Source organism: Balaenoptera musculus, chromosome 13, assembly GCF_009873245.2.
Source record: "Balaenoptera musculus isolate JJ_BM4_2016_0621 chromosome 13, mBalMus1.pri.v3, whole genome shotgun sequence".
In the NCBI taxonomy this organism is placed as follows: Eukaryota; Metazoa; Chordata; class Mammalia; order Artiodactyla; family Balaenopteridae; genus Balaenoptera; species Balaenoptera musculus.
Genome location: NC_045797.1, coordinates 59180703 through 59252791, shown reverse-complemented (window position 1 = coordinate 59252791; position 72089 = coordinate 59180703). Strand labels below are relative to the sequence as shown.

Below are 72089 nucleotides of genomic sequence, written 5' to 3'. Positions count from 1 at the left end.
TTGTGAAAAAGGCCAATTCCTGGGGCACCCTGGAGCTACTGAATCAGAATCTCTGGGAATGGGGCCTCGGAAACTTCATTTTACATACCCAACACCCACCCACTCCCAGGCAACTCTACAGAACGATGAGGTCTGAGAACAGCTGCTTCTAGGATGGCCATTCTTCTGGCTCACCTGGAAGAACCAATTTATATCTGTTGTCCTGGCATAAGTATCAATAGTGCCCCCTTTATTCTCTTAAGTGTTCCAGTTTAGACAATCAATTTGCATATACAGTTGGCCCTCTGTATCCCTGGGTTCCATTTTCATGGATTCCACCAACTGCAGATCGAAAATATTAGGGAAAAAAATTCCAGAAAATTTCAAAAAGCAAAACTTGAATTTGCTGTGCTGGCAACAATATATTAATACATAGCATTTACATTGTATTTGCAACTATTTACATAGCATTTACACTGAATTAGCTATTACAAGTAATCTAGAGACAATTTTTTAAATACTTATTTATTTTTGGCTGCGTTGGGTCTTCGCTGCTGCGCGCGGGCTTTCTCTAGTTGCAGCAAGTGGGGGCTACTGTTCGTTGTGGTGCACTGGCTTCTCATTGCGGTGGCTTCTTTTGCTGCGGAGCACAGGCTCTAGGCACTTGGGCTTCAGTAGTTGCGGCACGTGGGCTCAGTAGTTGTGGGTCGCGGGCTCTAGAGTGCAGGCGCGGTAGTTGTGGTGCACGGGCTTAGTTGCTCCGCGGCATGTGGGATCTTCCCGGACCAGGGATCAAACCTGCATTGGCAGGCAGATTCTTAACCACTGCACCACCAGGGAAGTCCCTAGAGACAATTTAAAGTATACAGAAGGAAGTGCATAGGTTACATGCAAACACTACATTATATGAGGGACTTGAGCATCCTTGGATTTTGGTATCCACAAGGGATCCTGGAACCAATCCCTCTGGGATACCAAGAGACGACTATATATTTCTGTATTTTTTGTACCAAAGTCAGACCATATTATATATGCTATTTTATAACCTGGATTTTTATTTATTACTACTGTTCCATATAAATAAAATTTAATCTTTTCTAATACCAATCCATATTCAGATTTCCTCAGTCATCCCTAAAATGTCCTATAAATCTGGCTTAAACAGTCCACACACTGCATCATAATCATTTTCTCTTCTGAAATAGTAACAGTTTCTCTCTTCATAACACTGATTTATTAAACAGACCAAGCCAGATGTGCTATGGTCTGTGCCACACTTTGGATTTTTCTGGATACTTCTTTACAGTGTTGATTAGTTTCTCCTGTTTTCTGTATTGCTTATCAACTGGAGATTAAAGTTTGATGGAGTCAAGTTTGGCTATACATCATAGGTAGTGTTGTTTACCTCATCTGTGTAGCACATCAGAAAACATGTAACATTTGGTTGACCTACCATTAGTGGTGCTAAGATCAACCACTGGATGAAGGTGATCCTATGATGGGACAGTTACATTTTCTCCCCTGCAACTGGGAAGTAATCTGTATGGTATCACTTTGGCTCTATATGAAAAGTTTCCCATCAACCTGATGCTTTAAACACCATTGATAATTGTTGCCTGACTTTAAGGGTGTTGTAGAATGTTGATTTGCTATCAACCCTACTACATTATTGGGAGATATTGTTTGGTAAAAAGAGATTTTTCCTCATCATCTGGGGCCATTTGGTTACCACAAAATTTTTTTTTTCAAATTAAGGAGCTAGTTTAATAGCTGCCTGGGTGCAATTTCTTCTTTTTTTATGTTTATTTATTTATTTACTTATTTGGCTGTGTTGGGTCTTAGTTGCAGCATGTGGGATCTTTGTTGCGGCATGCGGGATCTTTTTTTTTAGTTGTGGCATGCAAACTCTTAGTTGTGGCACGTGGGATCTATTTCCCTGACCAGGGATTGAACCCGGGCCCCCTGCATTAGGAGGGCAGAGTCTTAGCCACTGGGCCACCAGGGAAGTCCCTTGGGTCTAATTTCAAGAGAGTGAGCATCTTCTAGAAAAGTCTAGAGGTTGGAGGAGAACTGAACAATGCCTAAAAGTTTGGCCACACCATGCACAGACATGATTGGCAACCAGAAATACGCCACTGAAAACAGCAGCCACGATAAGTGTTGACCTAAGCTAATTACAGTTTTCACATCTGACCCTCAAGCCACAATCCTGTACTGCATTTCTTTGAGCTCAGACAATTCTTGAAGAGCACTTAGTGTATGATAGGACACACTCTGTTGCCTCTCAGAAACGAGCTTTCATTAACCAGAGGCAGAGCTGTTCTGGTTAATGGGCTCTCAACAAACAGGAGCACTGTACTACGTTATGGGACAATGGTTCTTTGTGTTCTGAGCTTGATATGTGATGAAGGGCTTTAAAAAGGGTTAGTATGTCTAAGGACACCGTGGCATGTTCAACAATATCTCTCATCCCACATGCTCTTCCCACACTGGGACTTTGACACTACTGCCAGTGAGAGGTGGAGTCTGTGTACCCTTCCCTTGAATCAGGTTGGTCTTGCGGCAGGGCAGAACTGACACTACATATGGACATACCACCATTTGTTTATTCATTCACTTGTGGATGGACATCTGGGGCTGTTTCCAATTTGGGGCTCTTGTAAGTAAAGCTATTGATGCTATGAACATCTGTGTACAAGTCATTGTATGAACATATACTTTCTTTTCTCTAGGAGTGAATGGCTGGATCACACGACAGGTGCATGGTTTAACTTTTAGGAAACTGCCAAATTATTTTTGCAAAGTGTTGTACCATTTACGTTCCCACCAGAAATATATGATAGCTCCAGTTCCTCTATAAACCTCACCAACATTTAGTATTGTCAGACTTCTTAATTTTAGCCATTCTAATAGGTATGGAGTGGTATCTCACTAAAGTTTTAATTTCCATTACCCTATGATGTTAACCATCTTTGTATGTGCTTATTGATCATTCATGTATCTTCTTTGATGAAACATTTTAATAGGGTTGTTTTCTTATTGTTGATTTTTGAGAGTTCTTTATATTTTCCAGATACAAGTCCTTTATCATATATACACATTACAAATATTTTCTCCTTGTCTTCTCATTCTCTAAAATCAGAGGTTTTAATTTGATGAAGTCCAATTTATGAGTTTGTTCTTTATAGACCATGCTTTTGGTGTCATAACTAAGAAATCTTTACCGAAATGAAGGTCGCAAAAATTTTTCTCCTATGTTTCTGTCTACAAGATTTATAGTTTTAGTTCTTACATTTAGGTCTTTGACTTATCTTGAATTAATTTTGTATATGGTACAAGATATGAAGTTACGGGGAGTTTTTTTTGTTTTTTTGAGGTTTTTGGCATAAGTATATCTAATTGTTCCAGCAACATTTGTTGAAAAGACTATCATTTTGTCACTGAATTATCTTTTCATCTTTGTCAGAAATCAGTCAGCAATGTGTGGATCTATTTCTACATTCTATTCTGTTCTACTGATCTACCTGTCTTACAACACCATCCACTGTGTTGCTTACTGTAGCTGTATCATAATATTTGAAACCAGGTCGTTTTAGTCCTCCAACTTTGTACTTCTTCTTCCAAGTTGTTTTGACTAGTCTGGGTCCTTCACAGTTCATGTGAATTTTTAGAATGAGGTTATTTAAAAAAAAAAAAAAAGCCTGCTGGGATTTTGATAGGGATTGCATTAAATCTATAGGTCAATTTTGGGAGAATTGACATTTAAACTGTATTCAGTCTTCTAACCCATGAACAAAATACACCTCTCAATTTATTTATCCTCTTCAATTTCTCTCAGCAACATTTCATAGTTTTCAGTGTACAGGTCTTGCACATCTTTTTTCCGGTTTATTCCCTAAACAGTTCATATTTTTTATGCTACTGTAAAGTGGTATTATAAATATTTTCAATTTCTGATTATTCATTGCTAGTGTTCATTGACTTTAATTTTGACTTTAATTTTTTAAATTTCTTAGAGCTCTTTATGGTTCTGTTCTTTTTTGTTGTTGTTTAAAAGCATTCCATACTTGTTTCACTCATGCAAAACTTTCTCATTTCCCTAAGAATGTAAAAGATTTTGTTTTTAATTTTCTTCTGCTCCTTAATAGTCTGTGTTCTCTGGACTTCGTTTTTTCTATTTGGGTCTCTGTCTTTCATGTTAAAGGACTATATTTTTGGCAGTCTATTCATGTTTAAGAGGGAGATACAAAAGAGCTGATTTTTAAAAAAATTTTAGGCATTTATTGAAAATTTGTACATGCCATATGGACTAGACTCCTTAAGCTGGTACAATGTTTCCACAAACTGTCTGCTATATAGAGAGGTCTGGCAGCCTCTGGACTGCCTGCAGCCTGACCATATTCTCTGCCATTGCCCATGAGGGCTTGTTTAAGAGGGAGATACTAAAAAGCTCTGCATGCATGGGCAAGGATGGTTCACTAATAGCCATCTCTGTAGGGTAACTGCCCATTTCCCAAGAAACCCTAAACTGTCAGAAGCTGTGGTATTTTTGCCTTGGGCCAGACAGGTTCTCCAGAGAATTCTTCAATCTTTTGCCCAGAGAGCCTAGTTTGAAGAAGGAAAAGGAGGCAGGATAAGGACCAAGTGTAGGGAGTCTCATCCTTCCATATGTAGATTTTCTCTTAATTTTCATTTTCAGGATGGTGCCTCAACACTCATCCTCTCTGCCTTTGTTCCCAAGTCTGATGCTTCTCTGTAGATCTTCCTCGACTTGCAGTAAGGTGACATCCCAATAAACCCATTGTAAATTGAAAATACTATAAGTCAAAAATGCACTTAATACACCTAACCTACCAAACATTATAGCTTAGCCTAGCCTACCTTAAACGTGCTCGGAACACTTACATTAGCCTACAGTCAGGCAAAATCATCTAACACAAAGCCTATTTTATAATAAAGTGTTGAATATCTCATGTAATTTACTGAATACATTCAATAAATAACTGTATTCAATACAGTTACTGAAAGTGAAAAACAGAATGGCTGTATGGGAACAGAATCACTGCAGGTGTTATCAGTTGTTTACCCTCTTGATGGAGTGGCTGACTGAGAGCTACTGCTCGCTGCCACTGCCCAGCATCAGGAGAGAGTATTGTAGGGTATATTGCTAGCCTGGAAAAAGACCAAAATTCAAAATTTGAAGTACAGTTTCTACTGAGTGAGTTTTGCTTTTGTACCACTGTAAAGTTGAAAAATCGTTAAGTCAAACCATCATAAGTGGGGCTTCCCTGGTGGCACAGTGGTTAAGAATCCGCCTGCCAATGCAAGGGACACAAGTTCGAACCCTGGTCCGGGAAGATCCCACATGTCGCGGAGCAACTAAGCTCGTGCACCACAACTACTGAGCCTGCAAGCCACAACTACTGAGCCCGCGTGCCTAGAGCCCGTGCTCCGCAACAAGAGAAGCCACTGCAATAAGAAGCCCGCGCACTGCAGTGAAGAGTAGCCCCTGCTCGCCACAACTAGAGAAAGCCCACGCGCAGCAACGAAGACCCAACGCAGCCAAAAATAAAGAAATTTTAAATAAATAAAAGTATGAAAAATAAAATGAATGAGGGTAGCTTACTCTGCCAGATATCTAAACAAAAGCAGAGCACTGGCTCAGGAATAGATGACCAGTGGAACAGATTAGAGAATACAAAACCAGACACAAGTACTATGGGGATTTAGAATATGGTAAAGGTCACCACCTGGGTGGGATTATTCAGCAAATTCTGTTAAGACCATTAGTTATGCATACAGAAAAAATTTTAATTAGATCAGTATATTACATAGTACACAAAAATAAATTCTCAAGTAGACCAAAAAATCTAAATTAAAAAAAAAAGCCATTAAAGTGTAGGAAAATATTTGTAGAATCTTGGAATAGGTTTTGTCTTTCAAGATTCATAATCTATAAACCTTGTGATGCTTTTTACTCAAAAATATAAACACATATATAGATAGGTTAATAGACATATAAACAAAAAGAGTAAGATCCTGCAAGACTATGAGAGTGGGGAGGAGTAGGGATTAGAGTGGACTTCTGTCATCTATTTTATATTTTGGAGATGTTTGAATTTTGTCTGATAATCTTTGAAATCAGAAAAAAAAATAGCAAAAAAATCTATGTTATATACCTTGATGAAATACATCAATACTCCCAGAAGATACTGGAATAGGACAAAGCTAGGTGTGTACAAAATGCATCAATTTCCAAAGTTTTAAAATTTTGTGACTCCGAGGCTCATCACTCTTATGCTTGATTCACTTTTAATTTGCTGATGACTTTCAAAATACGGCTTTCAGAACTGACCCAATATTCCCGAAATAGTCTGGCCAATCTAGAAAATAGTAAGACATGACCTGAGAACTAATGCTTCTCTATCCTTATTTTGTTAGTTTTGTTTTAGCCTCATCGTAGTGTGGTTTAATATTTAGACTGTGGTTTCTGTTGGGAAATGAATGCAACAGTATTAGTTTTCTACTCCTGCCATAACAAATTACCATTAACTTAACTGCCAGCAGTTAAGTGTGTGTGCTTTAGAACTCCTCATAGGTTGGAATCCTGGTTCTACCACTTAATGGCTGAGCTACCTAGGATAGGTTACATTAAATTTCCCCATCTTTATAATAATGATACCTACCTCATCTGTCATAAGAATTACATAACACGTATATCTAACAGGATGCCTAGCATAAATGCTCAATAAATATTAGCTATTATTATTAAATATTAAACTTAAATCAGGAACCTTTTCTTATCACAGTTTAATTTCACCTTATGGTTTCCAACCCAGGGCCACAGCCTGTCAAGATAGTTTTTAATCTTGACTCTGTGGTCTTCAGTATTATAACTTCCTTTTAGATTTGTTATCTTCCCCTTGATAAGCATGCTTGCTTTTTCCTCCCAGACACAAAGTTAGGCAAGGTCAAGCTGTGGCTTTGGCACCAATGGAGACAGCACTCAACTGTGAAGATAATTTCATGTGGGAGACTGACTCTATGGGTGAGGTACTGAGAGGAAGGGGAAAGAAAATACAAAGGTTCCTGCCCTGTGGAGTTCAAAGTCCAATGAACCCTTCACAAACAAAAGAAAAAAAAAAAAATAGGGTCACTGTAACAGTACCCAACGCCCACTCTATGATAATTTAATTTTAAATGGATAAATGAGACACATAGATGTTAACTTCTCCATTTTATAGATTAATAAACAACCGAGGCTCAGGACATTTTTAAAGGACTTTCTCAGGCTCATATAGCTAATAAAGGACAGAGTGAGGCCATGAACCTAGGATGTCTGACTCCAAATCCTACACTCCTTCCGCCTCAGCACTCTTCCTTCTAAAGGTATGGAAACCAAAACGGAAAACAGCCTCCTATGAACTGGAGTGATTACACAGCTGACATACAGTTCTGCTTGACGCATCTCAGAACCTGAGAAAAAGGACAACTAAATGATGGAAATTTGGGGGTTTTGGTGAAAGCAGAGCTACTTCATTAGAATAAACTAAACTAGGGAAAAAGAAAGAAAGGAAGGAAGAGAGGGAGGTAGGAAGGAAGGAAGGGAGGGAGAAAGAAAGAAAAGTGGAACTCTTCAGCCTAGAAATATTAACAGCTGAGAAAAAAAGAAAAATTCTATCAAATCCAGACAGACAGAACTGACAGGTACTGTTTGCTATAACCTAGTTGGAACCTTTCAAAGTCCTGTAAAAGTACTTCACAGAGTAGAAAAGAAATGTAACAACCTCTGTACTTTCATGAAGTAGCCAGAAATATTCAGGCAGGCAGTCTTCATACCACTGAGTTTCTGGAAAATATTATAAATTGGTCATTAGGAATTAAATTGTTTTCGCATTGTTTCCCATTTCCCAGAAGAATGATGAAGAGTCTTGACCAAGGGAATATTTGTCAAATAAATCAGATATGGCCAACACAGTGTTAAAATCCAGCATTACAGCTTCCAAACTCCCTATTCACTAAGAATAAAAGGGTCTATGTGTACCACATCCTGGTTGTATAAGAGATCTCCATTTATTATAAGATAGGTATACAAATATACATAATTTGTATATATCCAATATTAAAAGTAAAGTTCTATCATATACTTCTTTCAAATGAATAGTTAAATTTAACTTCGCCTGCCTCTAGAATTTAGGAGGGCTTTTATTGATCTGGACATGGATTGTTCAACACAAGGGAGGGGACGGGCCGAGGAGAAGGCAGCTTCCACCTCTCGCTCTGCTGTCATGAGCAGGTCTCGGGAAAGATTTCCATGGGCAGCTTAGCTGTGTTTGAGGGTTCTCACCAGATTTCTGTCCCTGCCATACTCTTTGTTAGTTAGTATCTCATCGGGGCTGCCTGCACTTATGGGGAAAGTGCCCCATGCTGCCCTTGGGTCTGTGCAAAACTCTTTCTCTCCCATTTAGAAGAGAAGCCAGATGTGAGCCAAGTCTTTTTTAAAACAAACAAACAAACAAAACTGTCCAGATAGGTTGAAATAATTTGAATCATCAACTTGATGGATCTTCTATTACCTGAGCTATACTACTTTTTATCTATAAAATTCATTTGTATTGCTGAAAAATTCTCAAAGGAGTAGCTGAACACAGATTTAAAATGGCAATGATTGAGTTGTGGCAGCCTGTATTTCCTCCCCAAGTGTCAATCCCATGACAGTGTAGAAGCCCTCTCAAATGGAAGTGCCCCATCTCTCCTGAAGATTTATAATGAGTATCACCAAAAGTGCTTTTTTATATGTATTTTTTCATTGTCAATAAGTAGGTCAGATATTATTGTTCTCATTTTACACAAAAGGAATCTAAGGTTTAAAAGTTCCTTTAAATGACTTGCTCAAGGTCACACAGCTTGTTAGTGGCACAGCTGGGATAAGTCAGTCCTTACAAGTTCTAACCCAGTGCTCTATTACACAATACTACCTTCAAAGTTATTAGGAATTATTTTTGACTCATCCAAAACAACCAGAATGTAGTAAGAGTTCTGTTTCCGTCCCTTCTTAATTCCAATATATTATCTTGGGATGTGTATAAACTGTGCCTTAATTGAAAAATACCACTCTTTCTTGCAGTTTATTCAGCCACCTGTCTGCCAGCACAGATATTTCTTTCAAGAAGCTTTGGGAGCTGGCAATATGTATACACAGTCAAAGCAGGATTTTTGGTTGATATGGTATGACTCTAGTCCAGATAGACTATAATCCAGGTTCTCCCAGTAAAGTCTCTCCCACTTAATGGAGCTGTTTTTTAAATGCCTATGATCAATCCCTCTCACCTCTAGATAGCCAATGGCACAGTGAGATTTTCTTGTGACCACAAATGTCTAGATTTTTCTCAAAGCCACATAGAATTTTTTTTTTTTCCTTGAAGCTTAACTACCGTGCTCCTTTTCTCCAAGTCTCGAAAGTTAGGATCTGTGTACTCAGATATTTCTTCAAGCTCAGACAGGCTGATCTTTGAAGAGCAGTTTTCAAGATATCCAAACCTAACACCTAGGTGTGCCAACACAGTCACTCCCTGCCCGCCACCATGGCAACCCAACCCATATCCTGGGCCCATCCACCTTACCCGCAACCTAAGCGACAGGCGGCTGGTGGCATTTGGGAACCCATGGAATGGAACCCCTACTGTTAGCAACCGCCTCCTCAGCTAGCTTTATGTTGGGATGGGACGTTCTTACCCTAATCCAAGCTACCTGACCTAAACCATTTTTAAGGTTCGTCACGTGGCGGGTGAGGGAAGGGGAAATGGATTAAGGTAGTCAAAAGGTCAGGAAGGAAGTCAAACTTCCAGCTATAAGATACGTAAGTACTAGGGGTATAATGTACAACATAATATAACACTGCTGTACATTACATATGACAGTTAAGACAGTAAACCCTGAGTTCTCATCACAAGGAGAAAGGGTTTTTTTTACATCTTATTTTCTATCTATATGAGATGATTGATGTTCACTACACTTACTGTGGTAATCATTTCATGATGTCTGTAAGTCAAATCATTATGCTGTACACCTTAAACTTATATAGTGCTGCATGTCAATTATATCTCAAAACTGGAAAGAAAAAATGATAATTATGTGAAGTGACAGAGGTGTTAGCTAACACGATGGTGGTGATAATCATACTGCAATTTATAAATGGATCAAATCAACTCATTGTGTACCTTCTATATGTCAATTATAATTAAAAACTTTTTTTAAAAAGGATCATCACATGAGCATTCATGGTGCAAGATACTGGGTAGCCTAATCCTTTCCTTTATTCACTAAGACTGCTACAAAAGCAAAATTACTAGGGAATAAGAATAACTAACCTGATCAGTTTAAGAAACCTATCTGAATAATTCAGGAAAAAATAAAACTGTTACTCAATAACAATTTTACCTATTGATCTTTTTTTTTTTTTTTTTTTCTGAGGATGGGAATGGGAGTGTTTTGCCCTGAGAACAGTTGGATAGAACTGCTCACTTGGTTCCCAAGTGAGGCTATAGGATGGGCCTCACTGTTGCCTGGATTTTCTGGTCAGGCTTACTAGATGGTTGGGACCGGATACTATATTTGGTAGTACATGGGGCTATGAATTAGCTTCCCTGTGCTGGCAGAGCAGCAGGATAGCAGCCAGGGCCTGCACGGCTTGTTGTTTGGGGACCTGAGTCAGGCAAGCGTGCACTGAATTCCCTGGTCAGGTGAGGCCACAAGTTTTGCTCTGCAGATGGGGAAAGCCATGGGCTGTGCTCTCTGTTCAAGTCCCACTGTATGTAGAGCTACTGGACGGGCTACACAGCTTCCCATATCCTCAGGTTAGGTTCCCTGGTCCGGCAGGTTGAAGGCTGTATTCAGCAATTACCAGGGCTATAAATTAGTTTCCCTGCCTGTGTGCAGTGGGAGAAGCAGCTCTAAAGCTAGTAAAGCTCTTTGTTTGTTGTCTTTTTTTTTTTTAATTGAACTATAGTTGATGTACAGTGTTATGTCCCTACTAATTACAACAGCCCCTTTCCACAAGTGGTAACTGCTGGGTCAAAAAAGAATCAGAAAAAATATCACCGTTGAATAAAACTGTATTCTTTAGCAAACTATGTCATCTAGCCTAAACTCTACATTGTATCAATGTGGAAGTAGACTAGGAACCATCACTGTAATACAGGTCTCTCCTACCTCAGTCTCTGCCCTTTCCCTTATACACAATCACATGCTTACCTGCTGCTCACTGGAAGAGCATCATGGCCCATGATGCAGCTCTAGGTTACAGATCAATCCAGTATGTCACACCTGGTGGCGAGGAGGTTGAGGCTGAGGCTCCAAGATGTTATCCCTGTACGTTCTCTAGAATTTATAAACCACGTGGTCCTCAGTCACACGTGATGGAAATAACTCCCCAAAGCAGTCCCGCCTTCCTCAGAAACATAAATAAACTAAGGAAAGTAACAGGTTTTACTGATTCGGAGACTAGTGTTTTGAGCAGAAACCGTAGGGAGCAAAGATTACACAGCAGGAAGGAGTACAAGAGGTGGTAGAACTATTTTAGTCTCTCTGGTCAAGGGTGGAAATTTCAGCAGATATCAGCACTTTGCTGATAGGTATCATGGCATATGAGGCCTTTGTAGGACAAGTCTGAATTGTGCTAGCAACAGTACTGTGGATGTTACTTGTAACAGTCTAATAAGAAAAGCTCTACCATGATTGCGGTCATTGACATTTGCATCAGTCCTATCATTTTGTATTAGGCAGAAAAGTTCAGGTTTTATCATGTATCACACAAGGGCCTAAAACAAAACGCATTTGCATTCTCATCTTGTAACCAAGCAGGACCATTCTGGAACAGACCACCCCAGCCCCCACCCCTCACCCCTCACCCCCCACCCGTCTTCTGCCTGCTTTTTTTTTTTTGGCTGAATTGCTTGCATCTTTGTTGCAGCGAGCGGGGCTACTCTCCGTTGCAGTGCGCGGGCTTCTCATTGTGGTGGCTTCTCTTGTTGCGGAGCACGGGCTCTAGGCACGCAAGCTTCAGTAGTTGTGGCTCGCGGGCTCCACAGCGCAGGCTCAGTAGTTGTGGCGCACGGGCTTAGTTGCTCTGCGGCATGTGGGATCTTCCCAGACCAGGGATCGAACCCATGTCCCCTTGCCTTGGCAGGTGGATTCTTAATCTCTGCACCACTAGGGAAGTCCCCTGCCTGCCTCCTGTCTGCAGAAAAACTTTAGCCTCCTAGGCCTTTCCCAAGTTCCAAAGAATAAATTTAATCAGAGAAGTGAGAAAATGCAGAAATAAAGGAAAACAGTCAAGCAAGACAAAATAATAATAGTTTAGCCATTAAACAAAGTCAAGGACCTTTAGTTCCTCCTCAAGAGCTATAGATAATATTCTGAGCCATAACCTTTGAGCTCTTTTGCGGATAATGAAACCCTCACCAGGTGGAAAAAGTTACTGTATGCTGCCCACAAGCATGTAGACCCCAGATGGGTTGGAACCAGAAGGTTGATGATGTTGACCCCCGATTACCTCACCACCAACCAATCAGAAGAATGTCCATGAGCTGATCACACACCCTGCAACCCTCTCCCTCACCTTGTCTTTAGAAACCTTTGCCTGAAAGCCATTGCGGAGTTTCGGTTTTTTGAGCATTAGCTGCCTGGACTCCTTGCTTGGCACCCTGCAGTAAACACTGCACTTTCCTTCACCACAATCTGGCGTCAGTAGATTGGCTTTAGAGTGTGCGGGTGAGTGGATCCAAATTTGGTTCGGTAACAATTTTAGATAAAAGGCTCCTAAAGCCCTCTGAAGAACTTACATATATTATATATAAATGTTTTTGTTTCTATGTATTGTTTTCTATGTAAATCAATCTCTTATTGAATTCCTCTTCAAGACTTTGAAGCAGCTATACATGTTAGCACATGGGTGAAAGTCTAAATAAAACTGGGTAGAGTGGGTAAAATAGTCTCTTAATCTTCAAGGAAATTTTAGACATATTCACGAATACGTCTTCCTGCAGGCTGAGACTCATTAAGTCAGGGTAGCTCAAAACATAGTAGAGTCCCAGCAGAACCTGAACTGTGCAGCCAGTGCATTACTTTGGCTTAGGAACACAGAGAAGTTCTAGTTTTTTTTTTTTTACCCCCTTTATTTATTTATTTATTTTTTACAGTTCTAGTTTCTACTCATGGAATCATCCCCTCCCCGTCTCAAATCCTTTCCTAACTGCTCACTGTGCACATGACCCCAGTCTCTCCTCTGGCCCCAACTCCCCTGATAAACAGTCCAGGGTGACTTGAGAACAGAAGCTGTCAGCCACCACAGCAATATAACCATAAGCCAGACCTGGAATTACGTCCCCACACCCCTCTCTCAACATATCTAGCCAGCTTAAAGAGAAGCACTGTATCGGCCCTTGTTTGAATGGAAGGATTTCTGGGCCAGACTTTTTTTCATTGTAGTAAAATACACATAACATAAAATTACCATTTTACCATTACCATTTAACAAAACCATTTTAACAATTTTAAAGTGTACAATTCTGTGGCACTTAGTACATTTACAATGTGGTTAACAATTACCACTCTCTAGTTCCAGAACAGTTTCATCACCCCAAAAGGACCTCCTACACCCATTAGCAGTCACTCCCTATTCTCCCCACTCCCACTCTCTGGTAACCACTAACCATTTACCAGAGCAATCAGTTTGGGTTAATACAGCTAATACTGTATGATCAAAGTAGCCTATGTTCACAGTGGTTTCCTTATGCTGTCTAAATTAGGGTGACTTTAGTTCTACCCTCCTCTGTGTATCATCTTTTCTCTTCCAGCTAGTTTCTCTCAAGAGAGCAAAATGGCTAGAGCAAAGCCAGGCTTACCTCACACATGCAAACCATGTCCCTTTGGAAGAGCATCTCCTCACCAACTCTACCACAAATCCTAGGCTTCACAGTTTTGGGATTAACCTAGATTCACTTCCTCAACCCAGAACAAGATTACTGTGGGTTTTTTTTTAAGATTTTTTTTTTTTATGTGGACCATTTTTAAAGTCTTTATTGAATTTGTTACCATATTGCTTCTGTTTCCTGTTTTGGTTTTTTGGCCCCGAAGCATGTGGGATCTTTGCTCCCCGACCAGGGATCGAACCCGCACCCCGTGCATTGGAAGGCAAAGTCTTAACCACTGGACTGCCAGGGAAGTCCCCAGATTACTGTGCTTAAAGCAACGGTTCCCAACCTAGACAATCTGACACCCTTTTATTATGCTGAAATAAAATTCTTGGATAATACCTACCTAACTACCTACACACGCACACACACACCATTTAATGAAAAAACAAAACAAAACCCTAACTGTAATATAAGGGAGAAATAAAATTATAATAAAATGCATATTGTGATACATAAATGCTCAGTAATGGCTACCACAGAAGACAAAACGAGATGAATTTGACCACTACAGATGAAAACTGACCCTGATATGTTGCAATGTCAACTCAAATAGCACTTGGATGATGTAATTTTCCAAAGTGGTGAACAACTCTTGGAAATATTCCAAATAAAACAATCCTCTTTCCTTGATTTATTAGGTAGTTGCATTCCTAGAAAATTCAGTGTACTGTATACAAAAATATTTTGTGTTTACAAATATAAAAGAGAGTTACTTTCTAGGATAATATCTGACGGGATACTGGAAAATCATTGTAGGGCAAGGGGCAATTTTTCCTGATCTCTGCCAATCAAATATTTATAGTATCCCCCATGCTGTGAAAAAGGACCCCTACAAACTGTCAAAATGTCCTCCAAGGGGGCGGTACCTTTGTTATTAAGAACCACTGGGCTAGAGGGACAAGACTCAGTCAGGCTCACTCAAACCTTGATTACTCTACATAACGGGGAAGGGCGGAGGCGCAGCAATACCTACCATTTCTAACTTCCTCATTCATAAATTAAACCTAAGAGAATTTCAAGTGTTCCCTCAGATAAGGGGCTTTATATTGAAGAAACTTTTACTAGTAAAGCAAAATCCACTGTATTTGTTCAAGTTCAAAGCATGTTAAAATTGAGGTGGCAAGGAAAATGACAAGCTTACTAAAATAAAATAGATCATTTTAATTAACACTTGAATCCATTTGTTGGAAATGCTAGGTTTTAGGAAAAAGCAATGACATCACAGGTTAAACAGCCACTAGATTTAAAATCCCCAGCAACTTTTTTTTGGCTTAAACAAGAATCATGTCTGCACACTCACTTACTTTTTGGTTCACACTGGAAATCATTATAGTAAAACAAAACAAAACAAAACAAAACTCTGAATAAAACATGCTGAGAGGGCTTCCCTGGTGGCGCAGTGGTTGAGAATCTGCCTGCTAATGCAGGGGACACGGGTTCGAGCCCTGGTCTGGGAGGATCCCACATGCCGCGGAGCGGCTGGGCCCGTGAGCCACAACTACTGAGCCTGCGCGTCTGGAGCATGTGCTCCGCAACAAGAGAGGCCGCGATAGTGAGAGGCCCGCGCACCGCGATGAAGAGTGGACCCCGCTTGCCGCAACTAGAGAAAGCCCTCGCACAGAAACGAAGACCCAACACAGCCAAAAGTAAATATAAAAATAAATAAATAAATAAAATATTTAAAAAAAAAAAAAAAAAAAAACATGCTGAGAGACAGAACCTATGAACCTTACATTTTCATTTCATCAAATGGCATTGTTTTCTTAAGGCTTAACTCTATGAGCCCAACCAGCAGTACTATGAATAAGAAGGCTCTCTTTACATGGCCCCTCAAATGGACTGAAAGTCTCTTGAGCCAGACAGCCATATGGAGACAGAAAGGTTACTGTAAGTTACCTTTCGTACAAGGACCTTTGTCACCTGAACTTTTTAAGTAAAGCAAATCTTGTGCTTTAGATTCCTAACTATGGAAGAATGTTCTGCACTCAAAATTTCTTTATTCTAGAAAGAGAATATCACTGATAACTACTAAGAAGCATTTACCTAGCAACCTATCTATTCCTCCAGATAGCAATGTAAAGAAAACATGAAACATAACTGACCCCATTTAGTCATTCTTGTCCTCATCTCTCAGTTCAGTCCTAGAAAACATACTGTTTAGATAATCAAATCACTAAGCTGCTGCTAAGTCTCATGTCAGCTGCAACTGCAAATATTTTTTATTTGGTAGGGTAATACCCTCTGCAGGAAAGTAGGAATTTTAAAAGGCAGCTTATATTCCGTAAATCACTTGTGTAGATTTATTATCAAATATTTCATGGGATTTGGATATGGAATCGAATTTCAGTATTAAAAAAATAAATTCAAAACTACTATTTCTTTACAGCTATAAGACCTAATCTTTAATGTTCTCTTAAAAGCAGAAAGATAACAAAGGGAAGAATGTTGCTGGTGTTGCCAAAGCAAACTCCATTACAGTGGTGATACCCTTGGGCTTCCCTGGTGGCCCAGTGGTTAAGAATCTGCCTGCCAATGCAGGGGACACAGGTTCGAGCCGTGGTACGGGAAGATCCCACATGCCGCGGAGCAACTGAGCCTGTGCGCCACAACTACTGAGCCTGCACTCTAGAGCCCATGAGCCACAACTACTGAGCCTGCGCTCTAGAGCCCACGAGCCACAACTACTGAAGCCCACACGCCTAGAGCCCGTGCTCCGCAACAAGAGAAGCCACCGGAATGAGAAGCCCGCACACCGCTCGCCGTAACTAGAGAAAGCCCATGCCCAGCAACAAAGACCCAATATGCAGCCAAAAAGTAAAATTAATTAATTAATTTTTTTAAAAAAGTAAAAGATTAAAAACAGTGGCGATACCCAAGTAAACTGTCAAAGACGTTACTGACAGCAACAGAGTAGGACTGACACACCAGTGCATAAATCAGCAAGGCCCAACCTACCAACTCACTTACACCTGAAGAATTTACTTGTCACTTTGGTGGGGAGAAAGCATTAAGATAGAATTTATATCTAAATGTCAATACTACTTAAAGCAAATATAAATTAAGTAAGCCCTGTCACCATCCACAGGTTTGTCTCCTAAAATTTTAGGCACAAAATAATCTATAACACTGACATCCACCTTAATTTTCAGAGAAGGGCAAGGGAAGGAGACAACTATTGCATAAACTCACAAGTTACCTTTTAAAATTAAGACATACCAATTTTGCAACAAATGTAGAAAAGTACTTATAGAAGAGGGAAAAAAGCTTCATTTATTGTAAAGTCAGGTAAACTTAGGTACACAGCCCAGTATCATACATTTATAGTTCATTCACAGGTTACCTTTGGCGTAACTTACTGGGTTCCATGATAAGGGTCTAAAATGCTTCTAGATTGAATTTAAGATTTTCTAGATCTAGAGGGCTAAAGGGACATTGGTCCACTGCTGTCAAAATTCAATGAGAAATAAATGTTAACGTGTCTGTTTAATTTCCATCTAAACTTTCTATTCAGTAGCTCTTAAAATTTTTTTAAACCCCTGCATCATTTCTAAAAGGATTAAGGCAAACTGCTTTTTTTTTGAATTTTGTTAAAATTCAAAATAAAGCTTTTTCAAAAGATCTAAGTGAAACTTCTGTATACAAATTTGTTTAAAACTCTAAGGATCACAAAACTGCTATTGCCAACTATAGACTTCACAGTTACTCTAGGTAGATAAAACATATTCTCCCTTCTTTTAAAGATGAAAATAAAATAGCTAGATCAGTTTTCTATTACTAAAAAGCTGTGAACCTGATAACATGTGTGTTACAGTATAGTCTCTCAATACGATGCTTAGTCCTTATATCTTACTTGCCTAGGTATGCGTTATGTTGTTTTCCCAAAAAGGGCAAAAAAAAAAAAAAAAAAAAAAAAGCAGATCCAGTGGGAGAAAGAATGTTTAATAAATGGTATTGAAACAAATAGCTATCTGTTTGGAATAAAAATAAAATTAGATCCTTATACCTTGTACCATGTAGAAAAATACATATATTACTGATGGATTTAAGAGTAAAAAATAAAAATGCAAGTACCCAAAATTCTACATACAATTTTAGGGAGTTCACAGACTCCCTAAAGCCCATCCGTGGACCTCAGATTACCTAGAAGAGGAACTGTTAATCATAACTTCTATTAAAATTTCAATGCCAAATACCAGGTGTGTTTTCAAGATCAAGTCACATGCAACAAATGAAGATGAACACATTAACTCATTGTTGTAACTTTATAAAATCTCCAAACTGTAACTAGAAACAGAGGCATGTCAATACAAATGGACAATGACCTAAAAAAAAAAAATACCAGTTTAAATAAGTTTGAGTGCATATTGTACAAGTGTATCCATATGTCTGTTAGCCTTTCAGAAATATAAAATCAGCTAAATCTGTAGTACTTAAAATTTCATATATGCAGTGTTATTCTCAAACTTGATTAAAATACTTAATAAATACAAGTTATGTTTAATACGAATAACTGCAACATACTTAAACATCTAAACATATAATTGGAATTCTATAATATTAAAATGCAATACTTTCACCTGCATTAATCTCATACACAATGGAAAAATACTTGCAGATAATTAGCATTAAGAATGCAAATATATTTTCACTGTGGAAGAAAAATAAGATTAGAAATCATATATTTGTGTAATCTACAAGAAAGCTGTAGATAGTCTACATTATGATATTCTATTTAAAATGAAAGCAATTCAATATTTAAGTTTACAACAAATTTACTCAAGGCAAAATATTTATTACAGAACAGGATATTGAATCAAAGTAAGCAAGGCAACATTAGATGAACCATTTTAGTTCTTTTTAAAAATGAAGTGTAGCTTTGAAGTTGTAATAAAGGTAAACATAAATTCTAACATGCTCTTCTCTTCTTATAAATGGGATGATGTAGAAAAGCAAAGCTTCAATGTATAGGGATTGGAACCATCTGTAAAAATTAAAAAACAAAGTTAATAGTTCCCTTAAACTTTCATGATTACCTTGAGTTAGCAGAGTAAATTATTGGGTTGGCCAAAAAGTTCATTCGGGTTTTTCTGTAACATCTTACAGAAAAACCCGAATGAACTTTTTAACCGACCCAATATTTCACCTTTTTATAGTATTGGAAGAAGGAAAATTTTTATGTAAGGTAAGGGCAAGATTACTTTCGTTCATACCTACTAGCAGGTAAGCTCCACGAAGGCCGGAACTTTGTCCATTTTTACATTCCTATTGTTCTAAACATTATTTGACACATAGGAGGCTCCCGTAATTTTTTTTAGTGAATTAGTCATTACAGATAAATAGTATCAGGATCAGGCTTATCTAAGTCCATCAGCAAAACTACTTTGCAGAAAATATTACCAATGGTAATTACTCTATAAAAGTTAATTCAAATATAGCTTGGGAAATGGTATAAGACTAGAATGTATAAGAAGATATCAATGAGCTGAAAAAGTTCCAGGAGAGCAAGTATTAAATCTCTGATCATCAACAGGGCACATGAATTTTAAAATTGCTAAAAAAAAAAAAAAAAAAAAAAAGGTATAATCCACAAAAATACTTCCATTTTACACATTCCTCTTTAACTTTTCAGAACAGGCAGAAATAATTCTGGTATCTTAATGTACCAGAATTTTAGTATTAAAAGTTATCACTCCTTAAGGAAAAAAAAATTCCTATAAAAGAAAAAGCATATACATCAACAAATATTTGCAAGACATGCAGAGGATAAAAAAAGAAATAATTGTACCTGTTTCCAAGGAGTTTACAATTCATACACTATTTTGAATATATCTCAAATATGCATATAAAGCCTTTTAAAATTTTCCATCAAAAATTAAGCGTGACTCACTATTTAAAATTTACTTTTGTGACTAAAGGTGAAATGAAAAGAGGTATTCCTACTTATTTTTTAACTTTTTACTAAGAAAATTTTCAAACATAAAAAGAATATATGGATCAGTATAATAAACATCCACATAGCTTCAATAATTGTCAACATTTGGCAGTCTTACTTCATCCACCTACTCTCCACACACTCTTGAGGGGCTGGAATATTTTAAAGCAAATCCTAGATATGTTATTCCACCCATAAATCCTTCAGTGTGCATTCATTTCTTCCCCCTCCACAATCATTCATCATCACACCTAATAAAATTAATAATAATTTTTCTCCTATCATTTAGAAAAATAAAGTTTCAACGCTCTTTAGATGCAAGATCAAAGTAAATTACACAGCACAAACTTCAAAAGTTAAATACTTGAGTGTTCTTTGCACTGTAAAAAAGAGGCCATTTACCATTATAGAGAGAATAAACAAAGAGAGTGACAGTTTCATTTGATACAAATTAAAATAATGTGGAATACCATTTTTCATCTATCATATTGCTAAAATTGAAAGTCTGACAACACTCGGTGTTGGTAAGAGTGTTGGGCAGTTGGCATTTTCATATACCACAGGTGGTAAAGTTGTGTAACCTTTTTAAAGGGCAATCTAGCAACATTTACCAAAATATAAAACTTTATGCTCTCCACTATGAGGCAACTGCCCTACAAACACAAAATGTGCAACTATAAGGATGTTTACTGCACTAATAGAAAAACACAATTGGGAACAACCAGTGTTCATCAGTGGGGAAGTGGATAAATTGAATAAACTGTGGTACATCTCTACTAAAAATAGCTACTCTGTGGGGAAAAAAAAAACAGGGTAGCTTTGCACTTGCTGATAGAGAAACAGCTCCAAGATATATTAAGTGAAAACAGCAAGGTACACAATAGTATGTATAGAAGAACCATTTTGTGTAAGTTTTTAAAATGTAGATATATACATTGGGGAGGAGGAATAAAAGGAAAAAGACAGAAAGGTTAGAGGTTATAGAAAGCTTTAACTTTCATTTGTACCAGTATGTACTGTTTGAGTTTTTTAACCATATATATTTATCGCTTTCTTCTAAAAAGATCAACAGGAATTATGGAAGTCAGCCTCCAAGATGGCCCCAATGTTCCCTGCCTCCTACACCGGACCATGGTTGGTCAGTGTGACCACAAGATTACAGCATAAATGATGGTATGTTACTTCCGGTATTAGGTTATGAAAGACACTGTGGCTTTTGTTTTGTTGGCCTTTTGCTTTCATCTTTCTTGAATCACTCATTTGGAAAGAAAAGAGCTACCATGAAATGGCCAATGTGGCTTACTGTCCCTACAAAGAACCACATGAGTGAGCGTGGAAGTGGATTTCCCAGCCCCCAGTCATAAGACTTGAAATGACCGCAGATTATAGCTGACGGCAGGCAGCCTCATGAGAGGCTGAACTACCAGCCAGAACTACCCAGCGAAACTGTACACAGATTACTGATCCTCAGAAACAGTAAGATAATAAATGTTTTGCTGTTTTAAGCTGCTAAATATTGCAATAATTTGTTACACAGCAATAGGTAACATATAAGAATTATGAGGGCTGTGGGATTTATATGCCTTTTTAAAATTCGAACTTCTCTGTATTAAAAACAACCAATAAATATTACTTTTAAATTATCAACAATGTTTCTGATGGTAACTCCCATTGAATAATTATGACACGATTTTACTTACTTGGAACTCTTATCTGGTAGTGATTTAGTGCTGTGAGGGCTTCTACTGCATCAGTTTTGCATTCCCATTCTAACAGCCCAGAAAGTGTTTTGGCAGAAGCTAAAACAAAACAAAGAAACACAAATCCAGTTGTTATTTGCTTATCATCAAATTAACCAGGAAACTTAAAAAGAGAAAATGTGCACTTACGTTTTGCATCAAACACTTTATATTTGATGAATGTAAGAACTTCATGGTCATTACACAACTGTCAAAGAAATGTAAAACTCCATTAAAAATACAGCCAAAATAAGATTCCTACCCTTTTTTCCCCCCAGAAAGTAAACTTTATGGTAGCATTTTAAGTTTTGAGTATGGCATGATTGAATTAAATCAAATATGTTTTTAGATTAACAAGGTGCATGAGAAAATCAATTAAAATAGTGATATCCTATAAACTATGTATATAATTTTAGTGTTGTACAATAAAAACAAGATTTGTAACTGAAATATATATTCTCAAAGCTGACCAGGGTTTATTGAGTACCTAAGGTAGGGAGTAGTGTTCCAGAAAAATCAATTCTTTTCTGAAGCATTTCCTACAGTTAGGGAAAAATGCACGGATATATAAAATTTTGTTTTGGGTGAGATCTAAGGACATGGTAAAAGAACTTTCTGAATGCAGGACTAAGGGTACCTCATTCTAATTCCAACTCTCAAAACGACTGAGCCACAAAACAACAAAGAGACCAGTGAAGGACGGAGGCCAGAAAAGTGTAATGGTCAAAGGATGCACTATATTAAGTACCAAATAAGTAACAATACCAATAATATCAAAAGCAGAAGATGAACAGAGCAAGACTTTAAAATGATGCTAAAACATGATATATTTTAAAATAGGAAATAGGAACATTCTACACAATTTGTATTCCAGTGCCTACCTTTGTGAAGGTCTCTTCTGTGACACACAATGGAACATTATAATAATGCAGCACACACGAGGGTGGCTGGATTATATTCTTAGATGCTTGGCCAGCACTTGTAAAGCGATTATTTTTGCTCATTGCAAAATCCTTGTAGCTACTTGTACCATCCTCCAGCTCAAATATTTGACTTGGAACAACTGAATGCTGTTTAGACACACTAAAGATCGGAAAGGAAAGAGGTACAGAACATACCTTTGTTAGATAAAAAGCAGCAAGTAGGCAGTCTCAAAACGTTAACATATAGGCCTATATCAACCTTAACAAAAAAGGCATATGTAGCAATTTACAGTTTCAATATTTACTAATATTTAAATTTAGTTTGAGTTATAATCACTCTTACAGTTTAGACATCACTGAGAAAGAAAAATCTATTGAATATATTTTCATATTAGAAAACTTTAATAAAAAAAACTTGCTCATTTTAACATGTTATTTTATGACCATAAAACTAAAACTAGGTATAAGTAATATGGAAAATCAAAATTATACGACCCTAAGTGTCTAAAATGACATCACTATAGCTGCTAGTTTCAGATATTCTGAAATGGAAATTAATGTCTCTAATAAAAAGGATAAATATTTTTAAAATTTACCACTTAAGATAAATAATTACCAAACGTTAAGTCTTTTCCCAAATAATTTGACATTGTTAAGATGTGTGACAGCTCTTTCTACAGCATACTCATCACCCATTTCTACCAGTGCTGTGCCAGGAATGGTCTTCATAAATTTTACCTGTAAATACAAAATCCCAAAAAGGTGAACATTTAATTCCCTGTCACAGTAACAGAATTTCTAAAAGGTACTATAAGTGGTTGATGTCAAATAAAGAAGATCACTTGGAATCTTAACTTTATTCTGCTCTGTTATTAGACATTCTTATCAAAATTCAATGAAGTAGGGCTTCCCTGGTGGCGCAGTGGTTAAGAATCCACCTGGCAATGCAGGGGACACGGGCTCGAGCCCTGGTCTGGGAACATCCCACATGCCGCGGAGCAACTAAGCCCGTGCGCCACAACTACTGAGTCTGTGCTCTAGAGCCCGCGAGCCACAACTACTGAAGCCTGTGAGCCTAGAGCCCGTGCTCCGCAACAAGAGAAGCCACCGCAATGAGAAGCCCACACACCGCAACGAAGAGTAGTCCCCACTCGCCGCAACTAGAGAAAGCCCGCGTGCAGCAACGAAGACCCAACGCAGCCAAAAATAAATAAATAAATTAATTAATTAAAAAAAAATTCAATGAAGTTTAAAAGCAAGACTACAATTCTATTATACAGCACACACACTAAAGAAGAGCATAGGCTTGCCCTGACTCTGCTGTTTATTAATTGTGTGATTTGGGGCAATTTACTTCACTTCTTTGAGCCACAGACTTCCTTTTAAAATGGAGATAATGATAACATTTGGCAGGACTCATCAATATTTATTCATTCAATAAGTATTTATTAAGTGCCTAACATGTTCTAATAAACATACTGTGCTAAGTACTGGGGGTTTAATGGCAAACATAATAGACATAGTCTTTTTTTTTTTTTTAATTTTATTTATTTATTTATTTATTTATTTTTGGCGGTGTTGGGTCTTCGTTTCTGTGCGAGGGCTTTCTCTAGTTGCGGCAAGCGGGGGCCACTCTTCATCGCGGTGCACGGGCCTCTCACTATCGCGGCCTCTCTTGTTGCGGAGCACAGGCTCCAGACGCGCAGGCTCAGTAGTTGTGGCTCACGGACCTAGTTGCTCCACGGCATGTGGGATCTTCCCAGACCAGGGCTCGAACCCGTGTTCCCTGCATTGGCAGGCAGATTCTCAACCACTGCATCACCAGGGAAGCCCCATAGTCTTCTTAAAGCTTATATTCCAGTAGGTAGGTCAGAAATTTTAAAGTAAATAATAATTACCAACTATTCAGAGTGCTGTTTATTGCTTTAAGCAATAAACAAGATACTATATAAGAAATAACACAAGATGGCCTTGAGATAGCACTGCCAGTAAGAAGGCTTAGGCAAGGAAGGGGCAGTTTAAAAAATAGGCAATACTTCACAAGTTTTCATGACATCTTTGACAGAGCCATACTTATCCTCTTATATTATTCCAATTTTAGTATATAATGCTGTGAGGGTTAGATGGAATAAAGTATGACTATCTTTCAGCATAGTGCCTACGCCTTGGAAAATCCCTAAATAGCTATTAAGTACCACTAACATTAATAACACATTGAACAGGACTTCCCTGGTGGCGCAGTGGTTAAGATTCCGCCTGCCAATGCAGGGGACACGGGCTCGAGCCCTGGTCTAGGAAGATCCCACATGCTGCAGAGCAACTAAGCCCGTGTGCCACAACTACTGAGCCTGCGTTCTAGAGCCTGTGAGCCACAACTACTGAGCCCATGCACCACAACTACCGAACCCCACACGCCTAGAGCCCGTGCTCTGCAACAAGAGAAGCCACCGCAATGAGAAGCCCACACACCACACAGGAAGAGTAGACCCCGCTCACTGCAACTAGAGAAAGCCCGTGTGCAGCAACGAAGACCCAACGCAGCCAAAAATAAATAAAGACCTCTTTGAAAAAAATAATAAGTAAAAAAATAAAACATCACAGATCTGGGGAAACCACAGAGTTATCTGGTGAAAATAAAGTTACAATTTTAAAGATCTTCAAAATGTGTGAAATTTAAATGTTTTGCTACATTTTGAGTGTAAGCCTCCAGACAGAAAGTTTTGGACACATTCTATCAAAGTGGATCAACTTCAAATACTGATTGCGGTTAAAGTATGTTGTTCCTCAGAAGATACTAGAACTCTAGTATTTGGGAGGCAAATATATGAATCTGGAACTCTCCTAAAGTTCATAGCTATGGCCAAACTCTGAGACATGTTTATATATACCTAGCTCCAAGAAAGTAACTGCTTTTTCAAAATTCCACAGTTCAACATGTTAAATGTTAGAATATCTTTGAAATGATTAAAAAATATACAGGCTTTATGCCTATAATATGCTAGTAATTGATTAAACTACTTGCTGTTTTGGACTTCTACTTATATTAGTAATTTAAAAAGTATTTTTAGTACCAACATCCTATTCTGATCACTTACCTACAAAAAACAATTTCTAGAATTCCTACCTAATGAATTTTTAGCTTATGTGGATCACTACTGAAAGAACTTGCAGTTCCTAAATATGAGAAGACACACATATTTGCAGCCTTTTCAGATTTTCCTACTACATATCCTAGCAAAAGAAGCTAATATAAAATGAAACTTAAAAATAATAATAATTTTTTTAAATGAAACTCACCTTTTCAATATTTCCATATAAGCAGAATAGGTTGAAGACTCTTGAACAATTCATTTTTAGTTGATGTAATCCACTAACCATTACAACTGAACCAGAGGGATTTCCTCCATGCATGTAAGACGAAGATGCCTGCGGTAACGGATAGGCAACAAGCTCAGGTGTATCTCGAGAACCCATTCTGTAACGACTTGGTAAAGGTAATAATGGACCATGGGATCCTATCAAAAAAAACAAAACAAAACAAAACACAACTTTAGCAGACACACTTCACTGCACACAAAAACAAACTCTTAATATTAGCTAGGTTGATGTATATCCACCGAACACTCAAATATATGAGTATGAATATTCAAATATAACCTGTGGGAATTAACAAAAATCTGTATTTATTTGCACCAGATCCAATAAATTTGACCTGCACACACCTGCATATACCAAGCTTTAAGTCCTTATTTTTAAAAAACAGTAGTTTAACAAAAAAGTATACAAGATCAGGCTACAGATAGAGGAGGATTCAGTGTAAAACTTTGGGCCACTATATATAAATTATACTTCAAAATTTAAAAAAAAACTTCTGCCAACATCTTTTGGAAGATAATATAATAAAATCTACAGTGAAATCTAGTAAACTATATACAGATATAACAAAAAGAACATATTTAGTTCCACTGAAAAGCCGTCCCCTTGAATATATTTTACTATTAATGTACTTGCAGGTTAGTATTTTATTCCCCTGATTATAATTTAGGAAACTAAAACCCTAGATTTAGTTAATAACCCCCCCACACACATACTCAGAGGCGTCATTATTCAGCAACTTCCATTTTTTGAAACAACATCAAGAATCCAGAAGAAAAAAATGCTTGAGTGTCTGAAACTGCTGTCACAGAAACACAAACAAACCCATCTCTTATACTAAGAATCTTTATTAAGAATCAACTTGCTAACTCTAGAGTAGTTCAAAACAACTTTAATTTATCCTGTTTTCCCATCCATAATAGATTAGAAGTAACAGGAAAAACACAGCTAGGGTGAATGGAATAGATGGGAATGAGGGAGTCTGGAGAAACTGTGATACTAAAAGTCTGCACAGGGCACATTTACAGCAGCAAGAAGAGAGGTGTAAGAACTCAGAAGAAGCAACTAAGATGGAGATACGTAACTCAAAAATATAAACCAACATCTTAGGCACTCCTGAGTCAGTGATTATAGAAGCATACTCTGGGGTGCATGCAACAATTCTCCTGGTGTGCAAGAAACCAATCCAAAAACCCAAGTTCTTTCCTCATTTCTCAAGAAGTAAAGAATATGTAATGTTACTGGCTTTGATTTTTATGTTAGACTAAGGGACACTTGTCATCTACTAGGTGAGTTACTAAGAACTACTATATTTTGGTATCATAGCACATTATTACAGCTTATGTGGACTCCAAATCAGTATTCTAATTATAGCTGCCATTCATAACAACAAAGCAACACTACCACCGAGCACACGCAAATATAGTGTAAATTCCTGCAATTTTATGGAGGCATACTTTATCAATACATCATCATCAGTGTTGCCTTAAATTGGTCATGGTTTTCAACTGTTCTTATTGCTGGTAATCTAGTTTATCAAGACAATCAATATAGCTCATGGTGAGTTACTTGTAATTATTATGTATTTTGGTCTCTAATTTAGACTATTATACATATACTGGGGTCAAATATCAATCATTCTTACCCTTATTGCAAAAATACACATGCATATTATACTCCACCCAGCCCTACCCCCACTACTACCATTTGTTAGTACAGTAATGATGCTACACTATTATCAGTAAATTTTTTCACAGTAAGTGGAAAAATGTACAGTAGAGGGGCAGTGGAAACTCACACTCTGCTTAAGTTGACCAAGGTCTAAAAACTCTTGCAATCTACTGCCATAGGTAACAATTAACTTCAGTGCAAAAGAATACCTGATGTTTGTAATTATGACACTGGGCCACTAGGATTAAATTATGTTACTTACACTATTCAAATTGTTACCTATATTAAGAAGATAAGAAAAAAAAGTCTCTTAAAAGCTTCCTATACTAAATAGTTCATGCAAAATGTTTTGGTGCTTCAGGTTTTAAAAAATTCACTTACATGGAAAAATGCTACGTAAACAGCATCTTGAACATTTTGAAGGCCTTTCCCATCTTTGATACTTTAAATATCTTTGGTCCAGGAACCATATCCAAAGATGCTAACAATTAATATAGAAATTCTTCTTGTGCTCAGAGCAAACAAATCTGTACATTATTTTTTGCCACTTTTCAAATATGAGGGCTTCTATCAGTTCATCTCACATGGCTGGGCTTACCAAATTAAAAGATCTAAAGAATTCTGAAAGCACAAATTTATACTGCTATAATAAACTATGTGAATAAATTTAATCTATTAAATAAACCTTTTCTATTCCTTCTTTCTCACATACCATCATAAAGGAAAAGCTACCTATGATATGACACTAAAATGCAAATAAACCTGTTTTGTTGAACTGCTGATCTGAAGGGACACAGCTGTGATTTGAAGCATTTGTAAAAAGGCTAATATCACAAGCACCCACTGTCACCTTTGCTTTTTCCCCAATTTCCTCATCTTACTTCTCTCCTCAATCAATCTTTATTTATCACTATCTCCTATATCCTATTCTGCTTACTTCCCTAGCAAAGTAGAACAGATTTTCCTTAGTTAAATGTTTCAATGGACATAGCTCAGAATGGACGCCCCTACACAACCCCACCATAACCATTCCTCCTCAGCACGACTCTCCAGAACCTGAATGATCCCTATTTAACAAACGTCATTCCAAAGAATTTTGCACCTCTCTTTAAGTAAGCTTACATTTTAATATTTATACACACACACACACAAACACTCTAAATAAATAAGGGCATGAAACTGACAAAGAACTTCACAATAGGCTTTTAGAAAATATAAAGTTCTTCTAGGGCATATAACATATTCTTGTTTATGCAATTTTTCTTGTATTTTATTAAGTGAAGACAAACCTGAAAAGCCATACTGAGAAAACGGTCTGTGTCAACATTACTACAGTAGAGTTCTTTGTCCTTCATTTATATGCTCACAGATTTTTCTAACCCCCTTTAACAGAACATTTAACCAATTTCTGGCCTTAAGCTAACTGCCATGACACATTTATATACTCTACAACTATACTACAAACTTTGATTAGCCATTCTTTTGAAATCCTCCATTATACAATGCACAGTAGATTCCTAATAACTTTCTTCATTGCAGGATCAGAAAACTACTCGTACGACCATATTTAATATTTACTCTGTTAAAGAAACAACTAAGAAAAATGATCAAGGAACACACGGAAACGACTGTAGTGAGATTTTCCTTCTATACCACACTTACTGTTTTGACATAACATAGAGATTGTTTCATAATCTCTTCTGCAATATAGACTACCACAGAAACTTGAACAAATACACATACACACAAAAACACACGCACAGGGGTAATAAATTCCTGGAGTTCAAATAAAGACACTAGGGAATAAGCTAAAACTCACAGCTAAGAATGGTCATCAAACATGTACACAATTTGAAAATATTTCAGACAACAGGAAACACTGGTGGCTTTTCCATAATAACTCCCAAGAGTACAACATAGCAATTTCTATTTTCTACCACTTCTAACAGTACCTCTAATTGTACTTCAACTTTAACCACAGAATAGGTGGGTCAATAACTACTGCTAAAAACTAAAAAAATATTTTAAAACACAGAACTTATAACTAGTTTAAACTTTTAGCAATAACAATTCTCAACTACTTAACAAAGACAACAGTCTGATAATGAACTTCTTCCTGGGGAAGATTATTATTCTAGCTTTCATAATCTTAACTTATCAACATAGCAAACATTAAAACTGAGAAGTTTTTAAAAAAGAATTAAATACAAATTTAACCAAAGCTGAAGTACCAACTGTAGAACTAAAAGAATTAAGGATCTAACCAAAAACATGTTTCCTTTCAACAAATACCCCATTCTCTCTGCCTCTTATTACTCTAAGTTCCTCTTTACTCATAACTGCTAGAATGGAAGAAAATACACTTACTGAGCTATATACTTCTTTCTGGTCCTCTGACAGACTAGAGCCCCTTACTAATCAAAGCCAAAACAAAACAAAACAAAATATAATGGTAAAAAAGCTTTCAATCCCAAACAATAGCTCTCATTTATCTCAAAGATTATGTGATATAACAATAGCCTAAGAAAACAAAGGATTTGGGACAACTCCTTTGGAGTACATTTATAAGGGACTGATCCCATAAACCAAGTCAGGTGAGCAGGAAAAATAGAGACAAGAATTGTGCCATTCTTCATCAGAAATGCAAAAATTCTAATAGTTTGTCTATACTACCTTCCTTCTGCCTTGACAAACTTACCATAGCCATCATGTCTAAACGAAGAAGGGTGTTCTCCCAAAATGGCTTGTCTCTGGCGACCCTTTCCTCTATCTGACACAAAAGTAGAAACATGGTTTTAACAATTTTGACCCAAGTACTTAACAGAGTTCTCACATGGGAAACACCCATTCAAAACATCCATTACAATTCATAAGAGAAATGTGATTCCTGGTTAACGTTAAACATCCATTCATATCCAATTTAAATACAAACACCAAAAGTTTAAGAAAATAATTCTATCTAACAAATTCCACTTAACTTGAGAATATCTTTTTGGCAAATGCCAAATACAATCACACTTTCAAATTAAAGGAAAGAATGGATACTTTTCAGAAAGTGATGTACACAATGCTAGAGTTTGACACTGTACAGAAGTTTTTACCAATACATGTCTTTAAAACAAGCTTTAAGTGCAGTACTTTTGAAAGACAGTACCTGATGCATACTATTAGCTTCAACAGCAACACATTTTCAAAGTGGGCTTCTTTCAAGAAGTTCAGCATAAGCCAACAACAACCTGTATTACATGGTTTCACAATCAGTAAACACAGAGTATTTTGTATGTATATACACATATTTACAAACACCTACTGACTGGAGAGCTGGAAATTTTCACATCACTGGTCCATATTGTGTCATGGACTGGCCATTGTCTACAGACCTTAACACCAGGCAGAACTAGAAGCACTCCCCAAAGTTTAAATATGCCAAGTTAAAGCTAACCAAGGGGGCTACATTATTGGACGAGAGTACTACAATACTCCTAAAGGATAATTTTTATGCTAACTACATTTTTAGGGAAGGCATGCCAATTTTCCCAAATCTGAGACATCAATAAAAAAATTACTTCTAAGTTCCTAAAATAGCACATCCTATGTTAGTAAATTTTAAAAATCATTGTATAATACTTTGGGAAGTTCTGCTGATCAAATTTTGGTGTTCAGTAAGATGTTTTTTAAATGTATCTTAAGAGTCTGATCATTCTCATCTTTGAAAATTCAAAGAGAAAGGCTTTCTACATATCCTTAGTCACCTAAACAAATGAGGTTTATGGGAGATGAGAAATACTTTAATTTTCACTTCAGTCTACAGAAGTATTGTTTTAATTACCTATTCCAAGTTATCATAGCACTGAAAGGGACCTAGGAGGTCATCTAGTTCAACTTTTATTCAGTGTTAAATTCTCTTTACATCATCCCTGAGACCATCAGTTGGGACCATCTAGCCTCTGCTTACCCAACACTGGTAACAAGGTACTTACTACTTTCCCTTACATTTTCAGTTAGTTCTAAATCATGAGAAAATTAATTTCTATATTGTACAGAAATTTGTCCTCTACATATATTCTACTCCATTTAGGGCCTCACAGCCTCACTCATTACTTAGTCTTTCTCCAAGAACCCTTTCAAATGCTTAGGAGTTATTATGATCCTCCATTTCCCCAAAGTCATTTCTTCTCCAGTCTAAACATTCACAGTTCCTTCTTTCCATTACACGGCTTCCAGCATCATCATTTAAGTCTCACTCCTCTTCAATCAATCCAGTCTGCTATTCCATTCTGCTAACATTCCTCTGCTTAAGCACGCCACCAAATGCTAAATATAAGTCCTTATCTGATCTAAGAATCTTAAACCAAAACCACCATAAAGTCTTCATGGCATAGTTTTACTGATATAGTTAACTGTGTGCTATAAAGGAAAGAGCACTGAATCGGGAATCATAAAATTTCAACTTAACCAGTAATTTGCTATATAATCATAGAAACAATCTTCATTCATAAAATGAAGAAGTTAGAGTAGATGATCTCCAAGGTATCTTTCAGCCAAACATTGTCATTACTTCTCTTTAATAATTTCTCTTCATAATATATTTCTCACAGTAATTTCTCTTCAATAATTCTCTTTATTGGAAGCATTTACTACCTAAAATAAGGTCACATAAAGAAGGGTGAGGAAGAGTCAAACACTGAATATATCGGTCTATAAATAGTGGTGTGTAACCTTTCATGGATTCAGTCTGAAATCTGTTGGAAGCTGTGGACCTTTTCTCCCCCAAAAGATGCACACATACACAAGTGTTGCTTAACATTTCTGGAGGGATTCTCTGGAGTCTAGGCTATGAATTCTTTGCACTAAAATGTAATTTGAGTTGAAAAGAACTTTTTGAAATGAGGTTATATTTATAAAATCACTCTTTTTTTGGTAGAAAAAGTTACAATTCAGTATCAAGTTGAGTGGAAGCTAAAGTCACTACAAAAACAAAAACATAAACTGCCATATGATATTTGCTATACAGACAAGTATCTATCTGTAAGGAATTAGAAAACAAGAATTCTTCTCCCTTGAAAGCATAAATAACTAAAACTCTGTTTTACCTCCTTTAATTATATTTCCCTATTTAAATATCTACCTTACACATTTCTAAACTTTCTGACTGTAATTCTTTGTATAAAAATCTAAGCTGGCTTTTATAAAATTCAGACCTTTTAAAAGAATAAACACTATTACAATAAGAAGCATATCTATAAATATTTTAAGAGACATTAAGAGAAATGTAACCAAAACTCACTATTTCAAATGAGTTAAAAAAAAAAAAAAAACAACTGAATATTCAGTAACTGTAACTCAACAGAAGTGAGAGATTTCTCATCAACCACTCGTTCTGTTGTTTGAGTACTAAGGCTTTGTCTTTCAATACTGTATTCAACTGTACCAAGACTCTGCCAAGCAGATTTCTGTGAGTAGTGAAAAATGTGGGGTCCAGCCAAAGCTGCATTACCAAACAAACCTGTTTGCAACCCCGTGCATAAGGCAAGATGATTTCCTGAGAACTAAGAATTAAAGGGGCCAATCATCCAAAAGTCCTAAATATTCGAACATGCAAAGGATCACCGCATTGTCTCATTTTTTTCTTTTGGCAAGAGTACATGCGCTATGGAGTCCCTACTGCCCAAGATATTTTGGACGCCGTAAAAATTTTTCCTAGTTTACTGACTTCTCCAGACATACTCATCTTGGTGAGTTTTTCCAACACATGGTTCAGACACTGATATTGTAGTTGAGATGTAGCCAATCCTGCAGCCCCCTTGTTTTTACAAGATCCACATTTCGATTTGTATATTCCAGAATTGCCACACAGTTAGTTGAACAATTTTATCAGTCAAATCTATGCTCATGAAATCTAGCATTTATAAGTTATAGGTGAAAATGCATCTCAAATGAAATGCTCCTATTTTCAGCTTTATCAAGTTCAAATATATTCTACCTTGAACAGACATGGTACTTTCACCTACATTTGAAATGCCAAAATTTCTAGTTACACAAATTAACATGAGTGATAACCTTAAATTGTTACAAAAAGTGACAACTTATAAACAGCCACTTTACAAAAATCAAACCACACAGAAAATCGTCTTTTACATATAATGCACCTTTTCATTATTATGTTATTCTATTCAATGTCCACAATTGAGGGGAAAAAAAAAAAAGGTAAACTTAAGTGCAGCAAGTATGCACCTTTCTAATCCTTTTATCTTTAATATCTGTGTGGATTGGTTGAGCATTATAATTCCCAAGACCTGTAGATAAACTGGCCCTGGTTATTTGTCAATTAACAATTTGAATCTAAGCTGCTAACAGTTACAGCAACGGGCATTAAGATTTACAACATTGTAGATAAAATCTAGTATCCGTCAGTGAAAAGTTTTAAATTCTACAACTGAAACCTTAAGGGAAATCAAACCAATATATACATACAACTTGAATAAATGGGCACAGTCTATCATGGTATTCATCCCATGCAAGTCTGAAGTACTGTTAAGTGTCCTCCTTTAAAAACTTGGGGTGATGGTGCATGCAGTATGCAGTCAAGGTGAATTGCAAGTCTGAGTTTTTCAGAGGGCTTTTTGCTGATGCCGATGTTGTGCGTGATGAAGTGTAGAGTCAGCCTGCTGGAGTCCTCTATCCTTCTTAATGCCTCGTCCAGCTTGGGGGAAAAGTCCTTTCCATAGAGAAGCAGTGTGCAAGTTTGCAGTTTGTAAGTAATATTCTGAATCAGTTTCCTCTCCTCCAAAGAGAGAGAGCTGCTTGGAGAAATGCAAGTCCTTGAACTGCGGGCGTGCCTGTATGTGTGGGCTCCTTGTTGAACTAAATATAAATAACTCAGTACATACCAGTAAGGGGCACTAATGTTCAAGGTTCTTTTCCAGCATTACAAGGTCTTTTGCAACAAAAGTTTCACCAACAAGGTTTTCATCATTGAACTAGCTCATCTCAGGAAAAAGGACTCTAACTGCATGTAAAAATTTGGCAGCAGATGTAAGTACATCTAAAATGCATAAAATACTTACCTCGTCTTCCCAAATACGGTTTAGTGTAGTCCCAACTGTCATTGTCGTTCCTAATAACATTTAGACGAGTTGGCTGTTAAGATTAAAAAGAAAGTAAGTTCAAATTATATATCCAAAGCATATATATTTCTTTAGTGAAGTGTTGAAAAAAAAATATTTACCCTTGCGTATTCAATTTTTAGTGTGCAACATCCAGCATATATATCGGCTCCATTGAGTGCTGCTTTAGCTTTCTGGGCACAAAGGACTGATTCAAACATAAGCTCTATTAAGGAAATTTGGTTTAAGGTGTCCAAAATTTATCATTATTCACTCCATAAGAAATGGACTGGAAAAAATGAGAAATCACTTTCTCGCTTCTGAAAATGCTTTACCAAATAAAATTTCTAGATGAATTTTAGTAGGAGAATTTATTTTTAAGGTCAAGGGCACCAAAGAAAACGTAATACAACCAAAAGTACTTATAATACATAAATCCTTCTAGGTCATCATAAGTACTTTATAACCCGGGGTTTTGGGGTGTGGGAGAGGGAGCATGGAGCATGGCCCCATTCCCTAGCAAAGGCCAGTTTGCTATCTTGAAACAGGAAATATTTTACTCTTAAACTAGGAAGAACAGGGCGGTCCAGTGGTTAGGACTCCACACGTTCACTGCCAAGGGTGCGGGTTCAATCCCTGGTCAGGAAACTAAGATCCTGCAAGCTGCACAAGCTGCACAGCATGGCCAAAAATAAATAAAGTAGGAAGAACATTACAAAGAATCAATATAATACAAAAGAAATACTTGATTTTTATATATTTCTGAGAAGGCTGAGTTTATAATCTTTATCTTTCATTTTACTGGTTTTAAAAAATTACTTAAGTTTCTAATTGTTAAAAAAAATCAAACCACAAAATTAGTAGGAAAAAAAAAAAGCAAAAACAACTTCCCAGAGTAAGCACCATTAAGAGTTTGCTGTAGGGCTTCCCTGGTGGCGCAGTGGTTAAGAATCCGCCTGTCCATGCAGGGGACACGGGTTCCAGCCCTGGTCCTGGAAGATCCCACATGCCGCGGAGCAACTAAGCCCGTGCGCCACAACTACTGAGCCTGCGCTCTAGAGCCCGCGAGCCACAACTACTGAGCCTGAACTCTAGAGCCTGTGCTCCACAACAAGAGAAGCCACCACAATGAGAAGCCCGTGCACCACAACGAAGAGTAGCCCCCCACTCGCCGCACCTAGAGAAAGCCCGTGTGCAGCAACGAAAACCCAATGCAGCCAAAAATAAATAAATAAAATAAATAAATTTTTTAAAAATTAAAAAAAAAAAAGCGTTTGCTGTATATCCCAACCTTTTTCTATGCATACACATGTACACATAGGTTAGGTTTTTTTTTTTTAATTATTATTTTTTAATGGGATTGTACTATATGTACTATTTTGCAACTTGCTCTTTTTACTCAATGTATAACAAATTTAACATAGGGAAGCAGGTCTTACATAAACCATGACCATTTAAAAGATTCAATGAAGAAAGGCAAGAAATGGTCTATTAACTCCAACGTTTTGATACTTCCAAGCTGCCTACTTTAAAGAGAGATTCAGAAAAGTCCATTTGGGAAAAATTTCAAAAAGGCACAAGTGAACATATTATCAAACAGTGTTATTTTTTCCTCATTAAAAAGGCAAAGCACACTGTAAAATGAAACACTGGACTATTTTATGGTAGCAAGTTATTTTATCAAAAACAGTAAAATTCTCTGTGGGTACTGCAGTTTCATTCTTTAAATGGAAGACAAATAGATATAGGGGACGGTGGGGAGAATAAACACCACTTGTCTAGAAATGATTAAGCAGGAAAAAATAAGATCTATATTACACAGTATTAATACACATCAATAAAAAATTTACAAATAAAGGATATTCAACCATTGCTTGTATCCCATTTCTCTTGAATATAACAATACGTTGCACTTTTCCAACAGGATTGCATACAGTATATAAAACATCCTATGAAGGAAAGAAAACAAGACTTCATCACATTTTATACTTAGAAAAATAATAAAGCTATACTCTATTTTGTTTTACTAAAAAAAAACTGTCAAGATGTCATTTCTATTAAGTACTAATTAAACTTTTAAAAACTGTTACACTTTAATAGATCTAAAGTTATTTCTTCACCTACACAATATACCCACATTAGAGAACTTCCAATGAAACATTTGAAAAACATTATTACTTATTTTTAATCTCCTAAATGAATCCTCAATTTTTATTTTCTTAACAGGTACCTAAAAGAATCTCTGACAATACACAATTAATAAACCAAAGCTGTAATCACTTTGTTTTTTCCCAAATGTGACTCTGAAATGTTTAATACTATAATCGCTTAAATCACAATAATAAATATTTATTAAAAAGTAGTAGTAGAACAACTCAGTATTTATTTTCAAGGACAATGGCTATAGATAAAAGACCCAGGGAAGATCATTTATATTGAGTTAAATTTCACCAAAGAAGATGCCTGAATCATCTAAGAGAGAACCCTAAATACCCACTTAGGAACAATTCTTCAACTTTCAAAATTCTGAGTACCTACAATTACACAGCCACACCATTAGGTACTAAGGATACAGTAAACAAATTGGAGGACTTGTACTAGTTATATTCTTTTTCCCAAAACACCAAATACTGTAAATATATTAATACTGTTTATTAATAAGTCTATACATATTACAAAAGTAAATAGATACATAATGTCTAACTAAATTTAAATAGTGTCTTATGCTTTAAGTTTATGTCCAAATATCATATACCCTTACTAGAAGTCATACTAAATGAAGCTCCTCTTATTGTGATATTTTATTCATTACAAAAATCCTTATCACTATCACAGTGTCCTTATCACTAGTTTATTATTAAACAGCATGTGATTATTATGAAGTAGAAAACTGAACTGGTTCAAGAACATGAATCCTTTTAAATTCTAATACCACTGTTTTAAAGAGTGAAGAAGGGAACTTTTAGGTAAATCAGAGAAGTTTTTAACAGGCTATCTCTAAACAGCTTATAATGATAAATGTACCTTACTGTACTATGGAATTCTGTCACTACCTAGAAGATGCTTTTAATACATGTGCTGGCATATTAGAGAGAGATTTCTTGGATCATTTCCACCAAGTCCGTCTAACGCTTTATTGTCAGAAAGAGAGTTAACACTGATGTTAATAAAAAAATTTAATGTGCTTATTTAATTATGACAACTGTGCTTCTGACCTTTTTATAGCTTCAGTGCTCACCATGTCTTTGTTCATTAAACTTGATAGTCAAAATTAAAATTAATTTTAATAATTCTTTTTAAAAAATCCACTATTTTCAAATATCTATATGGCAGTGAAGAAAACTACAGATTAGTCACTCAAGACAAATTCCAAAATCACTTTTAATTTAGTTTGTCTTACTAAAATACACACCACCGTAATTGGATAAAGAGGATTCTGAATCGATAGCAGAAGAACTTTGTTGCCTCCTGATGGATCATCAGTATTTCCTGGCCGAGTGATCCTTTTGCTTGTAGAATAGTTGAAAAAAGCCTGCTGACCAGCTATGTACACGGGTTCATCTGCAGCAAACGTCACACATTCTTTGGCGCTATCTATGTTCTCAAATTCCACTAGAGCCTGCCGTTTAAATGGCATCATCATCACATAGCTGAAAGGGAGATTGGGAAAGAATAATATAGTAAGTTCAATTAACATTATTTTTCTCAATCAAGTAAAAGCAGACTTTAATAAAAAAGTCTCAAGTCATACAGATTAGTAGTCTTCACTACCTGTATCCAATATTAGTCAACTCTTAAATTATCCACATAAATTGTGGTACACCAGGTAGATGGTACATACTTGAAACCTCCTCCTCCTGTGATTGAAAGCTTTTAACTACCTCATGCCCTCCTCAAGCACACTTCTGTTACCAGTTGTTAATCATGCCATCCAGTTTATTCCTCAGGCTGCCACTTCCAAGCAGCATTAGAAAATACCTAGATACAGAAATCAGCAGAGAAACAAGAAGATCCTACTGTGTAGCACAGGGAACTATGTTCAACATACTGTGAAAAACCATAATGGAAAAGAATATGAAAAAGAATATATATGTATAACTGAGCCACTTTGCTGAACAGCAGAAATTAACACAACACTGTAAAGCAACTATACCTCAATAAAAAAAATTTTTTAAAAAGAAATCAACAGAGATAAAACTCAAGAGAAGGTTAGCAGATGGGTCCCCTCGACAACAGAAACTACCACCTCTATTGAATTTTGCAAATAAGTAAGTGCCACACTAAGAAATGACTACACTTCCATTTGTCTTACTAAAAACAGAGAACCAAAAGACAAAAAGAAGCAACTACAAACAGACCAAATTTCATACAATAATCTCCTCTAAAATTCTTAAATATTTTTAAATATTAAAGAATCCATAAAAAGATATTCACTAGAATATGGTAATCGTGGATGCTATGGCCAAGACAGTGAAGTATTTACTCTTCATTGTATACTCTTTGGGAAGGGGAATATATTTTAATCCATGAAATGAAAAATAAAGAAATGAAGGAAGGGAGGTTAGCGAGAAATCAGAACACATGGATCAGAACAGGGAAACATGTCCTCTATTCACAGGAACAAGGACCTTAAAAATATTTTAAAATCAATGTGCTTTTTATAATAGCAGAAGGCCAGAGAAATAACATCGGGTCAGGTACTCAGAGACAGCAGCACTGCTTCTCAATCAGGCGTCCAGGACCAACCACTAAACTTCAAAACCTAGCAAGTGTTTCTTAGTAAGAAACAGACCACTTTGTAGCCTGGCAAATTATGTAATTTCTTATGAATTTCAGCTTCCTCATTTATACAACTGGGAGGATTGTCGTCAAGATTACAGTTTCTGCACACGTATTGCTTGCCTTGCCTCATTCATCTTTACATCCTCAGAATCTAGAAACGGAGCCTGGCACATGACAGGTGTTCAATCACCATTTGTTGGTCTATGAGGCTTATTAGCTCTCTCAACCCACATCATTCAAAATTAGAGAATAAAACACAGAAACAATAACGCCTGGGATTAGTTTATAAATGCAAGATATAAATTCCCAGAGAGAAACATTCGTTTTAGAAACGCAAACTCCTAGCTGAAGTTCTAAAGTCTTGTATACAAAAAAACAGAAAACCCTGGAATCAGGTCTACGCTAAAGAAATTAAGGAATAATAAATATTCTCCTCTCACAAATATGTTGTTTTATAGCTAAATGATATCACCAAGTAAATATGTTAATAATGCCCTTTGGCTCTTTGGAAACACAGAAAAATTATAAAGGCCCAAAAATATTTAAATTCTTTATTGGCCTATTAAAATAGACTCACCTGTTTGTAGTAAAAAGTGCTGTCAATAACTACTGTAAGAAGTAAGCTAGAAGCACAGAGCTAAAAGTTAAACAGGTTACCCAGGAAAAGTGGCATCATATGAAGATAGGGAAGGCAAAATTAGAATGTCACAAAGGCATTTTAGAATTCACTTAAATTGTTTGGCACATAATTTTTTAAAAAATTTTAAAAAGCATTAGTATGAGAAAGACTGGAAGACCAAAGAGAGTAAAAATAAACAAAAAGTCTAAGGAACATGGTAGGTAGGGTGGGTGCTTTCAACTTATAGCTTAAAACATGTTTACTAATTTTTAAATAAAAACAGGAGGAAGCAAGAGATTTACTACACAAATTAGGTCCCAAAAGTTTTATTTTAAAATTTAAACTGGTATAGCTAATCACTACCTAGCATCCTCTCCTTTAATGAGAGGGGAGAAGGGAGGAAAAGAGACTCAGTATATATTTCTAAATATTCTTTTGATTAAATAAAGACCAAAAAAATAGCAATTTTATTATCCTGACAGAACCATTCTCAAGATCTTGTTATAGTTTCTCCTGAACTTCTTTCCTATACATCTAGTTTTTAAGTATCAACTTACTTACTATATATTGAACTTGGTGACTCATCTATTTAAGATGAGCAGCTTCTATACAGTCTTTATAATTCCCCCCCCAACACCACTCAATAAATCAACAAATAAAAAAATAGGGAAAGGTTCTATAAATGCAACATTTTGAAGCAAAACACCTACTCCTCATAGGAGGCTGTTCAAGGTTCTTTTAGCTTTAGTAGCTAAGATCAAGATCATTCCACACAACTGAAACTCCTATTATCATATTTATGCCAATTAAGCTCGTAATTATACACTAATTTGTTCCGATTATTTCATGACTTTTCTATCCACATAACTACCAATCTTGAGGACAGAACAATGTACTACGCAAATTAACTAAATAAAATTCATATATGGAACACATTACCATGGACTAAGTATCAAACAGTATAGAGTCTAAAACTGGGACTTCCCTGGTGGCGCAGTGGATAAGGCTCCAAGCTCCCAATGCAGGGGGCCCGGGTTCCATCCCTGGTCAGGGAACTAGATCCCACATGTGTGCTGCAACTAAGAGTCCACGAGCTGCAACTAAGGAGCCTGCCTGCCACAACTAAGACCCAGCACAACCAAATAAATAAATATTTTTTTTAAGTATATAAATATAATAATAAAAACGGACAGGCCACTCAGAAGTAATTCAAATTACTTACAAACTTAAACAAATAGTTCTATTTCTTTAATCCCCAACATTTAGGTCATGGTCATAATTAACATCAAAATATCAATATAGTTATTATTTCCCTAAAGTTTCCAACTGTATTTGTTCATCAACTTGTTTTCTGACATTGCTTTGGTATTTCTTGGCTCTAAGAAAATAACTTAAAAAACCCTAAATATATAAGAACAGAAGAAAGTAATAATTCAGAGATAACTATCTTTTTATAACTCCATGAGACAATGCACCACCTAGAAGGTCCTTATAGTGACTGGGTTAGACTAGTATCAACATGCAAGTCTAAATATAGTCTAAGCAGTCTGCTTCAATACTATGTAACTGTCCAGACAAACTTAACTTCCAATATCCACTCCAAATGACTAAGAAGTGATATAGTTATCTTAGTGATACTTCAAGAAATGGGCTTTTTTAATGCCCGTGTGGATTTCCAATTTGTACCTCCAAGGATCAACAATATGTTAACAGTGGTTTCTGAGGTACATAAGTTAAGGGTAACAAGTTTGCTAAGTCATCCATCTCTCAATGAGGTCACCAAAGAAATTAATTAAAAAGATCCCATGATGGAAGGTAACACAACCCCTACTCCTTTGAAGCAATGATTCCTCTGTTGGAACCTCTGATCACTCCCTCCCCATCTATTTATTCACCATCCTTTCAATACTCAAAACTCCACATAAATTTTTATAAAATTGAAGCAATCAAGCAATCTCAGCAAATATATTGAAATTTCTCTCCTATTTATATATTATGACTTAGTCTGTGTCTGATGCCTATAACAAAAACCCCAAACGTATTCATCAATGGAAAAAATAATAATAAAATAAACTCTAGATTATCCATACTAAGAAGAGAACAGCCAGGCATATTCCAGAAATAATCTACAAAATGTTTTAGAGTGTCTATTTTTGCAGCAGATTCACTTTTCTAATTATGTTTTCCATTTAAGTCAATATTCTTAAGTACACACCAGCTGTGGAAAAAGGAGGAGCCTGAGTGAATACAAAACACAAAAGGAAGACAAGCTAGGATAAAACACTGACTGCTCATGATCTGCATAAGAACTCACAGCAACATGCACCTAAGCAAATAATGCCTACCCTTAATCTACCCACTTTTCATTGCCAACTGATTCTTAAATAGTTCAAAACAAACAAAAAACAAAACAAAACAAAATCAGTATTTAAGTACCACTATTTCAAACTCTGAAGATGAAGGGCGTAATTAACTCAATGGTTTAAAAGCAGCGTTTAAGAAGGAATCATGGATTCATTTGAAAATCAGATGAAAGATGCAATAATCAATTTTATACACAACCTGGTTGAGGAGTGAGAGGGGATCATGGATCCACAAAAATTCATCCATGCATAATCCCAGAAAGCCTCAGAAGGCTTCAAAGATATACAGTCATAGGTAAACAATATATACTATGGTTAAACATCAAGGCTTACATAGCAAGCAAGCAAAGTTTGTTCTACCATACTGTTTTCACAATCTGTATGAAGTCCTTATTGGCCTTACCATATTGTCCCAAATTTTTCCAGAGCCTCCACAAGGTCTGCTTCAACCACAGATTCACAGAGTCCTCGAACATGGACAACGGGTGAAACAGAAACTTTATGATGACTTCCACCTGCCTCCTAGCAAGATAAAATAATTTCTAGTTAAAAACTTTAGAAGTCTAAATAAATTGCATCTTTTAGTAAACCCATCTCTGCATTAAAAAGCAAACATTAAAAAAAAAAAAAAATCCCAAACCAAATTGCAATTCACAAGTTAGCGAAAGGACCCGAGAGTAAAATCACTAATTAAATGTTTGGCATGAAAATTCTGATTTCTTAAAAGGGAGCATTCTCTCTCAATAAGAACTACAGATAAGTTATTTAATAACTCATTTCAACTTCAACTTATATAATATTGTACATCAACTATACTTCAATAAAAAAATAACTTATTTCAACTTCAAGGAAATCTCAGAAAAAACGTCAGCAGATACACAGAGCATGCTACAATTGGAAACATACTTTATATTCATAATTTCACTTCCATAAAAATCAAAATCTCAAGTAGACCAAATGAACAAAAAGTCCCAATTAAAATTTCTTCTTTAATATAAAGATTATATACTTTATTTTTCCTGGAATATAGATTAATATCATATTTTGTCCTTATTTAATTGGTTACCTAGTCCCACAATAATTTGAAGTTACTCAGTACACCTGACAACTTAAATTTATACAAGGTACCATCTTTGCTGATGAACAAGGAGTACTCAAAAATACAAGCCTTGGGAAATTCCCTGGCAGTCCAGTGGTTAGGACTTGGTGCTTTCACTGCCAGGGCCCAGGTTCAATCCCTGATTGGGGAACTAAGATCCCACAAGTCGTGTGGCACAGCCCAAAAAAGAAGAAAAAAAAACCACAAGCCTTCCTGGGCTTCTGTGAAGTATTGTGTATCTTTGAGTATGCCCAGCAAGAAGTTTTAAAACATATGGTCTTAAACTTTATTTTAAAAGGGACTATGTAGGAAAATTAGCTTGAAAATGAAAATAGCTCTCATTTACTTATTCAAGTTCTATTAAGACAAAGATCTGTATTTACAACTAGCCACTGGGCACCTCTCTTGCATCACTTCAGAAATGACCTCCATAAAAGATGAAATCTTGCCGTTTGTGACAACATGGATGGATCTAAAGGGTATTATGCAGAATCTAAAAAACAAAATAAACCAACAAGCAAAACAAAACCAAAACAAACTCACAGATACAGAGAACAAATGGGTGGTTGAGGGGGAGGGATGTGAAACAGATGAAGGGGATTAAGAGGTACAAACCTCCAGTTACAAAATAAATAAGCCATGGGATGTAATATACAGCATAAGGAATATGGTCAATAATATAATAACTCTGTATGGGACTGATGGTTACTAGACTTATCATGGTGATCATTTCGTAATGTATGCAAAGTCAAATCACTATGCAGTACACCTGAAGCTAACATATTATACATCAACTATATTGCAATTAAGAAGTAATTTCTAAAAGGAAAGAAATGAATTCCATGTACAATTCACACATATACCAAAAAAATCTATTAAAGGAAAGGTTTTTTTCTCCTATAAACAGGAAAAAAGGGTTTTTCCTCCTAATGTAAAAACACAAATGTTTTACCATTAAAACTTAAGAATCATTTTAAGAACATTAAATCCCTTTATGGCTATTTTTAAAGACTCACCAACTTTGCTTTATTATCATAAAGACTGTTAGAAAATACTCTAACAGTCTTGTGCCATGCCAATAAAAAAATGTCAAATTTTAAAAAAAGAACTAATTTAAGTATATAAAGTAACCATGAGACTATTCTTACACTCTTGTCAAATCCAGCAAATAAATTAAATCCTTTGCAAATACTAATTCAGTCCTTGGAATTTCATTTGAATTGCTTATGCTGAGTCTTTTCTATGGTTAAACAGATATTCATTACATGCCACTAAGTCTGAAATGAATCATTCTGATTGTACCCTATGTATACCAACACGTTATTAGCAACCTGTTAGCAACTTTAACAAATGCGACTGCCTCAGTGAAACTCAACAACCAAATGTACATTATCATCATTAAGCTCTTAATTACTGGATGACAATAAAGCAGGAAGAAAGCTCTAATACCTAAAAACCTAATTTAGAGAAAACATTTAAAGTATAAATAATAAGTTTTACTCTAAAAATAATTAGACAATAATAAACTACAAGAAATAAGACAGTCATATCCTTTGGTCCTTAGAAATGAGCTAGGAAAGGTAAAAATGCAAAAGAAAACTATATTGGCCTGGACGCCTCAAAAAGTAAAAAACAGTGGAAGATTTCAGACTGAGAGTAAAGACAGTCAACAACCAAATGCAGTATGTGAGCTTTCATTTTATAATTGATAAAAACTGCTATAAAAAACATCTTAGGGAAAATTGGAGAAATTGAATCATAAACAGGATATTATTGGGTTAGCCAAAAAGTTCGTTTGGGTTTTTCTGTAAGATGTTTTTGATTGTCTTAGGTACCATTATGATGGCAATGGCTATATGAAAAGAATATCCTTATTCTTAGGAAAACTGTGTTATTTAGGGATGAACTGTCATGATACCTGCAACTTACTTTCAAATAGTATAGAGAAAAAAAGTATGTATATAAATATATACACATATAGAGATAAAATCCCAAATGGCAAAATGTTAAAAACTGCTGAATCTAGGTGAAGGGCATATGTAATTAAATATTTTACATAATATAAAAAATTGGGAAATTATTGTATAATATATTTAAGACCTACGAAAAGGTATGAAGAATATAAAAATATTCATTAACTCACCACCCAGTTTAATAAATAAAACACTAGGAAGAGGGAGTTGAACACATCTCTTCTTCCTACCTCCCTTCCCAACACAGATAACCACTATCTTGAATACAGTGCTAAAAAATGAGTACTTTTCAAACTGGTCTTCTTACAAAGAAAAGGATTATAGGATCAATTTTTAAAATCTCTCAAAAGATCTGATTTTAACATATTACTACTTAATTATATTTCTTAAATGAAACAGATCAAGATTTAAGTTATTCTTTAAAAGCTGAAAGATGTTAAATGCAATCAATATGGTACTTAGGGGAAGATATGATTATCTCAACCTCAAGGCTGAGAATATATCCCATACCCTCTGTATTTCCCTTATTCGCACTCAATGACTCTGCCTTTCATGAGTTTATCTACCTTGATATTTCTCTATCTCTAAATTATGTCCCCTTTTCTTGAACTTAAAATTTTCTCATTCTTTCTGTAGTTTATTTAAAAAATAAAAAAACCCTAGTGTTGTTTCCAAATATAAAACTGATATATTAAAGGTACCTTTTCAAACTATATTTTCACCACCCCTCTTTTTCCCCCCAAATACTAACATGTTTCTTTTTTTATAAATTTATTTATTTATTTATTTTTAATTTAATTTTATTTATTTTTTTACAGCAGGTTCTTATTAGTTAACCATTTTATACATATTACTGTATATATGTCAATCCCAATCTCCTAATTCATCACAACGATAAATTTATTTATTTTATTTACATTTATTTTTGGCTGCGTTGGGTCTTCGTTGCTGTGTGCAGGCGAGCAGGGTCTACTCTTCATTGTGGTGCGCGGGCTTCTCATTGCGGTGGCTTCTCTTGTTGCCGAGCACGGGCTCTAGGTGCACGGGCTTCAGTAGTTGTGGCACATGGGCTCAGTAGTTGTGGCTCGTAGGCTCTAGAGCACAGGCTCCGTAGGTGTGGCGCACGGGCTTAGTTGCTCCATGGCATGTGGGATCTTCCTGGACCAGGGCTCGAACCCGTGTACCCTGCATTGGCAGGCGGATTCTTTTTTTTTTAATATAAATTTATTTATTTATTTATTTTTGGCTGTGTTGGGTCTTCGTTGCTGCACGCGGGCTTTCTCTAGTTGCGGCGAGTGGGGGCTACTCTTCATTGCAGTGCGCAGGCTTCTCACTGTGGTGGCTTCTCTTGTTGCGGAGCACAGGCTCCAGGCGCGCGGGCTTCAGTAGTTGTGGCATGCGGGCTCAGTAGTTGTGGCTTGTGGGCTCTAGAGCGCAGGCTCAGTAGTTGTGGCACACGGGCTTAATTGCTCCGTGGCATGTGGGATCTTCCCGGGCCAGGGCTCGAACCTGTGTCTCTGGCATTGGCAGGCGGATTCTTGACCACTATGCCACCAGGGAAGCCCCTAACATGTTTCTTAAATCAACATTTTATCTCTACCTATACTATATAGTGGTGATAAAAAATCTGAAATCATCTCCAGAGCTTTTTTTACTACCCTAAAATTACCTCCTTTAAGCATCATACTCTGCATCTGAATCTTAAATTGGTGAATAAGTCAGTATTGTTTACTCCATCCATATATTAATACTTTGACCATGTCTTCTAAAGCTTAAGGAGTTTTTTTTAATCCTTTCTCATATAGAAGCTCAAATTCTTTTTTTTTTTTTAATTTTATAAATTTATTTATTTATTTATTTTTGGCTGCATTGGGTCTTCATTGCTGCACGCAGGGTTTCTCTAGTTGTGTTGAGCAGGGGCTACTCTTCGTTACGGTGCGCAGGCTTCTCATTGCGGTGGCTTCTCTTGTTGCGGAGCACAGGCTCTAGGTGCACAGGCTTCAGTAGTTGTGGCATGCGGGCTCAGTAGTTGTGGCTTGCGGGCTCTAGAGCGCAGGCCCAGTAGCTGTGGCGCACGGGCTTAGTTGCTCCGCGGCATGTGGGATCTTCCCGGACCAGGGCTTGAACCCGTGTCCCCTGAATTGGCAGGCAGATTCTTAACCACTGTGTCACCAGGGAAGTCCGAGAAGCTCAAATTCTTTTCATTTCAAATGTTTTACTTATCTAGGCTCTCTCCTGGTCTATTTATATCTATTATTTATCAGATGAGAAACAATATTCCAAATAAGTACCCAGCAAATGGAGGCATACCTGCAATTTCCGTATACTTTTTTCTTTTTTAATTACTCAATCCCTTCTTTAGGTAAACTGGGTCAACTATAATGAAGACATTATTTGGTCCTCACTGCAAGCTACAGACCAGTTACAAACCCCCAGCCCCTCTTCAAAGGCTACCTCAAAGACAAACTCCAATAACATCAATCTTGAGTGCTAATTTTGACGACTGCAGACTGAAAACCAGACTTAACTAAAGAGAAGGGAAGCTCAGAATAGAATAGAATATAAATGAAGCTTCCATATGAGAGGAATGAGAAGGGACCATTAAAACTCTCGATATAGTAAAACTGTAAACTCACAAAGGCAATGCACAATGTCCTCAGGCTTTTTGTTTTCCCAACATCTCCACGCATAACACGTGCTCAACAGCCATTGAACAGCCTTTATTGCCCTCCTATAAATATAGGGTTAAAAAAAACCAACCTCGGGCTTCCCCGGTGGCGCAGTGGTTGAGAATCTGCCTGCTAATGCAGGGGACATGGGTTCGAGCCCTGGTCTGGGAAGATCCCACATGCCGCAGAGCAGCTGGGCCCGTGAGCCACAATTGCTGAGCCTGCGCGTCTGGAGCCTGTGCTCCGCAACAGGAGAGGCCGCGATAGTGAGAGGCCCGCGCACCGCGATGAAGAGTGGCCCCCGCTCGCCACAACTAGAGAAAGCCCTAGCACAGAAACGAAGACCCAACACAGCCATAAATAAATAAATTAATTTAAAAAAATAAAAAATAAAAAAAAAGATAGTTTAATTTCTATTTAAAAAAAAAAAAAAAAAAAAACCAACCTCAAATTCAGTAATTCATCCCCCAAAACCAAATGTGCACAGACCCACTGCAAGTGATTATCAGCCTCTCCTTAATCACCTCCAATGACAGGAAAACACACTACCTTGTGAGACAATCTACTATATTTTTAGAAAGTTCTTCATAATATGCATCCAAATCTGTCTCCCGGTAACTTCCTATACAAAATGGCCTTTGAAGTCAGACCAGCGTTTGAATCTTTGGACATTTACTGGCTCTGTGATCTTACACTACGCTACTTACTTAACCTTTCTGAACCTCAGTTTCACTTTTAAAAAAAATAAAACAGGGCTGCTCTGGTGGCGCAGTGGTTAAGAATCCACCTGACAATGCAGGGGACACAGGTTCGATCCCTTGTTTGGGAAGATCCCACACACTGCAGAGCAACTAAGCCCATGCGCCACAACTACTGAGCCTGCGCTCTAGAGCACGCGAGCCACAACTACTGAGCCCGCGTGCCACGACTACTAAGCCCGTGTGCCTAGAGCCCGTGCTCCACAACGAGAGAAGCCACCGCAGTGAGAAGCCCGTGCACTGCAATGAAGAGTAGCCCCTGCTCGCCGCAACCAGAGAAAGCCCGCACACAGCAATGAAGCCCCAACGCAGCCAAAAATAAAAAAATAAAATAAAAAATAATTAAAAAATAAAACAAAATCTTCATCACTTAAAATTACAACAAATAGGACAAATATAAAATGTCTAGCACAGTGCTAGATGTTGTTATTAACAGGGTTCGGTAAACATTAATTGCCACCTCCTATCCTTATCTTCATTTACTTCTACTACATAACCTTCCTATAATTTGAAATGATTTCTTAAATCACACTTAAGTTTACCCTTCAGGCTAAATATCCCCCAGAGTCTTCTGTCATTCCTCTTATGATATGATCTTGAGTGCCTTCTCTATTCTGGTAATCATTTTCTGGATACATTAGAATTTATCAGAGTACTACCAAGAAATGAGTACAGATTTCCAGATATTTAAGATTATCCCGGGCTTCCCTGGTGGCGCAGTGGTTGAGAGTCTGCCTGCCAATGCAGGGGACATAGGTTCAAGCCCTGGTTTGGGAAGATCCCACATGCCGCGGAGCAACTAGACCCGTGCGCCACAACTACTGAGCCTGCGCGCCTGGAGCCTGTGCTCCGCAACAAGAGAGGCCACGATAGTGAGAGGCCCGCGCACCGCGATGAAGAGTGGCCCCCACTTGCCGCAACCAGAGAAAGCCCTCGCACAGAAACAAAGACCCAACAGAGCCAAAAATAAATAAATAAATAAATAAAATTTAAAATGTTTAAAAAAAAAAAAAAAAAAAAAAGATTATCCCCCCTTTTACTTTGGATACGTCACAGATACTTCACATAGATCAAGGACAAACTAGTTTTAAGGGACAGCTGCAAATAGTTTTTAACTCACACTATAGAGTTAAGTAGTACATGGTTTTTCTTTTTTTTGTTTTGTTTTAATATTTATTTATTTATTCAGGCTGTACCGGGTCTTAGTTGTGGCATGCGAACTCTGAGTTGCAGCATGCATGCGGGATCTAGTTCCCGGACCAGGGATCGAACCCAGGCCCACTGCACTGGAAGCGCGGAGTCTTACCCACTGGACCACCAGGGAAGTCCCAGTTTTTCTTAAAATTAAACAATCACATCTCTTTACTTGATCTTTTTCTTAATAGAGCAGATCCAAAACACAGGAAACCCTTTAATTTCCCTATCCAAAGTGTTAAGGAACATTTGATCGCATAACAAAGATTAAAAATAACTTTGATTCAAATAACTTCTTAAAAAGTAATCTTTATTTTTTTTGCTCATGTGGTAGAAATCCTTTGGTTTTGCCTGCCCAAAACTCCTTCCCCCTTCATCTGGCTGAACATAAAAACAAGCAAATGAACAAACAAAAACTCCTCAACCCCATATTATTCCACTAGTATTCTCAGTCACACAGTCGTAACTCCCCAACTTCAGAGGTAGTCCAGTGACTAGTTGGGGGTAGGGAGATATAAAAAATGGTTGATCAGAGGGGATAGCTATGGACTCTGAGGGAGAGACTGTTCTTCTTTATTTGCTAGCTATAAAAACGTAAGCCTAGCTTTATCACTACATAGAGGAAATAGAGCTGAAACATGGAAAGCGATAGAATCTAGTCCCTATGACATCATCTAAAACCTAAGATCCTGCCATGCCTAAAACTAATGCCACAACTTGGCATTCATAGTTATTCGGGCCAATAAATTCCCTACCCCTGCCCCCTTTTTGTTTTGTTTAAGCTCATCTGAGTTGGTGCTGTGGCTGCAACTGCAAGCTTTGAAAGTTGTATTCAATTTCACAGACGGAAAATAAAGCACTAAATGATGTAGGATCACAGATTTTTAGATATGGAATTTTTTTTTTTTTTATTATATCCCATCACCAAGAACAGCACCTAGCACACGACAGGGCTCAAGTATTATTTTTTTAATGAGCTAAGAGATCACAGTGATCATCTAATCCAACCATCTCATGTGATAGGTAGCAAGTTGAGTTCCAAAGAGGTTAAGTCACAAAGCATGTTGGTAGCAGAGCCAAGACACCTGCTCTGGTTGGGCTTATGGCTCTATTAACAGCACTTTTCACTATATGTACTAACATGAAGAAATTGTCTCTTGTTAAAATCAAAAGACAGTAAAACCTACTACTTTTCATTTACTTCCCAAAACTAAGCCTAAAATTCTCACTCTACTGCAGCAGCTTAGCTAAATAAGACACAGGACATTACCGTTACAGAAGCCTCAAGGCTCTGGCACTTACCTCTGAGGTGCACACCAGAGTGTAGTTACTATGCTCACTGTCACAGTCTCTAAAGTTTTCCTGTGGGACCTAAGCTAACAAAGTGACTTCATCCCATCTCCCATTCTATATTTATCCCAATAAGCCATCATAATAGTCCTATCATCTCTGTAATTCAGATCATTAAAGTTTAACAGTATATCTTAAGTTCAAACTAGGTTCTCTATATAATGCATATTCCTTTGTTTGGAAATCCTAGGATCCGTATTTTTTATCTTGGCATTTTGCCATCTTACAAGTCTATTTATTAAAAGTTGAGAAACTTAAATTTTCACCTCATCAGCAATCACTTTAACAATCTTTGATTTGCCTGTTTAGTCATTAGCAGAATAGAGTAAAAGAAAAACTTAAAAGTCTCTAAAATGCATTAGTACTCCATAAATTTTTATTGATACCAATCTCTATAAAAGCAGGCTTTTTTTTGTAAGTAAACTCCCAATTCAGTTCCTAAATCGGTTTTGCCAAGTGAAGTGCTAATATTCAGAAGTCAAGCTGCTTTCTTAAAAGTTAGCAGGTACAGAAATTTACTATTAATATGATCTTGAAGATCATGCCTGTTAAATTTAAGAACACAATTTACTCCACAAGAGTAAAGTAATTGTATAATACATAGCATGAACCTCCATAATTAAGCTTTGTTCAAAATGCAGCCCAAAGAATTTGAAACACTCTGGGAGTTTTTGCTCTTCAAAGTTAGTACCAGAAGACACAAATTTGAAGAGTGTCTTACTTCTAATATCCAAACTACAAACTCATTTCTCTTTACACCTTAAAACATCATTCACAATGATTAATTCATCTTTAAATCCGGAGCATTTGTAGAAAGTTTTTCTTAAATACTCACATTCCTCTTTAAATCTAATTATTAAATAACTCAAGGAAAATGAAAAGCCAAACAATGTAATTCATTGAAGTCTTACTGTACACTTTTACGAACTTCCAACTAGCATTGAAAGGATTACCTATCATTGTACCTGATCTGCATTTACTTAAACACTTTGTACAACGGGGCTGGGCTGAAGTTGAGTCAAACCCTTTTCCGTTAGATGAATTACCATATTTCTCGATGATGACGCACTAGACAGTAAACTTCTATTCAGGGCATTCCTGTCCTAGTAAAATTTTATTATGTACAGGTTTCCATAGCTGCAATGATTTCAAAATAGTACGCAAAATTACATGAAGAAAAATGTTTAAAAACAGGAAAAATAATCCTTCATTAGATTTCACAGTACAATATTGGTTCTACTGTTAAATAAAGGCAATTCACCCTCTTCTAAGAAACAACAGCAATAAGATAAACAAAACTTGAATTTATAACTCAATCTGCATACATTAGTTCCTGCCTGGGTAATTTAAAAGCTGCATTACATTAATCACTGAACTACAACTTCAGGTATGGAAAACGTGAAGTTCAACTTTTACATTTTACATTGTAAGAGAACTCAGAACAGTAGTTAACTGACTTTCCCAAGGTCACACAGATTGTATGCTAGCTAAGACTCTTGACTCTCCCCAAGACCTGTCCAGTGCTATTTCCACTGCTAGATACAATTCACTTGGGATGTATTAATTATACATTATTTTCTTCCCAACATCCAAAATAATACTATTGGCTTAACATTTAATGTTTTCAAATGGGGGCTTCCCTGGTGGTGCAGTGGTTGAGAATCTGCCTGCTAATGCAGGGGACATGGGTTCGAGCCCTGGTCTGGGAGGATCCCACATGCCGCGGAGCAACTAGGCCCGTGAGCCACAACTACTGAGCCTGCGCGTCTGGAGCCCATGCTCCGCAACAAGAGTGGCCGCGATAGTGAGTGGCCCCCGCTTGCCGCAACTAGAGGAAGCCCTGGCACAGAAACGAAGACCCAACACAGCCAAAAAATAAATAAATAAATAATTAAAGGTGCTAATAATTAAAAAAAAAAAAAAAACTTTTGTAAACTGGTTAAAGTATCTTTCCAAGACACTTATGGAAGACATTTCATGCTACTGCACAAAAACTCGAGCAAGATTTTTGGCAAAAGAAATACACTGATCCAATGCATCTAAATATCAGTTATAACAGTCCAATATTCTAACTGTGTTTTCAATTTCCACAATGGAGTTAGCTTTGAACTGAAACTTCCTAAGAAAAAATGCACTTTCTTTATTCACACTTTCAAGTTACATTTTGAATATTCCAAATATTCAGGTACAGAAGTCGAAAGCAATATCTAGCCTTAAGAAAACTATTTTGGGAATTCCCTGGGTCCAGTGGTTAGGACTCTGTGCTTCCACTGCAGGGGGGGGGCGGCACGGATTCGATCCCTGGTCAGGGAAATAAGATCTCGCATGCCGAGCAGTGCAGCCAAAAAAATAAGTATTATAAATAAAAATAAAATTTCACTTAAAAAAATAAACTATTTTATTTAGAGGAAGAAGAAGCTCCTTTTTAAAATGTGTTGCAACATTATCGTATTTGTAAACTCTAACACCGGGGATTACTGACCAGAATTTTTTACATTAAAATGCAAACAAGAGCTAAAAGACTTCTAATTTGCCTCGTATTAAAGGTGAAAAACATTTTAATCTAATATTAGAATATACGTGCACTATTTCGTAAATTTCGGGTTAAGTTTGCTTTAAGAAAATAAATCACAATTAGAACGTGTTAAATGTTTAAGGAACATCCCAGTCATTAAGACAGCTTAAGCGCACCAAAAAGGGCAAAAACGTTTCCTTTGCTTTGTTTCCTTAGTTTCCATCCAGCTGAAACTGAGTTGCCACTTGCTGTGGATAAAACGATTTTCACATTCCTTCTGCCTCCATCTAAGCTTTTTGATGAGAGAAACAAGAATCCAGGAACGTGTGTTTGATGCAGTCCTGAGTTCAGTTCTTTTTGTGGAACGAATTGAGAACACACTGCCCATGAAGAACTGAGGTGATTTTAAGATTTCGTTTTCCTTGTAAGTAGGCGTGTGCGAACACCTGCCAACGCATTTTATTTTTAACCGAAGAGCTAAACACTATACTGAGCAATCATCAGGAAACTGGGGAGCAAAGCATGCAAGCCAGGCCTGCCAAGAGTAAAAATTTTTAAATTAAACCTTCAGGGGAACTGGGCGGTGAGCCGCAGAGCATAATTTGTCAGTTAGCGGCGGCTCTCCTCAGGACCCAGGCGAAGAGAGCCCTGGGCGGAACCAACGCCACCATCCTGTGATCGTGACCAGCGCGCGGATGCTCCGGGCAGGGGGCTGAAGGGAGCGGGTCGTCAGACGCCGGCCAGCCGCCCGAGGAGTGAAAACTAACAAAGGGCTAATCGTGCACCAGAGCCCCCCGGAGCGGAAGCAACGCCTCCCCGCCGCCCCCGCCCCGCGACCCTCCCCAAGTTCGGGCCGGCAGTGGACTCAATGCGGGGCCTGCGGCCAGGCCGGGACCGGATTCGCGATCGGGATGCTGGAAACAGGTAGGGCGAAGAATAAAAGCCCCAAAGAGAAGGAGCCGGCGCTTCCCGACCCGGTCAGCGCAGCGAAAAGGGAAAACGAGGCGGGCGGGAGGCCCCGAGGCCGAGTCCCTGCCGCTGGGCCCTGCTTCCCGGGGAGCCGCCAGGCACGGCTGTCGGGGCGCCGCGCTTTGTTACCGGCTGTGAAAAGCTCCGGCCGCCGCCACCGCCGCCGCTATCGCCCCCGCCCCGGGGCGTCGCTTCCCGGCGGTTCTCGCCTTCCTCGGCCGAGTAGTCGATCTCCCCCTCCTCGGTCTTGAGGCGCTTGGCCTGGCTCTCGTACTCCCGATCCTCCTCGTACGTCTCCCTGGGGGAGGATGAGGAAGAGGACATGGCGGCGGCCGGAGGCACCGGCGGGCTAGCGGGTGGGGGTGGCGGCGGGGCGCGGGCCTCGGACGCCGCCGGCCAGTCCCCGTCGCGGGCAGCGCCTCTTTAGCGAAGGTCTGCGCGGCCCGGCTGTCCGCGTGGGCCGCGCGCCCAGAAGCCGGGTGGGTGCGGAGAGTGCGCGGGATGAGGAGGGCGCCCCGGGAGGAGGCTCCGGAGCGGCCGCTCCCCTTTATCACGGAGCCAACATTCAGCCTCTCCCTCCTCCTCCGTCTCCGCTCCCAGTCCCGGGGAGCAAATCTAAGGATGGGGACGCGACCGTGGCTTCCGGTCTTCCCTCCTCCCCTAATCCACTCCTCGCCGCCCAGGCCGAGCCTCCACCCCCATCTTCGCGGCCGCCGTGCAGGATCGAATCCAGCCGCAGCCCGCGGGAAGCGCCCCCCCCCAAGCCCGGGCCTCGCTCCCTATTGGCAGAGGGAAAAGTCGACCAGGCTTCCAATTGGCTGCAAGGGCTGTTCGTCAAAAGCCTCCCAGGGTCCTGCCTCGCCCCTCTCCCTGCGCCTTCCGAACTCTCAGCTGGTTTGCTAGTCCTGACCGCTCAACGCCCACCGCGCGCGGACCTGGAGCCGTTGCTACCCGACGGCCATTAGCACTGTTGGGCCAACTGGAGGTGAGGCGCGGAGTGAACCCCGGCGGACGAGGAGGCGTATAGTGGGTCCAGGACTGCGGTGTTAACCGCCCTCCCGTTAATTTAAATGCTTTTATTACTTATCTTCAAAAGAGAAAATCCCTGCAGAGACATCTCGCAGCCCTGAAACTACAGGCGGTGAGGGGAGAAAAGGGATTAGAATCGTGAAAGTAGCTTTCTCCCTATGTTGTGTGCAAAATCTGATACAAGTGGATGGACTCTCTCCCCGCCCCTAAGTAGATATTCCAGAACACTCAACATTTCCTGAGGTGCAAGTGTGAAGAAGACGCTCGTTTGATCGGTTAGCACTCATGGGTCTTCTGGACCCTTCTTTCCTGACAATTACGGGGGACTTGTGTCAAGTCCCAGCTCCCATTAAATGTGTTTTAAACCTTCCACATAAAGTTTCATCCTTCATGCCAACCCGTTCCTTTCTAGGCGATCTATTTATTTCACATCATTTATTCCTGAAAGATATGAAAGCCTATCAGAAGTGTTTGTCCTTTGGACCACACACAGCTCGTTTCTTCTGTGGAGCCCTGAGGCCTCCGCGAGCTTCTAGTTACTGCTCTCTTTTTGCAACAGGGCCCTTTATACCCACCTATTAGGATGTTCTTTTTTCAAGACTAGAAGCGCTTGGAGACAGGAACTGTGCTCTTTTCATCTTTGCAAACCCAGTTCCTGTACAGTCCCGGGCGCAAGTTCCCTGATCAACAAGGCTGAACGAGTGGGCCTTGGGAAATAAAGGTCCGGTGTCAGAAGAGGAACTGGCAGATCTCACGCAACCTAACTGCCCTCTGTGACTCTAACCCTTGGAGGATTGCCTAGGATCAAGAGTCACTTAAGTGTTTCTAATGTCCTTGTCCCTCAGATGCGTCCCTAAGTGTGGCTCTTCCTTTCCTAATGGTGTGGATTTTTTCCCTCCCCCAGCCTATTCTCTCTTCTTTCCAAAGCTATTTCCTCCCCCCCAAAAAGCCATTTGTATTTATTGCTGACAGTGCTTTAACCTACGTTTGTTTTGTTACTTTTATAATTTACACTGCCTGTCGTTTTGGAATACATTTGCAAGCTTCTTCACAACACCGTACAGCTATAATCAAATTCGTGTGCGCCTGCAGGTGTACACTGACAAAATAGAAGTAAAAAACAATTCAAATTTTATTTTTCTGAATTATGATAAAATGGAAGTAGAAGTATCAAAGAGGGAGCTGCAGAGCTGGGTGCAGATGAGGAAATGTTGGCAGATCACTGGGAACAATGAGCAGAGCTGAACGGCCTTGTACAAACTTCCCAAATATTTTGTGTGATAGTGAAAATATTTAAAATTCTCAAAGCCTGCATCCAACCTATGGATTATACCAGGTTAAAATGCAGCTCTCACACCAATTGGTAGGAAACCCAGCCTTGCTGAACCTTGCTACTGTACTCAGCATTTACTTCACTAAAAGTAGGTTAGAGTCAATATGTACTAGTATTAAACTTAATTCTTTTTTCGAACAGCTCAAATCAAATTGTTAATTTAAAAGACTAAGAAGTAAAACTCAGAAAGCGTGTTTAAAACTCATCCATTAGTACATTGACCGTGAGTGACCTTTGAGCTTATTGCAGATGAATTGTTCAGTGACAGTAAGTTCTTCAATATGGAAAAGGCTAACTAGCTCATCACTAAAACATGAGAAGAGCTAAATAAGGATGGCATAAATTATATTCTGCACGATTTAATTTAGGTGAGATCAAGAAATTACACACTTCCCAGTTAACCAGGAATGCCTTTAAAACTCAGAAACAGCTCCTAAATGCGTGCAGATAATCACTTAGCTCAACCTGGAATCTCTTTTGCACTACTGTACATACAGCCTCAGGCCTTTGGTAAATTGTCTGAATGCTTGATTGGATTGGCTGCTGTTGATTGGGGTAGGCAGCAGCCATGAATTTCCATTGACCCAGCTTGAAGGGGACGTAGGGGTTATACTAGAGTGAGAGAGAGCTCCAGGGAAGGTCTAGGGAAACTGATAGTCAAGGTCCTTTATAATCTAGCCCCAAATTGCCCTTCCGTTTTAAATCTCATAGCTGACCTATGTAAAGTAATTTATAAGACATTGTGCTGGGCTATGAAGAGACTAGAAAACTATATGAGCTGGTTTCTGTCTTCTCTTTTTCTTTTTTTAAATTAATTTATTTATTTTTATTCTTGGCTGCGTTGGGTCTTGGTTGCTGCGCGTGGGCTTTCTCTAGTTGCGGCAAACGGGGCTACTTCTTAGTTGCTCCGCGGCATGTGGGATCTTCCCCGACCAAGGCTCGAACCCGTGTCCCCTGCCTTGACACGCGGATTCTTAACCACCGCACCACCAGGGAAGTCCGTGGTATGTGTCTTCTCAAAGCTTGCAATCAAGTTGAGGAAACAGGGCACATACCCAAGAGAGGCTACAAGGCACATCTAACATACATGTAATAACAGCAGCCACTTACAATGTGCCAGGCACTGTGCTAACCACTACAAGGGTCATGTCAATAAATTCTGACAAAAGCCCCCTAACAGAGGCATTATTATTGCTATGGCCGTTGTACAATTAAAGAAAGTCTAGGAGAAGTTAAGAGACCTGCCCTAGAGCCACAGTTAGTAAACTAGAGAGCCAGGACTGGAACCCAAGCATCCGATTCCAGAGCCAGTGCTCTTCGTCAAGAAGAATGATGATTTAAGTATTGCATTGTTTACTGCCACAGACATACAGATCAAATTTAGAGTCATTTATCATGATACTTATTCACTAATTCTACTAGGGCTTATACAGCTGTAACTCTGGGAAGGCATAAATAGGTTATAATTATCCGTTTTTTCGTTGGTATAATGAAATTCAATTAGCTTCCATAGGAAATTACGAATATAATACACTGTTTTAGTGTTCATTTTAAAATGTAATTTCTATAGACAAGGCCCAGAAATCAAAAGGAAATTCTCACCATTTTCTGATGGATGCATCGTTTGAACAACTAGAGATGCAAATTATAAGATATTCATACCCAAACTCAATTTCCAATATTGCTATTTCACTTAATATACAAAACTTTTGTTTCCTGCCTCTCCTTCTGCAAAAATCAAATAAAACCTTCACCTTACCTGTGAGCAATATTTCCAAAGGATTGGAACCCTAGAGATGTATTTTAATTAAGACATGTTTAACGTGAAATCCAGCTTAGAACAAAGTCCATTCAGAGACGAATCAATTAGTTCCTATGAAAGTTTGTCAAATCCAGAGTATACTATTTGTGATGATACCACTTTCCTTGTTAGAGATCACCAAGAACGAGCACTATGGTGCTTTTACCCAAACTAGCCCCGTTAATTCACTCCACATTTGGTTAGTTCTGGTGAAAAGACACCAGCGTTCCAGGAGGATGCACCCTGCAGGAAGTGCCTCAAGCACTATTAGCTCACTGTGTAGTCAAGTGTAACCACAATGGTATTCTCTTTCAGATGCTGTTATCAGGCACATCTGCTTTGGGGCTGGAGCTGCCACTGTGTTTGGCCTCTTCAAAAAAATAACAATTTGTGACAGATCTGCAAAAATAAATATATTGACCCTAGAAGGATATCTGGTATATGACCAGACAATGACAGGTAAAATTCATATTCTTGTTATCAGTTATAACCACTTACCTTTAGTCTTAGAAATAATATTTATTTTCACCTTTCTCTTTGACTCATATAAATTGATAGTGTTTAGACATCTTTAAAAATAATTGTAATAAATAAAAAGAGTAAAATCATAGCATCTGTCCACTGTTTAGAGTAAATAGAATTTATCAAAGTAAATTCATCTTGCATATGAAAATATAAGTAAAACAAAATTAACCGGTAGCTGCTCACGTTTAACAAAAATGTATTAAGTGCTACAGATCACTCCCAATTATAAGTGATCAGTAGCATGTAATACCTTTTTGTTAAGTATGAGCTCTCAGTTCTTCTTTTCTTTTTAAATTTGAGTAAAAAAATATCTTGGATATGGCCCACCCCACCCCATCAAGGAAGTTTCCATGGTAAGCAAGTCATTAATAACCTCATCCTTTCCTGATCGTTGATGTTGAGACCAGTATAAAAATGACAAGGAATGCTAACAATAACACATAAACTAGGGGCTTTATTTTTTATTTTTAAAATTAAAAAAAAATTTTTGGCTGTGCCATGTGGCATGTGGGACCTTATTTCCCAGACTAGGGATCGAACCCTTGCCCCCTGCAGTGGAACCTCAGAGTCTTAACCACTGGACTGCCAGGGAAGTCCCTAAACTAGGTTTTTTAGACCTCAGTTGTTTTTTTTCCCCACAATTATTATTATTATTTTTAACATCTTTATTGGAGTATAATTGCTTTACATTGTTGTATTAGTTTCTGCTGTACAACGAAGTGAATCAGCTGTACGTATACATATATCCCCATATCCCCTCCCTCTTGCGTCTCCCTCCCACCCTCCCTATTCCACCCCTCTAGGTGGCCACAAAGCACCAAGCTGATCTCCCTGTGCCATGCGGCTGCTTCCCACTAGCTATCTATTTTACATTTGGTAGTGTATATATATCAATGCCACTCTCTCACTTCTTCCCAGCTTACCCTTCCCCCTTCCCGTGTCCTCAGGTCCATTCTCTACGTTTGTGTCTTTATTCCTGTCCTGCCCTTAGGTTCTACAGAACCATTTTCTTTTTTTAGATTCCGTATATATGTGTTAGCATACGGTATATGTTTTTCTCTTTCTGACTTACTTCACTCTGTATGTCAGACTCTAGGTCCATCCACCTCACGACAAATAACTCAATTTCGTTTCTTTTTATGACTGAGTAATATCCCATTGTATATATGTACCACGTCTTCTTTATCCATTCATCTGTCGATGGACACTTAGGTTACTTCCATGTCCTGGCTATTGTGAATAGTGCTACAGTGAACATTGTGGTACATGACTCTTTTTGAATTATGGTTTTCTCAGGGGATATGCCCAGTAGTGGGATTACTGGATCGTATGGTAGTTCTATTTTTAGTTTTTTAAGGAACCTCCATACTGTTCTCCATAGTGGTGGTATCAATTTACATTCCCACCAACAGTGCAAGAGGGTTCCCTTTTCTGCACACCCTCTCCAGCATTTATTGTTTGTAGATTTTTTGATGATGGCCATTCTGACTGGTGCGAGATGATACCTCATTGTAGTTTTGATTTGCATTTCTCTAATGATTAGTGATGTTGAGCATCCTTTCATGTGTTTGTTGGCAATCTGTATATCTTCTTTGGAGAAATGTCTATTTAGGTCTTCTGCCTATTTTTGGATTGGGTTGTTTGTATTTTTGATATTGAACTGCATGAGCTGCTTGTATATTTGGGAGATTAATCCTTTGTCAGTTGCTTCATTTGCGAATATTTTCTCCCATTCTGCGGGTTGTCTTTTTGTCTTGTTTATGGTTTCCTTTGCTGTGCAAAAGCTTTTAAGTTTCATTAGGTCCCATTTGTTTATTTTTGTTTTTATTTCTGTTTCTCTAGGAGGTGGGTCAAAAAGGATCTTGCTGTGATTTATGTCATAGAGTGTTCTGCCTGTGTTTTCCTTCGAGAGTTTTATAGTGTCTGGTCTTACATTTAGGTCTTTAATCCATTTTGAGTTTATTTTTGTGTACGGTGTTAGGGAGTGTTCTAATTTCATTCTTTTACATGTAGCTGTCCAGTTTTCCCAGCACCACTTATTGAAGAGGCTGTCTTTTCTCCATTGTATATTCTTGCCTCCTTTATCAAGGATAAGGTGACCATATGTGCATGGGTTTATCTCTGGGCTTTCTATCCTGTTCCATTGATCTATATTTCTGTTTTTGTGCCAGTACCATACTGTCTTCGTTACTGTAGCTTTGTAGTATAGTCTGAAGTCCAGGAGCCTGTTTCCTCCAGCTCCATTTTTCTTTCTCAAGATTGCTTTGGCTATTCGGGGTCTTTTGTGTTTCCATACAAATTGCAAAATATTTTGTTCTAGTTCTGTGAAAAATGCCATTGGTAATTTGATAGGGATTGCATGGAATCTGTAGATTGCTTTGGGTAGTATAGTCATTTTCACAATATTGATTCTTCCAATCCAAGAACATGGTATATCTCTCCATCTGTTTGTTTCATATTTAATTTCTGTCATCCGTGTCTTATAGTTTTTTGCATACAGGTCTTTTGTCTCCTTAGGTAGGTTTATTCCAAGGTATTTTATTCTTTTTGTTGCAATGGTAAACGTGAGTGTTTCCTTAATTTCTCTTTCAGATGATTCATCATTAGTGTATAGGAATGCAAGAGATTTCTGTGCATTAATTTTGTATCCTGCTACTTTACCAAATTCATTGATTAGCTCTAACAGTTTTCTGGTAGCATCTTTAGGATTCTTTATGTATAGTATCATGTCGTCTACAAACAGTGACAGTTTTACTTCTTCTTTTCCGATTTGGATTCCTTTTATTTCATTTTCGTTTCTGATTGCTGTGGCTAAAACTTCCAAAACTGTGTTGAATAATAGTGGTGAGAGTGGGCAACCTTGTCTTGTTCCTGATCTTAGTGGAAATGGTTTCAGTTTTTCACCATTGAGAACAATGTTGGCTATGGGTTTGTCATATATGGCCTTTATTATGTTGAGGTAAGTTCCCTCTGTGCCCACTTTCTGGAGAGTTTTTATCATAAATCAGTATTGAATTTTGTCAAAAACTTTTGCTGCATCTAATGAGATAATTGTATGGTTTTTATCCTTCAATTTATTAATATGGTGTAACACATTGATTAATTTGCATCTGTTGAAGAATCCTTGCATTTCTGGGATAAACCCCACTTGATCATGGTGCATGATCCTTTTAACGTGCTGCTGGATTCTGTTTGCTAGTATTTTGTTGAGGATTTTCACATCTGTGTTCATCAGTGATATTGGCCTGTAGTTTTCTTTTTTTGTGACATCTTCGTCTGGTTTTGGTATCAGGGTGATGGTGGCCTCGTAGAATGAGTTTGGGAGTGTTCCTCCCTCTGCTGTATTTTGGAAGAGTTTGAGAAGGATAGGTGTTAGCTCTTCTCTAAATGTTTGATAGAATTTGCCTGTGAATCCATCTGGTCCTGAGCTTTTGTTTGTTGGAAGATTTTTTTTTTTTTTCCAAATGACTTAATTTAATGCGTCTCTAATCCTCTTTGTGAAGCCATTTTCTATTCAAATTTTCCATCATTTTCAAACAAAAACTTTAGTGAGATAACATTAAAACCTTTCACCTGTTTTCTTTAGGGCTACATTCATTACCATCTGAGGGAAAGGGTTCTTGTCAGCCACTGTTCTCTTATGTGACTTTCTTTTGTCATTCCCACTGGTAATGCCAGAACCAACAGTATCCACCCATAAACTTGGCTTTACTTTTAACCAGCATACTGTTGGAAGATTTTTAATCACAGTATCAATTTCAGTGCTTGAGATTGGTCTGTTTATATTTTCTATTTCTTCCTGGTTCAGTCTCGGAAGGTTGTGCTTTTCTAAGAAATTGTCCGTATCTTCCAGGTTGTCCATTTTATTGGCATGTAATTGCTTGTAGTAATCTCTCATGATCCTTTGTATTTCTGCAGTGTCAGTTGTTACTTCTCCTTTTTCATTTCTAATTCTGTTGATTTGAGTCTTCTCCCCTTTTTTCTTGTTGAGTCTGGCTAATGGTTTATCAATTTTGTTTATCTTCTCAAAGAACCAGCTTTTAGTGTTGTTGATCTTTACTATTGTTTTCTTTGTTTCTATTTCATTTATTTCTGCTCTGATCTTTATGATTTCTTTTCTTCTACTAACTTTGGGTTTTGTTTGTTCTTCTTTCTCTAGTTCCTTTAGGTGTTAAGGTTAGATTTTTTATTTGAGATTTTTCTTGTTTCTTGAGGTAGGATTGTATTGCTATAAACTTTCCTCTTAAAACTGCTTTTGCTGCATCCCATATGTTTTGGGCCGTCGTGTTTTCACTGTCATTTGTTTATAGGTATTTTTTGATTCGTCTTTGATTTCTCAGTGATCTCTTGGTTATTTGGTAGCGTATTGTTTAGCCTCCATGTGTTTGTATTTTTTACAGTTTGTTTCCTGTAACTGATATCTAGTCTCATAGCGTTGTGGTTGGAAAAGATACTTGATACAATTTCAATTTTCTTAAATTTACCAAGGCTTGATTTGTGACCCTAGATATGATTTATCCTGGAGAATGTTCCATGAGCACTTAAGAAGGAAGTATATTCTGTTGTTTTTGGATGGAATTAGACCTCAGTTTTTTGACCTTTGTTGTCTTTAGCTTTCTTGGCCTGGCAATGTCTTTCATTCTAAACATGTTAGGGGATATTTTAATCAAACAGAACAGATTTTAAACAGAATTGTATAACTTTCTCTTGTTGCTATATACTTTTCCAAACCATTGCAGCACTTTCCCCATCCCCACCCCTAAGACCAGAAAATTAATAGGCCACCTTTATTTTAAGACAGAAGAAAAGGGTCTTGCCCATGCTTTTTTTTTTTTTTTTTTTTTTTTTTTTGGTAACCACAAGTCCCCTATTGGGTTTGGCTTAGACCTGTGCTCTCCAACACGGTGACCACTAGTCACACATGGCTATTTAAATTAATTTAAATTAAATAAAATGTAAAATTTAGTTTCTGAGTCACACTAGCCACACTTGTGATCTATGGCCACATGTACAATTGGCTGCTGCTTTGGACAGTGCTGGACTGAACTGTAACATAGGGGATGACTGTATCTCATTCATCTTGGTGTCTTCAAAACCTAAAACACTGCCTGGTACATAGGAGGCACTAACTGGACACTTCTTGATCTAGATCAAGCTTCTCTTTTGCATAGCTCAAGAAAAAGAAGCGCATAAAATAAAGCATGTGAACTTGGCAAATTATGACTATGTAGGTATCTCAAAGACTGATCTGTAATTTGATTTGCTCCTTACCCATATTTGAAATGAGATCATTTGTAAGATATAATTCTGTTTTTCAAACAACTAAACAAATATAGCTCATTTTGTGCACTGAATGTACCAAAATGTGTATTATTTAAATTTGTAAATCAACAATTGTATTAAATGTGAGAGAGGCACATTTAATGAAAGATTTCCTACTGTGAATATTTTTCAAAAGTGAAAATTCCTTTCCCAAAGTGAGTAGTCACTCTCTGATTTATCTTTAAGAACACCTTTATATGAAAATCAGAATTTGCACTGAATTGAGAATTAGGCAAACAAAAATAGTTGTCTTTAAAGGTGCTATCATAGCATCCAATGTTGAAAACTTTGTAGGATTAAGTTACTATTATCACTAATTGTAAATAACCAGCATTGTGTAGCCCTTTACTATGTGCAAAGCAGTTTCACATACTTTGCCTCATTTGATTCTCACGGAAACATTATGAGGTAGGGTAGGTCCTTACTGCCTCCATTTGTTAGATGAAGTTCGGAAAGACTAATGTTTTGTCCCTAAATTCTCATCATCTTTTCTTTCTTTTTTTAAAATATTTATTTATTTATTTGGTTGTGTGGGGTCTTATTTGCGGCAGGCAGGCTCCTTAGTTGTGGTTCCTGGGCTCCTTAGTTGTGGCATGTGAACTCTTAGTTGCAGCATGCATGCGGGATCTCTAGTTCCCTGACCAGGGATCGAACCTGGGCCCCCTGCATTGGGACCGCAGAGTCTTATCCACCGCGCCATCAGGGAAGTCCCCCCATCATCTTTTCATTATACCAATGAGGACATATGAACTATCCATGGTGATTAGATTGGAAATGAAACTTTTAATTTTTCTGCTCTATTTGGATGGAACTATTTTGCTGGAAATATAATTTTTAAAGCTACATATAATTTGTGTGAACTAAAACTATTGTTTTACACATCTGAAAATATATATATATATTTAATATGTATCTCAACACTTGTTCAGAGAAGGCCTTCAATAAATATTTGCTGAATAAATCAATGAAAAATGAGTGGTCCTGAAAACAGATTGAGCAGACTATATCAGTCAAAGTTCAGTTGCAGAGAACAGAATATACTCCAGTTAGTTTTAGCTGGAAGTATTAATACACTTGAAGAGAATAATTGAGAATATTAATGGAACAATTCTCAAAACCACACCTCAGAACTAAGATACCAAAAGAGCTGTGCTCTTCCTCATTGAGAACCTGACATCTTCAGAACTACGGCACCACAGTCACTGTCTGGAAGCTACCAGAATCAAGAAGCTGCCACTTCCACAGCCAGCTCCAGAATCACACCTTACCAACTGTAATCTGAACCAGCAAAATGGATGCACCACCCATGCTTCTTGATGTTCACAAAGCTAATGACTGAACAATGAGAACTCTGTTATCTCTGATATAGTAGAAAAAAATTGCCTCCACAGCTATGCCTATCAGAGAAACAGACTTCCAGATCTCACACGAAAGTGTTTGTTTGTTGAAACCTACATACTTCCATAAGACTAGCTGCAACAGAGTCTGGAGAATGTGATTTTTGGCTTACCAGTCCTCTGCCCTACAGGAAGCATACTTGAAGCTTGAAAGAGGATGAAATGGCTGTTAGGTGCAAGCCTGTTTATGTTCCATACTCACCTAAAAAAAATGAATGTTTGGTTTAAGTAGACCACGCATTTTGTGCTGCACATTTATAGAATACTGAAATTATACATATATGTAGTATATGTATATATAATTCATATATATATAAAGCTCCATGATGACAGAAAAATTATATGATCAAATCTCAGATCCCAGGCAGGCCATTTCAGCACAACTTCTTGCAAGGGAAAAAACATTTTAATGATTGGCTATTTTGCCTCCCATCTATCTAGTAGTATTACCCACTATTTTCTAGATCGGTACTCTCAAACTTTAATATGCACATAAATCACCTGGGAATCTTATGATAATGCAGATTCTGATTCAGTAAATTTGAATAGAGCCTGTGATTCTGCATTTCTAACAAGCTCCCAGGTGATGCTGATGCTGCTGATGTGAAGACCACATTTTGAATAGCATTTTATAAGCCCTCTCCAACCAGGTTACCCAATGAATGGAGTATGCTGAGATAATGATTCCCTTCAACCCTTGGGGCAGTTAGGTTAGGCCAGGTGCAGGCAGAGCCTCCAGACCAGGTGGCTCCAGCTTACATCAGTGTGCAATACAAATATTAATATTTTCTACCTGTGCTGTGATGTGGGAAGCATTTGAATAAATGTTTGAATAAATATGTCCATTATTGAGTCTTGGTCAAGTATTGGCCAGTATATATGCTCTTTTTGGAATCTCTTATTAGTCACAGATTTTTTTTTAAATATTAAGTATTCTTTCAACAAATTAAGAGAACTAAAAATAGGAATAATCAACTTACATATCACCAAATCAACTCTTGTAATAAAATTTTTTTCTTTTTTTTATTGAAGTATAGTTGATTTACATCTTGTAATAAAGATGCACAGTGAGAAAAGAAAGTACTAATACAGTATGTTATCTCAGTCTGAAAGCAAATCTTAAGATGGCTTCAGCTGTTCTGCCAATGACACCAAAATGACCATAGGAAGGGAGAAGAAAGTCAGTCTGCTTGATTGTTTCCATAGTGCAATGCTTTTGCAGAAAAGAAGTGAAAATTTACAAAAATGGTATTTGGAAATATTTCTGCATAAATACCAATGTGTACCTCTACAATTCAGACATCTTAATAGATACATAGATAGATAGATAGATGTGTGTGTGTATATATATATATATATATGTTTGGGAGGGTTGTGGGGTTTTTTTGGTTTTGGTTTTTTGGGGTTTTCTTGTTTTTTTTTTTTTTTGGTTTTGTCCTGCAAACAGTAAGACAAACTCAAGTCATTTTAAACTAGGTAAGGCAACAGTTCTACCTAATCAAATTTAGTTCTTTTCACAAGTGGTAACATTTCGACCACTCCTTAAACCCCTTTTATACCCCCCATTTCTCAATCCTATCAACCAGCTGGAGGTGGAATACTAAGGGGGTAATTGTCAGGTGAGCAAAGAGAATTTTGTAACCACAGCCTTACATGGAGAGCAGTCTTGTATGTACTATGGTGTGGGGTTCTGAATGGTCATGGCACCTTGGGTATTGTATACCAAGAGAAGGAGGGCAAGGAAAGCTAAGATCACCAGAGATAAATTTCACCTACTTCACCACTTTAAAAGATTAACTCTGCCAGGTGTTGTAGTGGAGAAGGAAGATTGGATTGCCAGTGACCTCTAGACTATCATGCCCCAGTCTTAGAGATTCAAATATAAGAAAGAGAAGAATGGGTTAAAGGAGACAATCTAGAAATGAACTGTATTGAATCATCAAGTCTGTTGATTGCTGTTTACTTTATCTCCCGGTATTTTGGAGGGATCTAGTCGTGACATGCCAGACTTCACAATTCACTACTGGGACAGATTCAATGATTCATAATCCAGTTGACACCACTGCCACATTGTGAAAGAATTCTTTTTTTTTTTTTTATAAACCACTTTATTGAGATAATATATCACACAATTCTCCCATTTAAAGTACACAATTCAATGGTTTTTAGTATATTCACAGACTTGTGCAACCAACACCAGAACAAATTTTAGAACATTTTCATCAACACAAGAGATAATCCCACCCCCCCATAAGCAGTCATTCCTCATTCCTGTCACCCCAGTCCCTGGTCACCACTGCTCTGCTTTCTGTCTCCATGGATTTACCTCTTTGGGTCACTTCATAGAAATGGAATCATTCAATATGTGGCCCGTCGTGTCTGGCTTCTTTCAGTGAGACCATGCTTTCAAGGTTGTGAAAGAATTCTTATTTATAGACACCCATAGCTACAAATTCAGCTCTCTTCTGCATTTTCAGCTAGGCATAGCCACCCAGCTAAAAACGTCATTCCCCAGCCTCCCTTGCAGTTGGCATGGCCATATGAAAAAGTTCTTGCCAATGGAATATAAGTAGAAATGATGGTGCAACTTCTGCACCATTTGCTTAAAAAGAAATTGTTTGACTTCCATGACCTTTCTTTCCCTTCCTGATCCTGGAGTACAGATGTGGCGCTGAGTTAGCTCCCACCATGTGCAACACTAAAAGGGAGAGCAGAACAGCAAGATTGAAGGCACCAGATCCTGGGATGATTTTTATGGAGCAGCGCCATCCCCATGTACTTCCAGACTGTTACATGAGAGAGATGAACTTCTATTTTGCTTGTGTGCCTTATTTGGGGACCTGTTGTTTATGGCAGTTTCTAGCCTATACCTAGCATATCCATGTTAGTCCCTCCAGAGAGGGAAACTAGATTGCTGGAAATCCAGTTTGAAAAAAAAACTTGATATATTCTTTTATACTTTTCAGCTTTTGTGCCATGTATATGTATTCCCTAGTTATTAAAAATTCATCAATCAATTCATTAATTTTTAATGCCTTGTGTCCCTGTTAAATTAAACAAAAACCAATGTTATCTTGCTAGAGAGTGCTTTTTCATCCTGGCTGAGAGAAACAGCTATGTGTTTGTTCCCAGACCTTTAATATCTTGGCTTCTACCACCACCCTTAGGAGATATTTCTAGCAGAGTATGATAGCAAGAGCAACAATTCTTAAATCTTTAAGTATAATGATAACTATAAGAACCAATCACAACATGAATGCTAATGGTTTTATGGGAACACGAAGCTTTCTATGCTATCATCTGCCCCAATAAAGTCAGTCACAGTCAGTCACTTCGTGTGTTACTACTCCTACCCCTCTCTGTCCATTCAACAAATGTTTATAATGTACATTTTCAACCTGATGCTGCAGTGAGCACTAAAGATACGAAGATGAGTAAGACACCGTTGCAACTCTCTCTGAGTCCATGTCAGTGTTTGTGTGTGTGTGTATATGTGTGTGTGTGTGTGTGTGTGTGTGTATATATATATATAAATTTTTTTTTTTTTCCCCTCCACTAGGCATGCGGGATCTTAGTTCCCCAACCAGGGATCGAACCCACGCCCCCTGCAGTGGAAGCACGGAGTCTTAACCACTTGACCGCCAGGGAATTCCCAGTATTTATATTTTAAAGACGGCTAAGGCACATGGTTACCTTCCCCCCACACACACAGACTTAAGTGAGATTTCAAAAAATAGTGGGGAACATAAAAATGGATAAAGAGATATCCTCTGCTCCTGAAATCACATTGCCTATTCAAAAAGCTAAAACTGTCAGACATAATCCTCCCCCAGCACCATTACTTCCCACTTACAAAGTTATGGCATTAGAAACAGTAATTAAAGGCAAACTTTAATTCTCTTTAATAAGCTATTAATAATGAATGTGTTTTGCCAAAGTTAATGTTTATAAGGTCCCTATACCAAGTTTGAGCCATAAAATGATAATACCATTTATCAAAGTAATTTTTCTCATGAGAATTTAAGTTTAATCCAAACTAATTTAGAAGCTGTATGTGTGAAGATGTTCATAACATTATCTGTATCTGAGAGAGGGGAAATTATTAGATAAATTATGATTGTCAAATAGATAAAGTAAGGGATAATTACAAGAATCTTGTTACAAAAAAGGATGTATTATTTAACAAAGTTTTAAAAAGCATAATACAAATGTGTGTGTACAAGGGTTTCTTAATCTTGGCACTGTTGACATTTTGGATTGGATAATTCTTTTTTCGAGAGGGGGCTATACACTGTAGTATGTTTACCAGCATTCTTGTCTTCTACCCACAAGATGCCAGTAGTGCACTCCTGCCCCTAGTAGGGACAATCAAAAATGTCTCCAGACATTTCCAACTGTCTGGGGCGGTAGTGGGGGGGAATCACCCCTGGTTGAGAATCCTTATTAGATGAACTACATGTATACTGTATGTTCTGTGATCACAGTTATATAAAATATATGCATGTATAGACAAAGCTGGAAGGAAATTTGGAAAAAATTTTAAAGGCTTTTTTTTTTTCTCTTTTTTGGCCGCGCTGTGCGACATGTGGGACCTTAGTTCCCCAACCAGGGATTGAACGCGTGCCTCCTGCAGTGGAAGCATGGAGCCCTAACCACAAGGGTTAAAATAAAATTAAGTACTGTTATGATTCACAAACTCTTCTAAGGAGTTTTAATCTTTAAAGATTATTATACATTTCATTATTAGAGATAATTTTAATCTCCCCACTATAAGCATATCATCAAAAGAAACTTTATTTAGGGGGCTTCCCTGGTGGCGCAGTGGTTGAGGATCTGCCTGCCACTGCAGGGGACACGGGTTCGAGCCCTGGTCTGGGAAGATCCCACATGCCGCGGAGCAACTGGGCTCGTGGGCCACAATTACTGAGCCTGCGCTTCTGGAGCCTGTGCTCCGCAACGGGAGAGGACGCGATGGTGAGAGGCCTGCGCACCGCGATGAGGAGTGGCCCCCACTTGCTGCAACTAGAGAAAGCCCTCGCACAGAAACGAAGACCCAACACAGCCATAAATTAAAAAAATAAAATAAATAAACCCAAAGTTTAAAAAAAAAAAAAAAGAAACTTTATTTAGATGGTTACAAAATCATTTTTTAAAAACTCATAAAGCCAAGTTGATATGTGATTCAGATAAGGAAGAAGGACAGGATGACTCATAGTACTGGATATGATTCTTATTCTGCAGAATGCTTCTTGGACTTAGCCCACATTCAGAATTGCCACTGATTTCAAAGGAAAGAAACTTCATACAAGAAAAAAAGGAATTCAGAATTATTTCGTGACCATTCCCCATCACTGGATTTGAGTAAGAACTTACTGTATGTTTGGCTTCAATGGGAAAGTTACTGAAAACATTTTGACAATGCCCAATTTTGTAAAAAATGTATTAGGGATTACAGCATCTAACATTTGCAGAATACAGCGTTCATTCTCTCATTTAATGGAAGTGAGCACAAGAAATAGAACTTGAGTTATGAACATGTGCTGAGTAACACGGCTAGTATAGAATATAGGACAAAGAAGAGTGTAGGCTACTCTACCACTGTAGGATTAGGAAAGAATAAAACCATTGTCAACATTTATAGGGCTTCCCCGGTGGCGCAGTGGTTGAGAATCCGCCTGCCAATGCAGGGG

General features: G+C 37.7%; 1 protein-coding gene across 1 annotated transcript; it reads right to left on the bottom strand.

Annotated features, from left to right (window-relative positions):
- Positions 1-17916: 17916 nt before the first annotated feature.
- HNRNPLL (heterogeneous nuclear ribonucleoprotein L like) lies at positions 17917-55648 on the bottom strand. Its single transcript, XM_036873543.1, has 13 exons — positions 55122-55648; positions 42869-42987; positions 38114-38351; positions 36565-36650; positions 34824-34920; positions 34663-34735; positions 30294-30365; positions 25847-26064; positions 23166-23287; positions 22508-22709; positions 21777-21834; positions 21588-21686; positions 17917-18936 (listed from the first exon to the last, which is right to left on the bottom strand). Exons 1-13 carry the CDS (start codon positions 55314-55316, stop codon positions 18881-18883), a joined length of 1635 nt encoding a protein of 544 aa, XP_036729438.1. The 5' UTR covers positions 55317-55648; the 3' UTR covers positions 17917-18880.
- Between the last annotated feature and the right edge of the window lie 16441 nt (positions 55649-72089).

Coding starts and splice junctions, on each gene's coding strand:
- HNRNPLL (XM_036873543.1), bottom strand. CDS start 55,316: ATGTCCTCTTCCTCATCCTCCCCCAGGGAGACGTACGAGGAGGATCGG. Junction 22,710..23,165: donor GGGAAAAGACTTAACGTTTG/GTAATTATTTAT, acceptor TCCGATCTTTAG/TGTGTCTAAACAGCATTCAG. Junction 18,937..21,587: donor CTACCAGATAAGAGTTCCAA/GTAAGTAAAATC, acceptor TAATTTTTACAG/ATGGTTCCAATCCCTATACA.